The sequence below is a fragment of the Typopeltis vanoorti genome, chromosome 17, assembly GCF_054136105.1.
Source record: "Typopeltis vanoorti isolate ZY-2024b chromosome 17, IOZ_Tvanoo_1.0, whole genome shotgun sequence".
Taxonomy (NCBI): Eukaryota; Metazoa; Arthropoda; class Arachnida; order Uropygi; family Thelyphonidae; genus Typopeltis; species Typopeltis vanoorti.
This window is the reverse complement of record NC_143565.1, coordinates 94,477-166,565: the sequence shown is the minus strand read 5'-3', so window position 1 is coordinate 166,565 and position 72,089 is coordinate 94,477. Positions and strand designations below refer to the sequence as shown.

The 72,089-nt window shown below is 36.4% G+C and overlaps 1 protein-coding gene across 2 annotated transcripts; it reads left to right on the top strand.

Annotated features, from left to right (window-relative positions):
• The first annotated feature begins 28,792 nt into the window (after window positions 1-28,792).
• On the top strand, window positions 28,793-64,574 carry LOC150097086 (2-Hydroxyacid oxidase 1-like). 2 transcript variants are annotated; one of them, XM_090407410.1, is made up of 8 exons: window positions 28,793-28,953; window positions 36,490-36,641; window positions 37,282-37,537; window positions 45,979-46,154; window positions 49,754-49,845; window positions 51,793-51,951; window positions 62,787-62,856; window positions 64,399-64,574. In XM_090407410.1, exons 1-8 carry the CDS (start codon window positions 28,829-28,831, stop codon window positions 64,464-64,466), a joined length of 1,098 nt encoding a protein of 365 aa, XP_090263536.1. In that variant the 5' UTR covers window positions 28,793-28,828; the 3' UTR covers window positions 64,467-64,574. The 2 variants fall into 2 exon arrangements, with proteins under 2 accessions (XP_090263536.1, XP_090263537.1); XM_090407411.1 differs by lacking the exon at window positions 51,793-51,951.
• The last annotated feature ends 7,515 nt before the right edge of the window (window positions 64,575-72,089 follow it).

The window sequence follows — 72,089 nt, the reverse complement described above, 5'->3', positions numbered from 1 at the left end:
TCTATTTCTATATTTAATTTACCATCTTCAGTAAAAATCGTGCCTAAGTAGCTGAAATGTTTTACTTGTTCCACAGGTTGTCCATTCACAACACAGTTGACACATTTACAATGATTCTGCCTATTTTCATTGTCTTTGTCTTTTTATTGCTGACCTTCATACCATATCTTTTACAACAGCAATTGAATTTAGTCAGAGAATCTTGCAGACTTGTAGCGGATTTATTTAGAAGTATAACATCATCCGCATAAAGCAAAGAGCTGACATTAACATCTCCAATTTTGATATCAGGTTTAATACCACATTCCTTCATAATGTGATCCATATAGATAATGAATAACAGAGGGGATAATGTACATCCATGTCTCACACCAGATTTTACATTAAACCATCTTCCTGTACTTCCTTCAATTCTAACTGCTGACTTACACCTCAAATAAAGACTAAGTATTGCTTGATATAATGCCCCATTGACACCATATAGTGTATTGAATAGCTTCTCTCTTGGCACCTTGTCATATGCCTTTTCCAAATCGACAAAACTTAAATACAGATCTTTGTTATATTCCCATGCTTTCTCGACTATTTGTCGTAAAGTGAAGATCTGATCCTGACAGCCTCTATTTGGCCTGAATCCAGCTTGTTCTTCACCAAGCTTTTCTTCCACAATTCTTCTCAACCGTTTCTCAAGTATACTTGCATAGATCTTGCCAGGAACACTCAGTAGGGAAATACCTCTGTAATTCTCACATTCAGTTTTATTTCCCTTTTTATATATGGGTACTATGAGAGCTCTACTCCAATCATCGGGAATTCGTCCCTCTGTCCAGGCTTTCTGAACTATGCAGTGCAGCCACTGTAAGACTTTTATACCACCATACTTCAGCATTTCTGGTCGAATATCATCTACTCCTGCTGCTTTTCCACATTTCAAGCCTTTGATGGCTTTTTCTACTTCAAGTATGGATATGTATTCCTGACTGCATGCCTGGTCAGTGTTTTTTATCACTGTGCTGTCATCACTGCTTGTTTCATTTAGCAGTTTTTCAAAGTAATTACTCCATACTTCAAGGATATCTTTTTGTACCGTTTTCATGTCACCTTTATCATCTCTAACTCCTTTTACAGCACTCTTTCCTCCATTCCTAAGCTTCTTCAACAACCTCCAGAATATTTTGCCACCTTCTTGATATTTATTTTCTATATTCTTGCCAAAGTCCTCCCATGACTTTTGTTTAGCTAGTTTTACACACTGTTTAGCTTTCCTACATTTGTCTCTGTATTCTGTAAGAGTAAAAGCTGACTTATTTGACAGGAACTTTTGATATGCTTTCTTCTTTTCCTTCACTGCCTCTTTAACGTCCTGTGTCCACCAGGGAATTCTGATTTTTTTATCCTTGCACACAACCTCACCACATGCTTCTCTGGCAGAATCAATCAATATTTTCTTCAGAGTTTGCCACTGAATCTCCAAGGTTTGGTTCTTGTTCTCGAACTCTTTCATTTTCTTTTAAATAATCTTTCTGTATTTTAGTCTACAGTTCACATCTGAGAGCTGCTCAACTTTTATTCGCTTTAAAACTTTCTTACATGTTATTCCTTTCAATATGAAATTCAATTTTATCCTGCTCAAGACTAAATAGTGATCACTTCCAATTTCAAATCCTCTGTACACTCTGATGTCATGCACCAGGGAGAAAACATCACTATCAACAATAAAATAGTCAAGGAGACTTTTCTTATTCCTTGCCTCTTCTCTCCATGTGAATTTGTGCACATTTTTATGTTGGAACATGGTGTTAGTAATAACCAGTCCATGTCCTGAGTAGAAATCCAACAGATATTTGCCATTATTATTAGCTTTGCTCTTTTCTCCAAATTTTCCCAAAATATTTTTGTATGTCTCACATTCATTTCCTACTCTGCTATTTAGATCTCCAACAAGGACCAATTTTTCCTTTTTCATTGTGTCAGTTGCTTTTTCTAAAGCCTCAAACGATTCCTCCACTTCTACCTTAGTAGAACCTTCTGTGGAACCATAGGCACAAATAAGTCTCATTGTCCAGTTCCCCATTCTCATATTTGCCCACATTACTCTACTTGAGACTGACTTCCATTCAAGAAGATTAGCCTCGTATTTTGTGTTGAATACTATGGCTACTCCTTCTTTTCCTTGATTGTCATTGCCTGAATATAACATTTTGTATTTATTGCTCAGAAAAATCTCACCAGTTTTGGTCTTTTTTGTTTCAGTCACCCCTATTTTGTCGATCTGGTACTTATCTAATTCCTCAGCTAGCTCCATTTCTTTGCCATTCAGGCTTCTTACGTTGATAGTACCGATCTTTAACTCTGGTGATGTTGAGTTGGGGTTTGTTTTCAGATTTGTTCCAGTAGCTGACTTTTCGCTGTTCGCCCTGGTTCCCTGGCGAAAACAACGGGGGCCTTGTTTAACCGGGCGAAGCCCCAGCCTGCATGAAATTTTGTCATGTTGTACCATCATTTTTTATTTTGGTTTAACCAATAAGAATACAATTTGGTCGGCTAAATCCCAAATTGCCAGCCCATCCTCATTCGTTCAGTATCAAAGTAGATACCCAACAGGGTGCACCACGAGAAGGTGAGGATTAGACATTAGGTCAGAAGCCCTGGTCAGTTCTCTGCATTCCTTGAAAGGCTATGTGGAGGTCTCCTCTCAGTTATTCAGCGTTGACCCTTAAGCACCCCGATAGATACTGTGTGAATGTCAAATAATTGTGATGGACATAATGTTTAGGGCTTCCCTCAATGAGTCTAGGACTGCTTGGAGTCGCCTGTAATAATAATAATAATAATAATAATAATAATAATAATAATAATTTGTTTCATTTATTTATTTCTCTCCTACGTTTTCCACATCATTTTGATGTTCTCCATTTTCACTTTCATCTCCTCCTGATAATGATACCAATGTTTCATTTTCATTCTGAGAACTGTGAAGTACAACTTCAGTTCTATGAAATTCTTCATTTTCAGATCGCAAACAAGACAAAATTGCCCCCTTTTGACTATTTAGCTGTTTTTCATTTTCTCTAAGTCGTTTTCTTTTTCTTGCTCGGGATTCAAATTTTCTTGGCATCATTATGTATATTCATCTATCAAAAGTGAAATAAATATTTATTAAATCCAAAATAAACATATAAATAAAATAAACAATTACGTTAAAAGCATAAAAAATACAAAGATAGAAACAGTAGTATCTTAGTTTTGTTAAAATAAACGAGTAACAGTGAAATAAGAATAATAATTAACCGAATAATATATTTTTATCGACTGCGACAACTTCTTTAACCATATAATGAGGTATATACACTTGTATACCTATACTGCTTTACAAGTGCTAGCCAAATAACGGTAACTAAACTAACAGTTTAATTACCATTTTTTGGAATTTCATTTACTGTTTTACGATATTTGACCCTTTTTGGCACAATTTATTTATTGTGTCTCTTCCCAAAAATATAAACGAATTTCACATGTATACAATAAATATTAATAATCAAAAATCTTGGTAATATTAAACTAGCAACCTTGTAAGTCATTTTATATAAATAGAGGACTAACTTATATCGATGGATTATAAATAATTATGCAACTTCTATGATACTTTATATTTAATATTAAATTTTTTTAAAAAAATCAGCTGCCTTTTATGCTCTTATAGGGAGGAGGCGAGGCCTTTATACACTATCTAGCTTTTGCAGACTGAGTTGGCAGTTCAATCTCCACTGGTAGCCAATCAGAAATTGCTGGCCCATGTCTATCACTAATTATAGCAGCCACCGATGAAGAAGCTGGCAAGCAAGTGCTGCCATCTCTTAATACCTAACTTTAACAAGATATGTTTCTGTCTGAAATAATGTGGGTACTACTAAATTAAATGGTTTAAAATCTTTTAATGTAATTCTAAATATATATATTATTTACACTTTTTTTTTAAATACTCCATGTAATTGAATCATAATTAATTTATAGAAAGATGTAATTTTCTTGTAATTGAAATCTTTTCTGCAAAAGATTTCAATTGCATTGTTGATTATTGATTTTAAAAACGTTGATTTTGTTTGACAAGCACCATAGTTGCTACAAAAATTCTGAATACCGAAAATATATTAAAAGGTATGGTAATAATTTAGTATGGGGATAAAAAGTTTTTTTTAAAACAAAAAGAATTTAAATGCAATCAAATTAAGTTTGCTAATTAAGGTAAAAATTGAAACTTCATGAACTGTAAAGTTCAGATATTCTCACTAAAAATAAATATTTTCAATTTTGGGTAATAAAAATTATAGCAAAAATCGTCATATTTATGGAATTACAACATTTATTTATTACAAGATTTATTCACTCCAGTTTTGATTTTTTTAAGTTGAAATAATAAGCATAATAATTCCAGCTTTAGATCCACTTTTTAACTTGACATTTTACCCTAAAATGACTAGAATATTGATGCACAAAAAATGAACTGAAAAATCAATTTAATTTATAAATAATAATAAACTTCAAATTCAAATGCTCTATTTATGTGATATAGGAATGGCTTTTACCCAACTAATTAATACAAATAGCAGCAACACACAAAAAACCTCTGTTGTCTCTGGAACGTGTTTCAAAATGATCGCAAAAACTTTCTTTAACTCAAAAACTTATTTACTCTGTTTACAATTTCCACTTATTAAACTTCTAATATACTTGAAAAGAAGTTAGCTAACACTCTATTAAATTACTTTTATAAACTGTATATCAACTTCAAATATGCCAATAGTATATCTTAATGACACTTCTTGTTACTGTTAATCTAAATCTTAATTGTCCAACTAAAACACATATTAGAGGAATTATAAAAAGCTCTGTATCGCACATTCAATCAAAGGTCTTGCACAAAAAGTTCTAAGGAAATTCTCTCATCTCAGATCTTGAGGTTCCTTCAGGAAATCTGGCTTCAGAAATATCTCATCGGGAGAATAGCGGACTATGAACTGTGCCCTGCTGTACTCATATGCAGCTCCAGCAAAAAGTTATTCTCCCACGGCGAAAGGAAAAACTTCCGAGCGAAGGAGCTTCGGGTAATTTGTCTCGCCTTTTCTCCTCTGCTTGGGCTCACCAAATATGCCTGGACGACTGCCTCCTTTTTCTGCCGTTTCCACTAACTCGAATTGCCGCCAACTGTCAACCGGGATTCCTCTCTGGCCTGGAAGCTTTTCTCTGGTGATTGAAACAGCTCCTTTCGGCAACTCGAATCTGTGACAAAATGAAACTAGTTTATTTATTTAAAAACACAAAAATACAAATAAGTATATCTTTATAGAGTTCATAATTAAAAGGACTCTAATAATAATAATAATAATAATAATAATAATAATAATAATAATAATAATAATAATAATAATAGATTTCTACAGATGTGTCTCATCTTGTTTAGGTATTATCAAAATTATCAAGTTATTCTGAAGCATTATGAATTTTGCTATTTTAATATTATGCCGCTAATATTTCTTCAAATGCGGCACTTTTTACAACAAAACTGGCTAAGTTATGTTGAATATATCTGTTCGCAAATATACACAAAATCTCTTTGACCTAATAAAAAGGCAGAATGCTGATGAAACACTTCATCAGCATTCTATCTGTTAAAATGCAATTAACGCCCCCCCCGCCGTTAACGGATTATTATAGTTATGTGCACTGTATTTCTTGGATTGACCCTTTTTTTGCTGCACAATTTACTTATTGCGTCTCTTCCCAAATAAAAACGAATTTCACATGTGCGAAAATAAATAATCAAAATGTTTGTTTGCATTGGAAATATTATGTCAAATATTTATATTTTTTAAATAACATTTATTGAAATAAATATGATATTTTCTTCCTATCCTTGCAAAATAAGATTATATGGGTCGCACATTTCAATTTTAGGAACGATTTATTTATTTATTTATTTTTTATGAACAACGAATGGTGTTAAACTGCATTTCTCAGGGTTTCCGAATGTGAGTCTTTTTAATTTATATCCAATGGTATTTTATCAGAGATTCTACGCCTTTGTCTTTTGCTTAAAACTGCAACAATACCATTACTTTGGAAAAATAACGAATTCAAACAAAAAGAAAGTAGCAGTATTTGTGTGTGTAGGGGGGTGATAATTTTGGGAGGGGGAGTTAGCCATGAAAGGCGAATTAATTCTGTTATGAAAATTTTGGAAATAAAATGTCATTTTGACGCATGCACCTACACATGTTTCAAAAGATAAACTGTAGGGAAAATATCGCTACTTCAAAACTGCTGCATAATATCGAAATTAGCCGAAAATATGTACATAACAGTTGACTTCATAACTGTCATTTATTTTGGTTTGTAGTGAGTCATTAGGGGGGGGGGACAAGAAAGTTGAAATGCAAAAACCTACAGATTACGTTATAAAAATTATGCATTACATGATATGATTCAAGATTTACGTATGATAACTAACCTTCGAACTAAGATTATGAATAAAATAGGAAACTTAATTTGGAACAGATGGAGGCTGTATTCATTTTTAGATTCGGATTTTCATGAGTTTATAAAATAATTGTTTGACAAGATAATTATCTTCAATCAAGTTCTTGAAGAATTTTAAAAGGTATTGGCGATTAAAATAATTAGCAAAAAAAATTGAGAGTGACACTGATCTTCCATAGTGATGCAATATGAAGTGATGAACGGATTTCTTATTTTGCGCTGGCATTAAAAACTATAATTATAATAAAAACCAGCAGCAAAATGAATATAACTCATAGGTATTTTGTCTGATAAAACTTAGATTCCGGTTACCGAGCAAACGGCAAGCAACTGCGTTTCTTGCTGTAGGCAATTGAACGTAGGTACTAAGTACGCCAGGTAATATAGTTAAGTGTTCTTTTCAGCGTGAAGGATTATTGCCCCTTCTAAGGGACATGACTGTCAAACAACACTTCTTATCCATGTTCTTTCAGCAGGTGGACAGATTATTATCCAGGTTTGCTGATCGTGTATATACGTCCAGCAAAGAAATGGTACGCTTACATACATGAATTTTATGGAATATAGAGTTCTGTTAGTTTTATATTCTAAGGAAACAACAATGTATTTCAAATGGAAGCGGGATGCCTCACAAATTTTTCAGCGGCCTCTAGTTTTATATTATGAATTTAATATTTAAAAATAAGTATTTAATTTTGCAACTATAACTATGCTGTTTTTTAATTGTTCTTTGTAAGGAGTAAGGTTTTAAAATGAGCCCCCCCCCCTAGAGAGTGAGGCCCCATCTTGCGCCTAATGGTAAATGAGGCCCTGTACAGAACTGACCATTGTCTCAGCAAGACTGCACCATGTCATGGCACAAATACTTTTTTCTTTGTTTGTCCTCTGACCCCTGCTTGTTTTGCCACAAACATTGAACTCTGCAAGGTATCTGAACATTCTGGACAATGCAATGCTTCCTACATTGTAGCAGTTCTACAGAACTGATCATTGTCTCAACAAGGCTACTGCTGTAACTGCATGGTTTGTCGACATGAATGTCACCACACTTGATGCTTCTACAGAGCCATGTTAAACATGTTTGAGATGAACTGGAGCATCGGATAAAGTCAAGGAACATGTACCCCACAACAGTCCAGGACCACATTACATGCCTACAGGAAGAAGTTCAAAGTTTTCATTCATTATCGTTGCCCTATAGGCTTGCTGCAGTCATCACAGTACAAGGAGGCCCATCTTATTAAGGTGGACACCATGGCTGTTTGTTTCTCACACTATGGTGTTCATTGGCTTCTTTTCAAGCCGGATATGTGGAATGAAAGTGATTAGCCAAAATACCATGTGCAGTTGCATGCAAAATTTCGAACTATGTATGTAAGTGTAGTGAAGTTGGAAAAATGATGGGATGTGCCCCTTGATTGGAAAAGACTGCAGTTTGATTCTCCTGATGAGTCAATCCTAATATGGAATTTTCCTACTGAAAGTAAATTATCAATATATTTTCTCCCAGAAACTGAGGTTATTAGTTTGTGATAACTTTGCACTTTGAGGATATACATAAGGTAGGTGGGCTTTGTATTTTAGATGGATAAAGGAATTTCTTGGTCAGTTTTAAGTTTCAGAAAGCAAATATTTTTTACTATTTGGTACAGAAGAATGATATATCTTCTATCAGTAATTTATTGGCCCTTTATGGTTTCTTTTTCATTCATTTAATGAACTCAACAGTTGATTAAAAGTATGGATTCATGTCTCTAATTTACATACCAATTCTGCCAAACTTGCAGTAGCAAAGACGCTATAAATTCACAGCGAAGACACAAGTAACTAGGATAGTCACATATTTCGACAGCGATACTAATATTCTGGCAATAGTCCATGATTATTGCTGACAGAAAGATGGCAGACTTCTGTTAGCCTTTCAGATAACTCAGTTCTGTAGAAGTTGAAAGGCACTTCCACCTGATAAAATAGTCAGTATTCAAATTGTTTGTGCTAAACGATTCAGGTTGCTGATACCCTATGTACTTTTATGTCTTTTTTCTGAAAAAGGGCCATCCTGTCTGTCAGAAATACCGGGGTCCCATATTATTAAGAGACTTCCAGGGAGTCAGAGACTCATCGAGGGAGACCACATACTTGTTCTTGAATTCATTCACACTGTTTGCACACAAAACATGCAGTACATTCTAATCATGGACCCTCTATGACAGAAAAGTCTAGATCTTATCCACTTCTTAGTGGCATTCATTCTCAGCTTCTAAGGATGCCCCTGTTGTCCTTTCTCCACCCACCATAAAATGAAAAGTTTCAACTGAAATCCTGTACAGACCTTTCAGAAGTTCATAAATTTCAACCACATCACTCCTTTTTGCAAGTGTCTGCAGTCAACAAATTCTCAATCAGTCTTCGTAATCAATATTCCAAAATCCTGATATAATTTTTAACAATCTCCCCACTGTGTCAGAAAACAACGGAAACCAGGAGACTAGACCTGTGCACAGTAGTCCAAATGTATCAAGGAGTAAAGAGGCAAAATGACTTCCTTATTTGACATGTCAAAGTACATTTCAGCATCGCAATTATCTTTTGAGTTGTATTTACAATCTTTGCTACTTGGTTCCTGAACTTCAACTTGCTCTCTACTAATACCAAGATACTTAGCCTTCTGGCATAATCCGGCATTGGAAGTCTAATCACGCCAAAGTACATAACTTTATATATACTAACATTGAACTGATAGCCATTTTCACATGCTCACAATTCCAGCCTACTAAATCCCTTCTGCAAGTACTGCATATCAGCCACATTCCTGATTACTCTATCCAGAGCCGGCGCTAAGGTCATTGCCGCCCGCATGCAATGCCTATCTAAGAGCCCCTGTAGCGATCCAGGCATGTGTGGTTCTATTACGATATTAAAAATTTAAATTATTTAAAATTTCTTAAATAAATTTTGACAGAACAGCCACATGTTGGTTCGCTAAATGTAACGAACCGGGGTTGACTAGGCAGGATAATCATTAAAATCCCGAATATTCAAAAACTTCTCAAAAGTTAAAGCAAATTTTGATAAAGCGACTTCACTTTAATCGTTGAGTATAATGATACAGGGATTATAGCCTTCTCACCGACCCGAATCGCTAACAAAATTAAAATGAATTTTAAAAAAAATCATCCAAAATCAACTAACGCCTAAGTGGTTCCCGTATAGGGAGTAGGCGGGGCTGTTTACTCTATCCAACATTAAAGTTAAAATTTATTTGAACTAAATTTAAAAAATTTCGCATTTTACAAGTTACTAAATTCTTAGTAACTTGTAAAATGTTAAACTCGTCATATAGTTCTATTGCATTTACGTCTTTATTGTCGCCATCCATCAAGATAATCTCTAAATCGTCACAATTTTTTCGTAAATCTTCGTTATTAATTTGTAGTAATCTATACAATAAATTAAAATTATCATAATATGTTTTTAGTTGTTCAAAACGTTCTATAACGAACACATTGCAACGGCTAGAAGTGTATAAAACAACATTCACTTACATTTATCTTCTGGCGATTGTGGCGTTTCTTCATGAAGCTCGTAGTCAAATTGTCGTGTCTTCTTTCGTCATCGAACTTCCGTACAGTTTTAAATTTTTGTTCTCCAACCACCTCTTCGCTCAGTTCTTTTGCCATTTTTAGAACTTCTTTAAAATTTGTATCTGATCGATACTCTTGTAAGAATATTTTTAAATTTTCGATAGATTCTAAAGCAAGAGTAAGGTTCATATTTTTGTCTTGAAGCATTTTACTCAAAGGGTTTATTCTGTTAAGGAAATCATGCCAAATTATAAGAGAACAAATAAATTTGTAGTCCTTTATCTTAGCACATAATGTTTGTGCTTCATGCAGAGTTTCTTTATTAAAATTTTCATTATTTAAAATTTCAAAAAGTGCATCATAAATTTCTCCTAACTGATATCGTTTTATTTTACTTTCCCATCACGTTTCTGATGGCTGTTTCAATGTTAAATTTTTTACGAACTTTAAAAGCATTGCCTAACGTTTGTAAGAGAATGAAAAGAAATTATATATTTCTTGAATAATTGCAAAGGAACTAATTGTATCTGCATTCTTTGGCTGCATCGTTAATGATTAAATTTCGAGTATGATCAGCACATGGCACGTAAAATTCTCGAGTATTTTTGTTGAAAAGCAAATTTTTGATCCCATATTTTTTCCCTTTCATATTTGCCCAATTTTCATACCTTTGACCAATCATGTCTTCAATGGGAATATTCCATTTTTCCAGTTGTTCCACTATTATTGCACATAAACCACGTCCTGTGGAATCTGATATATCTGCAAAACCTAAAAGGTTTCCCTGATCTTGACAATTCCATTGTCACAGGAAACAAAGCGAATAATAATGGTCATTTGTTCTGTTTTACTTGCATCAGGTGTGCAGTCTAAAATTATGGAATAATATTTAGATTTTCGAATTGATAATAAAATTGTATCCCTGATTGCATTACTTAAAGTTTCCAATGTTTCATTTTGACTGTCTTTACTCAAATAGTGTACTCTATCGTTTCATTGTTGGGCCCTTTCAACATGATTTTCCATAACGGGATCAAACCTCGCAAACAATTCGACTAATTTTAAAAAAACTGCCGTTATTCCTTTCATATAATTTATCAGATGATCCGCGAAAAGCTAAATTTTGACTACCAAGGAATTTTATAATTTCAATCAAGCGTTCTAAAACACTCGTCCAATGTTTCTTTTCCATTTCATACATGCTTTGAGTCTGGAAATCAATAGTAGTTTTGTTTTTAAACTTTTTATCAAGTTCCTTCCATTTTAAGAAATTTTTCATGTGAGCTAAACTAGTCTCATGTCTATGCAAAGTTGTACTTATATTTCTGCAATCGTTATAACTTTCTACAAGACTACTTGATTTGGTAGGTGCGAAAGGTGTGCAACAAAAGCGAAAAACAGAATTTAAAGTTTCGGAATAAATGAGCCATGTTCTTAGCAAGAGCTCCCCGTTTTCAATTTTTCTATTATAATACATGTCGCCAACTTTACGACCATATGTATCCCTGGGATATATTATATTTTTCTTTTGAACAGGCCCCATTTCAATTAAAACAACTCGTAATTTTTCATCAATATTTCCCCATTCACCTGGATCTTCTGCATTTACAGAGACTAACAATGTGTTAGTTTCGTGGTCAACTACAAGTAAATCTTCTCCTAACTGTTTTTCACTTAAATCCTGCGTCTTGTTATCTTGTTCAACAGTTGCAATAGTACTTTCATTCAAACTGGATGATGTGCACGGTTCGTGAACTCTGATTTCTGATGTATCGAGTTAGTTACAATCTGAATCAGAAAATTTTAATATTTTAACAAATTTATTAAGATCCCCAGTTTGTTTCTTAATAGCTGCTTCTTTCACAGCATGAAGCTTACAATTTTGTGCACCGAATAACTTTTTTAATTTTTGATTCCATTTCTGTTTTATACCCACAAGAAATTATTACACAACACGACACAGAGACAAAACAATAGTCCGCACTGCGCTACTGTCAGTAGCCTATTGAGATGCGTATTGTTATAAATCTACTGTTGCTATCCTGTCATTACTGCGACATTGTAAAATTTTATTATTATTTTAACTTTGTATACTTGTAATTTCTATTCATTACGTGATGTCTTTATTCTTTACTTTATACTTTATTTTCCGTTATTCTAATGTAGCTGTGCGCCTTTCTCTCTCTCTCTCTTGTTTATATTATTACGTGCTATGCTTACAAGAAAGTCAAATAACATTTATTTACATTACTATGAAATGTACACGAATTTAAACATTAGGGAGATTGCTTTTTCTATCCTTCTATAAAAACTCTTTAGCAAAATTTAGAACCTTTTTTCTTCAACTTTAAAATACTTTCTTTAACACAAACCGTTATCTACTCTCAGTTTACAAATTTTACTTATTAAACTCCAAGCTTACTCGCAAAAAGGTTACCTAAATCTCTCTGTTAAGTTATCTTTACAAATTTGATATCAACTTCTAACATGCCAATTGATTCTCTTAAGGACACTTCTTAACCTTATTAAACATTAAACATATATCTTAAAAGTCTTTCTAATACAACTATAAGAGGAATTATATAAACGTTTTGACCTTACAAAGGCTCTGTATCTTACAATTAGTCAAAAGTCTTTCACTAAAAGTTCTGTGGCAATTCTTTCATCTCAGATCTTCATCTGGAATTTTGTCTTCGGCGATATCAATTGGGAATGTAGCGGGACTCGTGCAGTTCCGGAAAAATGTTATTCTCCCACGGCGAAAAGAAAAACTTACGAGCGAAGGTACTTTGGGAAATTTGCCTCGCCTTTTCTCCTCTGCTTGGGCTCGCCGAAAATGCCTGGGCGACTGCCGTCTCAAGTACGTGGAATTGCCACCTCTAAAAAACTGAAAATGCCACCTCCAAGAAAAATGAAACTCTTGTCAACTGTCAATCAGGATCTCTCTGGACTGGAAAGTTTTCTCTTTTACGGCGTTTAGGACTTCTCCTTTCGGAAATTTGAAAGCTCTGTCTGTGGCCTAGAAGTCTTTTCTCTCTATAGTGACGTGTCGAACCGAGAAGCTCCTTTCTGGAAGCGGAAACTCCTCTCTCAACCAACGTTTGGATCTGGGATGCTCTCTGATGACGTCTTGAACCGAGCAGCTCTGTCTCTATTCGGCAACGTCTGGGACCAGGCAGCTTTAGCAATGTCTGGACCGGGCTGCCTCCTCTTCCATAGCATCTGGAACTGGGCAGCCTCTCTTGTCTCTCTGTGGACGTCTCTGGAACCATGCCCCTCTACTTCTGCAGCAATCTCTGTATCCGTGCTGCCCCCTTCTGTTTGCTTTAGTCCCTTTTTTATTATACCTCCTCTGAGACTTGCATGAAATTTGGTAACCCCAAAGAATCAGTATGATTCTGTCATCTTAAGTTTCAAGTTCGGCACGCCTGTTGTTCTGCTCCGCTTTCTTTTAATTGTAAGTAGCCGGCCATCCGAAAGTTGTTTGACCCTTTCTGACTGACTTAGCAGATGTTTACACTTAGAGCCTGCAAGCCTTTCTCATACAAACAAATTTTAATAACTATCTTTCTAATGCCGCCATGTAGATCTATTACATGCAGTTTCGGCTATATAAACATTGCCTTTGTTTTTAACACTCTAACATATTCTTATTAAAGCAATATAAACAGTTAACGTCCAGAGTGTTATTTACAATAACATCTAAAACAAACTCTACAGAGACAAAGTTTATTTTTACAATATTCACATGGGACTTAACCTAAGTAAACAATCGAATGTAATGTGATTTGGAATATTTAAGCTACAATCGAGTTTTTACAGCCATATGTCTGGTTACATAGCAACAAATGTTTTATACGAAAATTCGTTTCTGTGCATAAAAACCGTTCACCGTTTCACTTTTGATTCTGGAGGGAAGCATTTCGCCTGCTCTAGCTGCAAAATTGTAAACAGCCGGCAATATTCAATTTATTAAAAATTTTTATTTGGTGCATCTGGCCTTATTTATTTTAATATTGATCATTCTAAGAAATTTTTGTTTTTATGATAAAAATTTTGTTTCTTAAAAATGATCTTATGACCCGTGCCCCAGCGCCCCCTTTGTAGCTTCGCCCGCATGCACCGCATGCTCTGCATGCCCTCCTCCACTGGCCCTGACTCTATCTATCTATCTTTGCTTCATCAGTAAACAGATGTAGTCACCTGTAAATCCATGCTGTTCATTGGGAAGTAGTGATCCTCTGTCAACTTATTAATGAATGCAAGTCCTGATAAACTTTTCTAAAATCTTTACCACCGCTTCTGGGATACTGATAATTCGATTCTTTGATACATTAGTGGCCAGGTAACTCCTGGACACTAAAGTAATTGAATGTTGTGATTTTTGAGGAACTCTCACTTTTTTTTTGAAGTGTGACATTGAGCGAGATTCTGTTGAAAGATGAGTTGATTGTCCTTCTGGAAACGTGAGACCATTCTTTTTTTCAATATTTTTATGTATTGGTTCCTGTTTAGCTCAGTGGACGTGGCGTTTGCACACCACGGCGCTTGTCCGCACGAAAGAAGACTTGGTTTCGAGTCTATTCGGCGACTAGAGGAAATTTTTCTAAGCCTTTTTTCCACTGGTTCCCGAGTTAGTCGATCTCTGGCACGGGCAATCGGGTATTTCCTCCCGGAAACTCGGGTTTTTCGTCCTGTAAACTCAAGAAAATCGACCGTAGAACCCACATTATTTCAGACATTAAATATATTGTGTTAGGATTAGGGACACGAGATGGTGGCACATTTGAGCCGTCTCTCTTCACTGTGTATCGCTTAATTAGTGATAGCCTTGGGCCATCTATCTCTGATTGGTACCAGTGGAGATTAAACTGCCCACTCAGTCTCCAAAATTTAGATAGGGCTAAATGGCCTCGCCTACTCCCCGTATACGGGAATAAAAAGGCGTTAGCTGATTTTTTTTTTTTTGGTCCTTTTCCTTATACTGTCACCATGCACAAGTGATCATAAACTGCCATGTGAAAACAACCCCAGAACATCTTTTTAGCTTGGTGTTTATGAGCTTGTTAAAGATGGGCAGGGGAAGTCTTCTCAGCCGTTGATTTGCAAACATAGGATACTCGCTCTCCTTGGACAAGGAAATGGCTTTCATCTGAGAGTATGATCTTTTCCCACCTTTACAGTCCAATCTTTGGACTTTTGCCAACTGTAACTTCTTTTTCTGCATAGAGTTTATCAACAAGTGTTTCTTTTTTGGTCTGTGGGCAGTCTTCCATACTTCCAACAATCTTCGATGGCTCTTATGTGAGAATCATTAATCCCACTAGCTTCCAAGTCTACAGCAGACCATCTTAGATTCATTTTGCTTTTCCTAACTAGGAAAAGATCTTCAGCGAGTGTATGTTTCCTTTTTTGCCCATATTTTCTTTTCTGTCAAAAGAAAACATACTTGTCTTCCTAAACCTCTTTAAAATCGCATTAAAAGTACTCAAGCCAACACCATGCTCATTGACAATTTGGAGATGTATCTATTTTATAGCTACACAAAATGAATAAAACACGAAGGTCAGCTTATTTACATTATTAAAAACACATAACACTACTCATAAACATCGTAGAGAGATAAAACACGCCACACTCAACCAAAATAGTGAGCTAAAACCGAAAAATAGTAAACCGAAATCAAATCCAAACAACTGAAACAAAATCCAAACCAAAATCAAAATCTTGAAGAAAATTCGGCTCGTCCAGATTAATTTGTTCGCTACTGCATTGTTTGTGCACTTTTTTTTTTCCAGAAGTAAACTTAATTCGGAGAAGGATATTGTTCACGAATTGCAAGAAAGACGTGCGAGTTATGGCCAAAATGGCAAAGAAAAGATGTGTATATACCAGTTATACTCGTAACTCAGTTATACTTTGGGACTGAATTTAGCGTCAAATTTTGAAACGATTACATGTAATGGCAACGATCGAAAGTGGAGAGTTGCTGCACACGTTCAATTCCTTAAAAACGGGTCGTGCTATAAATATCCCAATTTAAGATGGTGTCAAAAAGGTTCACAGATTTGCGGGGGAGGAAAGTGGATGACACATCAAAGCTCGGTAAGCTTAGTCTTAATCTAATTGAAGGTGCTATAGTGGTTTTAAAGCGTGGAGTGTTTTGATTAAAGATGATGTCTTGCCAGTGTGCATGTTGAGTTTAGATGCCAAATATATAGGTGGGAGAATACGAATATTGAAATATCACTTATGGAAAAAAAATGTTTCAAGTTAGCAAACAGCAATTTTGGTTTTTGCTTCTTCTCTGAAGTTAACGAAGAGTTATTTTAAATAGTGTAACAGCATGGCAAAGAAGGCGAAATATTATCCTAAACTACGATGATTATGAAACATCTATAAAGTTTCAAGAGACAAATATTGTTTTGTATCAAATTATATTCAATAAAGTCATTTTGTTGAATAATAGTTTCCGAGTTGTAATTTTTGCGTTGTAAGTTTAAAAATCAAAATTATATAAATATTTCATTCCATAACCACACTTAAAATGTACACAGAACTCATCCTGATTCTGTTGACACCATGGTTGTATTTACGCATAACTTAGACCAGCGCTTCCCAAACTGTGGGCCTTGGCCCCCTTGGGGGCCGTAGGTTTTGTTGAGGGGGGCCGTGAAATAATGAAAACAAAGTTAAAATGTTTCAAGAATAAATAGATTTTTTTTTATTTTAAAAGAAACGTATTTAATTTTTATTATTTATTATTTCTTTTTTGTTATTTTTTATATTTTAATGGAAAAATTTACACATTGGTGTTGGTTTGCAAACTTTGCTTCCTGCGTATTTCTGCGCTTAATGAATATTAGTAAATATTGCTTATTCATATGTTTCAGTGGTTAAATGTATTTACTTCGAATGCTCTCCAGGGAAGCTCCAAATCTTCCTGTCCCTTTCATCACGCGTTCGTAATCAGGGACTGTTGATATTGACTTTATATACATATCAAAACTCGTTTTGATATGTATATAAAATTTTGATATGTTTATATTATCACTGTCATCCGAGCTAGTTTTCTGTTACCAATAAAAGTTTTGTATATACTTCACACATGAAAAAAAGCTTAAACAAGTTCGCGTGGGGTGATAGTAACTCAATTGCAGTGGTAAACAACACACCCTCCCTAAATGTCACTATACTGCAGAGGCAATAAAACAAGTACTTTTATTATGCCAGTGAATAAGGTATGAGGAGTCTGTGTAATATATTTCTCAACAAATAGTGCAATTAGAGACAACTGGGATAAAAACACACTAATTAATGAATTACATGTCCCCTCATACAGAAATTATGCTGTATAGACTGAAACAAAACTATATGTTGCATAGGCAAACACAGTATCTAACTAAAAACTATTGTTATTAATTAGATGTGTGTGAGTTCGATTTTCCCAAGGCAGCAATAAAATTCAACCGATCGTGTTAAAATTCGTAAATTCGTATATATATATATATATATATATATTCAGTTGAAGAGAAGCATTTCAACTTAATTGTCAGCTATGCTTTTATCTTTCGGTTGCACGATCTTCTGTTAATACTGCACCAATCATATGCACATTTTAATAACCTGCCTTTGCTGTCTGTTTCGCGTTGGGCTTAATTAGCGTAAGGGGAAAAAAGTCACAAAAGAGAAAAATGTTCCTGGTCCTGGGATTCCCTTATTCAGGTAATATTCACTAATTTCATGTTATCAATCTGTGGTGTGCCAGTATCGGTAAGTGGTGATATTAATTGATCAATTCTACGTTAAAAAATTTAACCCTGAGATAGATAAGTGGCATAAAAAAAAAATATAAAAAATTCCCGCGATCAATCAGAAGAAGCAGAAACAGACTCAAAAAAAAAAAGGACAGTATTTCATATTTTACCAGAACAGCCCGCATCGTCTTCAGAACCAAACGGTAAGAGACAAAAAATGTAATATATGCATTTGGGTTTTGCAATATTCGCTGTGTATGTTTTGTATTGAATATAAATACAATAAATATTATATTAATATATCTCTCTATTACGATTTTGTTCTAGGGGGGGGCCGTGAAATATTTTAATTTTTGCAAAAGGGGCCCTGACATCCAGAAGTTTGGGAAGCACTGCCATACAGCATCTAAATGTATTATTATTATGTGATAGCTTTTGATGGCCATCATTGTTATGAGGGCCCTAAGTTCTAGCTTGTCTAAGTCAGTGCTTCCCAAACTTCAGGATATCAGGGCCCCCTTTGCAAAAGTTAAAATATTTCACGCCCCCCCCTCGAAAAAATATCGTAATAGAGAGATATATTATTATAATATTTATTGTATTTATATTCAATACAAAACATACACAGCGAATATTGCAAAAATCAAATGCATGTATTATTTTTTGCCTCTTACCGTTTGGTTCTGAAGATGAAGCGGGCTGTTCTGGTAAAATATGAAATACTGTCCTTTTTTTTTTTAGTCTGTTTCTGCTTCTTCTGATTGTTCGCGGGAATTTTTTTATTATTTTTTATCAACCACTTATCCGTCTCAGGGTTAAATTTTTTAACGTAGAATAGATCAAATAATATCACCACTTACCGATACTGGCACATTACAGACTGATAACATGAAATTAGTGAATATTACCTGAATAAGGGAATCCCAGGACCAGAAAGTTTTTCTCTTTTGTGACTTTTCTCTCTTTAAAACTAAGTAAAAAAAAAAAAAAAAAAAAAAAAAAAAATATATATATATATATATATATATATATATATATATATATATATATATATATATATATATATATATATATATATATATATTACTTAGTTTTAACACTTTTATGAATTTTAACACGTTCGGTTAAATTTTATTGCTGCCTTGGGAAATCGACTCACACACATCTAATTAATAACAGTAGTTTTTAGTTAGATACTGTGTTTGCCCATGCAACATATGGTTTTGTTTCAGTCTATATATAAAGCATAGTTTCTGTATGAGGGGACATGTGATTCATTAATTAGTGTGTTTTTATCCCAGTTGTCTCTAATTGCACTATTTGTTGAGAAATATATTACACAGACTCCTCATACCTTATTCAGTGGCATAATAAAAGTACTTGTTTTTATTGCCTCTGCAGTATATTGTTTAAGCTTTTTTTTCATGTGTGAAGTATATGCGAAGCTTTTATTGGTAACAGAAAACTAGTTCCGATGATAGTGATAATATAAAACGAGTTTTGATATGTATATAAAGTCAATATCAACAGTCCCTGATTACGAACGCATGATGAAAGGGACAGGAAGATTTGGAGCTTCCCTGGAGAGCATTCGAAGTAAATACAATTAACCCTGCTTTGAAATGAAACATATGAATAAGCAATATTTACTAATATTCATTAAGCGCCAAAATACGCAGGAAGCAAAGTTTATGAACCAACACCAATGTGTAAATTTTTCCATTAAAAAATAAAAAATAACAAAAAAGAAATAATAAATAATAAAAGTTAAATACGTTTCTTTTAAAATAAACAAATCTACTTAGTCTTAAAACATTTTAAATCTGTTTTCGTTATTTCACGGCCCCCTCAACAAAACCTATGGCCCCCAAGGGGGCCGCGGCCCACAGTTTGGGAAGCGCTTATCTAGAGGACATGCATGATAAAAATAAGCTGTTGGCTCTCTATTTCAGTAATACATGATGGTTTATTTATTTTCAGTTACATCTAGAAATTATTGAAACAATGACATATAAAGAATGAAAATTTTTGTTACAAAATAAGGCAAACGTCGATAATGAAAGAAAATAAAACTAAGGAAATACATTTAACATTAATTAATCAGCATCTTCAATAGTTGGATTCAGAACTGTCATAACAGTCATCGCAAACAATATTGCTATGCTAAAGACATAAATAGTTTTTACAATGCTTATATAAAAATATTTTGATAAGCGACTCGTTTTGGATGCATAGCATATAAGACTTCTTTTTCTGTTTGTCGAGGGAACCATATCTATGTCGTCATTAGAATTTCCTTCAAATTGTGTCTCTGAAATTGATGAAGTTTCAGGTGTAAAGGCCTCTCCAGAGATTTCTGAACGTCTTTTTATTTGTTCTGAGACTAACTGCGTTACGGGATTTCTAATAAATATTCTGCGCCGTATTTTCACATTGTTGTTCAGCATATGAATAATCTGAGTATTTGTATTTATATTTATGAGCTATACTGATTGATATTTTTATAATATTATATTAGAGCCTGTGTAGCTCAGTGGATGTGGCGTTTGCATACCACGGCGCTTGGCCGCAAGAAGGAAGACTTGGTTTCGAGTCTAGTCGGCGACTAGAGGAAATTTTTCTAAGCCTTTTTTGACCGGTTTCCGAGTTAGTCGATCTCTGGCACGGGCAAGCGGGTTTTTCGTCCTGTAAACTCAAGAAAATCGACCATAGAACTCACATTATTTCAGACATTAAATATATTGGGTTATGGACCACGAGATGGTGCCACATTTGAGCCGTCTCTCTTCATTGTGTACCGCTTAATTAGTGATAGCCTTGGGCCATCTATCTCTGATTGGTATCAGTGGAGATTGAACTGCCCACTCAGTCTCCAAAAGTTAGATAGGGCTAAATGGCCTCGCCTACTTCCCCGTATACGGAGAAGTAGGCGAGGATTTTTAATATTATATTATAATTTTTATAATATTATAAATATTATATGAAATATTTTTCAATTATTTTAGATTTTACTCCGGACGTATCACATACTGAACAAATAAGTGTGATAGTCAGATTCGTTCATTTCAATTCAGGATATAAAAGTGTTGAAATACTTTTTAGCATTCCATGCTAAACATTTTAAATGCTACAGGGGCTGGATTGACAATATTTCTTACTGATTTACTGAAAAAATTAAATTTAGACATAAATAACTTAAGAGGTCAGGGCTATGATAATGGCTCTAGTATGCGCGGCAAAAATATAGGTGTATACAGAAAAGAATTTTAGATTTATATCCCCGTGCATTTTATGTCCCATGTTCAAATCATAGTCCAAACCCGATAGTTAATGACGCTGCGAATATCAATCATGAAACTATTGGTTTCTTTAATATAGTACAAGAGTTATATAATTTTTTTTCCTTTTCCGATGGAATATTTTAACTACTCATGGAACTGATTTAACCTTAAAGCCATTATCTGAAACACGGTGGTCGAGCAGAATTAATGCCATAAAACCTCTTTATAAATATTTACCAGAAGCGTATGATGCTTTAGTTGAAATTTGCAATGACTCTTCAAAACTGGACGAACAATCCAAATATCAGGCAAAATGTCTAGGTGAAAAAATTGCCACGTTTACATTTATTTGTTGTAATAGAGTTTGGTATGAAAATCAAGTGCATTTTGTAAGCAAAATACAGCAGTCTTCATTTTTTAAATAATTATAGGTCGGATGAAACTTTCAAGCAAATTGTAAAAAGCTCCAAATTAATTGCAGCAAAATTTGACGCAGAACCTGTATTTTGTAGTAGTTGCCCACTCAGGCGACGTAAAAAACAACGCAGTTTGATTACGAACATGAAAGTGAAATTATAGTAGATCCTGAAATTTCATTTAAAGTAATTTTTTTTCTCTGGATAATAGATCAGTCATTAGAATCTTTGCAGGAAAGATTTACTTTATTAAAAGAACATATGAATTCATTTCAGTTTTTGTTAAGTACTTCACGAAATAAAGAATATTTATTATCTTGTAAAAAGTTACTATAAAAATTAACACATGAGTATCATTCAGACATTGACGCAGACGATTTATGCGAAGAAATTTTACACTGTCAACCATTTATTTCTAATTCTAAAAACGATATAAATCAGATAATTCAGTATATTTATTCAAACGACTTAATCACAGTTTATCCAAACTTTACAATTGCTCTTCGGATTCTTTTGTCATTACCGTTATCTGTAGCATCTGCAGAACGGTCCTTTTCTAAACTTAAAACTGTTAAAAACTACTTGCGCTCCACAATGGTACAAGACAGACTTTCAAATCTTGCCATTATATCAATAGCGTCAGATATTTTGGATCATCTTGATATACATGATATTATTCGAGAATTTTCATTATTGAAAATTAGAAAAGTTCAATGCACTAAGTGAATTTTCTTTCTGTTTAAATATTTATTTACCTATTTCTTTACCTAAGAATGTTTAATATGTTCCTATTTATATACTCGTAAGTTTATTTGTTTCTTATTTATACCTATACAAAGTACAAATGACAATGATTTTCTTGCCAAATAAAACATAGTTTAATTTTGCACAAAAAATATTTAATATTTTTGTTTTTATAAAACTGTAAGTTTATCTGTTAATTTACGTAAAACTATATAAGGTGCAATTCGCAAATGATTTCCTTGCCACATAACATAAATTACTTTATTTTTTTCCAAATTATTTTTGTTGTTTTTGTTTCTGTACTCTCTTCTTGCATGTATATTGTTTTTTTATACATTTTTTTTTGTTTCTGCTTTTTGTTCAATAAACTTATAATTAATATATTTCGTATTTCATTTTTACTCACCGATACGTTTTTATAAAGTGTTTTTTTATTAGGGGGGGTATAGGGGCACCAACTAAAGTTTTGCACACAGGCGCCGGACACTACTGGTGTACCCCTGACCAATGCCAGTTGCCTTCTCCAGCCTCATTTGCTAGTTGTTAGTGCCTGCGTGCACATATCATAGTTTTATGTTCCCAGAAGATGGCAATGTAATATATCTGAAATATTGGAAATATTGATTAAAGTTTTTTAACTAATATTTTAGTATACATTGTCAATCCTGATAAATCTAAAGTCAGATATGGAAACATAATTAATTAAATTGGAAGAAAACGATTAAAAGAGTGTCATCATTGAACAAAGTTTTAATTTTTATTAAACAAATAAATAATATGATATTATTATATTACTACTAACTTTTAATGAGATGGTTGAGCTTTTTGACTCTTGCAGAGTTGCTGGATATCTGGCTCAATATTGGTCAACTTTAGTCGAAGATCGGCACACACACACATTAAGACGATTTCTGAATTTTGTTTTTATTTGAAGGAGCGATGAAAATCCTTTCGCATAAAGATAGGTTGCAGAAAACTGCATGACGATTTTCGTTGCTTCTTCAGATAATTCGAAAAATTCATTTCTCACTGAAGGCGAGATCCGGAATCGAGCCAAACCAAGATCACGGATTTTCATTTTAAGCCCACTGCCACTTGAAAGCTCAATTAACTGTTCTTTTTTTTTGATAACGGAAGGTCGCTCTTCTAATGAATGTAAACCTGAAATGGATCGCGAACCCACAGAAATTTCTTACAAAAGCTATTCGGAAAATATGTTTTAAATTTCTGTTTCAGAGTTTTGAGGTGGTCACTTTTCCAATGTTGGAAAAGATGCAAATTGCCTGTCTTTTACATAACTAATCCATAACATCAGTTTTTTTCTCGAATGCCTTTATTTTGTCGTATGCATCAAGAATAGTTAAAGAATTTCCCTGAAGGGAGAGATTTAGTTCATTTAATTTCGAAAAAATGTTTGTAAGACAGGATTAGTGTTGATAACCACACTTCGTCAAGGAGTGATGCAAAATCAGAATTATGTTCATTTACAAACAATAAAACTTCGTGCCTTAATTGAAATAACCTCGTTAGCACTTTTCCCCTGGAAAGCCCACGAATTTCAGAATGAAGCAAAAGTTGTATATATTCACTGCCCATTTTTTCGCAGAGTACTGAAAATAACCTGTTATTTAACGGTCGAGCCTTAATAAAATTAACTAGCTTTACAGCGTTGTATAGCACAGTTTTAAATTCTGGTGGCATTCCTTTGGAGGCTAACGCTTCCCTATGCATGAAACAATGTGCCCAATTCATATCCGGAGCTACTTCCTTTGACCTTAGAAACAGCCCCCACTATACCTGCCTGTAAGGACTCGAGCGCCATCCGAACAGAAGCCCATACATTTTTTTACCACTGGATCCTTTTGTGTATTATGTAATTATTGAGAGTGTGAAATATTTCTACTCCAGTTGTTCTAGGGTCAGAATGACAAAGTTCTACAAAACAAAATATCGTGATGAACGCTGTTATCATGCATATTTTACGTAACATATCAACTGTGCATCATCTGTAACATCAGTAGTCTCGTCTATTTGTAACGCATAATAAGGGCTCTTCTTAACTCTTTCGATTAACTGAGATTCTCCGTCACCTGCAATATCATTAATTCTGCGACCGTCAATTGAAAGAGGAATGAAATCAACATATTTTAGTAACTTGTTGCCAAACATAGTTTTTACCACATATTTTATAGCTGGAAGTAGTAAATCTTCCCGATAGAATCAGGTTTCCATGTTTTCGCTATGCGCAAACTTACAGATAGAATGTTTCCAGTGCCTTGCTATTAATCGAATCCATGGCTGAAACTATATCTTTCCGATGATTTATTGTCCCAAAGCATCGCTGAAAAATTAAATTGTCTTATTTTTCACATCACAATGTTTACTTTCTAAATGTCGTCGGAGTTTCGCAGGTTTCATGCACTCGTTCGACGACACTTCATACACAAAACACATTGAGCTTTCTGTTCACTTTCATCTCCACACCAAGTAAACCCGTCCAAATATGAACTGTTATATTTCCTACTGTTCTTTTTCTTTGAACTAGTTGTTTCTTCTACTTTAATAGTATCAGATTTACTCGCCGTTAAAACACGTGTATCACAATTAGGGTTAGCATCACCTGTTTCAATTTCTTTACTTTCAAAGTCCTGGTTCCAAGTCACTTTTCCATTATTAAAAAACTTTCCGAAAAATATATAAATACTGGGGTTAACTCACGACACACTTTGTCCAAGTGTCATTTAGCACTTCTGAAGATATACTGAGCTTTGGTTGAAGGAGGAAAACCTTCAACAATAAAAATCAATAAACAACAAGCAATTGGTTGGTTGAAATGTGGACAACACATGTTTACTTCAAATCTGACAAAACATCAAGGAAAGACGAAAGCAATAAAACCATATTGTTGTTCATTTTACCCCTCTTTTATTGCTCATCATGCTGCCGTTATTATTATTATGTTTTAAAGTATCGATTTTATTTCAATAATTTTTACTTACATTTTCAATTTTAATTTGTTTTGTTTGGATAATTAAAAAAGATATATTTATTTATTTAATTTAAGTCTGCCTGCGGACCACAGGTTGAGAAACACTGATGTAAGTAATAGCCAGACAAATTCTGAAATATGGCAGTGAAACACGTACTTGGGGAAGAACGAGATAAAAGACAAGTGGAAACTGCAGAAATGAAACTCCTAAGACCGCTCACAGGTTATAAAAGAATAGACAAGATAAGAAGCAAAAAAATAAGAAAACAATTATCCATAATTAACATAACAGGCGACATCACAAACTATAGAAAGAACTGGAAAAGCCATGCAGAAAGAATGAACGAGGACAGATGCTCAATATTGCCTGGAAATATAAAGCAAAGGGACACCAATCAAGAAGAAGACCCAGGAGGAGATGGGCAGAGGACTTTTTAAACACTTGAAAACGTCAATTGCCTAATACGGGAAGCCAAGAAGAAGAAGGAGAGTATATTTTTTTACTGTTGCATCAGCAAATGCACTGCTTGCATATTTTGATACAAAATAACTAATTTAACATTGAAATAGATTTTGACATGCTGGGAATCACAGATCGAATCCTAATGAGCAATTAGATATCATTTGGGTGAAGAGCTGTATGATGCAATGCATTAGTTTACGTTAAAGATACCGAGGATTTAAAAGGGGAACAGAGTTTACATACCAGGACTAATGCACATTCACTAGCACAACATGTTTCCAATTATAAGTATATCAGCAGTGTTGGTGTGATAGATACGAGGGACATCTAAAAAGTAAGTTCCGTTTTTAAATATTTTCACTGCAGCGCTACGATCGCAATGGCGCAAGCATGCTGAGCTCGTTGATTCGTTAGCAAGGCGTGGTCCTTTTCAGACATTCTCGCAGTGCGAACGCTTCTTGGTGTGTGTTTATAATGTCTAAGAAAATCGAATCGCCCGCCGCACGTGACTTCTTGGGCCAAGGCTCCACAATCAACGCGAGTATGTACTGCCAAACCCTTAAGAAACTGCGTCGTGTGATCCAGAACAAACGACGTGGCATGCTTACCAGGGGCGTTAATTTGATTCATGAAAACGCCTGTCCACACATGGCCGGTGTAACACAACTTCTCGCCAACTTCGGCTGGCAACAATTCCCCCCCCCCCCCCCCCCCACACACACACAATATAGTCCTAACCTCGCGCAAAGCAACTTTCACCTGTTCAAACATCTGAAATCTTTCCTTGGTGGCCTGAGGTTTCAAGACGACGACGAGATAAAAAAAAAAAAAAAATGCAGTCAATACGTGGTTTTCGTCACATGTGGCAACCTTCTACGACGAAGGTATACAACTCTTGGTGTCCCAATATGACAAGTGCCTGAACAATGGCGGAAGTTATGAAGAAAAGTAGTGAAAGATGTCTACTTTAATTTTCAATGGAGTTTTTTTTTTTTTTTTTTTTTTTTCAGAGTATATTTTTGTTTCTCTGACAGCTCATCGGAACTTACTTTCTGGACGTAATAAATTAACTTACTATATTCAGAAAATACAGTAAAAATAATCGAAGAATACTGAAATGAATTTTGACAAAAAAAATTGCAACTAAATAACTTTCTGACATTCTTTCAATGGCTGTAAATTTCCTAATCGAAACAAGAAAACTGAAGGAAAAAAAAGAAGTAATTTCGAATTGCAAAAAGCTCTTGAGATGAACTTGTAAATGAACAAGAAAAAACAGTTAAGGTTGGAGTTGGTTAATATTTTAGTACACAACCCAATAAGAGCTTATTGGATAAGATTTCAAGGTTTAGTTCTGATTTCATTTCTTTGTATGATATGAATTAAAAGAGTTTCCTTTAGCAACCATATTGAATAATTGTAAAAATTAAAAACTGGGTATTAGTGAAGCAAATATTTTAGCGCATGATTTCAATGTTGGTAGAGTATTCCAGGAAATGTATCAAGAAAGATGCATAAAAATTCATTTTAAATCAAAATTTCACAAAACTGTACTCAAATTTAAGTACAGTTTGGCAGATATTAAGATTCACGTAGATTTTACTATCGCATAAATCTTTCAGCCTGTGTAGCTCAGCGGAAGTGACGCTTGCGTCCTCTAAGCTCGGCTGCTCGAAGTCTGACTTGAGTTCAAGTGTAGTCGCTACACGCTAAATACTACAAAAAGTCAAAACGACGTATAGGGAAATAAATTAAGACACTATGCTTATGTTTATTTTAGTATAGTTGTTAAAAACTAATTATGAATTAAGTAATAAAAATTACTAGGTTAACATAAATAAAAGAATCGTCGAAAAATAAAATTGTGTCTCACGTGAAAAATGCCGCCCTAGGACCTCCCCCTCTGCACCCCCTAGCTACGGCACTGGATGGAGCCTTGCTTTGTGTTTTGTTTTCAAACGTCAGTTATGGCGAAAGGAGCTCTGCCAAATTCCTTTACAGCGTGAAAGGCATCGACGTTTTCTTGAATTTAAGGGTAGCAAAATAGTGCTTGGAGAGGAGCAGCATGGATTATACATTAACGATGGTCCCCAGTGATAACTAATCTGGATTCTGCCTTTCTCCTTTTACAGCAGACCTCTTTTCTAACTGGTGTGTAGCTGAGTGGATCTGACGTCCACATCTATGGCACAAGGCCAGCCGAGGAAAGAGCGTCTCCGAGTTCGCTGACTAGAGGAACTTTTTCCAAGCATTTTTAAACCGGTTCCGATTTAGTCGATCTCTGGCACAGGCAAGCGGATTTTTTTATCCCGGAAACTGGTTTTCCGTCCCGTAAACTCAAGAAAATCGACCGTAGACCAATCGTTGCAATTGAAGAGCTGTTCTAGTGGATGTGATCGCTAATTTCGACAGCGGTTCAATTTACACTTACTAGTTAAAGGAGGAGAGATCTGGGAACCATTTTCAGTCCAGTTCTAAAAACAGAAACACTATCGATGGGGCTGGATTCCACTTCTTTATTCGTTTAAAGACTGTCTCTGCGAACTTCAGTGGAACGCTCCGCACCAGCCTTACGCTTAGCCTTTTTGTGGGAATATGGATTATGACAAGGAAGGCGTTGGAAACACAAGTTGCCTCCCTTGCAGTTAGGGGTACAAAAACCTACGAACAACTTGACTGAATTATTGTACTTGAGTATAATGGTGCACTGCCTGTTGTGGTTTTAAGTTTTATCAGCCCCTTCCCCCATACACACACAGTCTTGAATCTCGTTTGCAAAATTTCATCAAAAGATAAGTTTCAATTTTTTTTTTATTCCTCAAGAGAGAGAGAGAGAGAGTGAACTGTTTGCTGTCTCTAAAAAGGTGAATTTGAACTCTCTTCTCTCCCATGTTCTGTCGATGATGAAATCCGCGTGACACGTTTATCGGGAGGCGTTGATTAAATGTCACGCGCGGCTTATCTTCCAAGTTGACGTCATATATAATCGTGCTGTTCCCGTGCTCGAGGAGAGGTGCACGTTGCGCAAGCCTCTGTGGGGAGAAGAACTTCGAAGACATGCTGTGTGTGAAGCACTTTGAAGATTTTGCTGCGACTCACCTCGAGAAGAAAACCCGCGACTACTACAACAGCGGGGCCAACCACGAAGAAACGCTGAGGGAAAACAGGGAAGCCTTCTCAAGGTAGGCCAAAGTTCACCTTTCCTGTCCCACAACATGCACTTTTCTTTCCCCGTTGCGAATAGGATTTGGGTGCGAGGAGATAATTTTATTTTCTGCAGTGTATCGTGTAGAGCAGCGCTTCCCAAACTGTGGGCCGCGGCCCCCCTTGGGGGCCGTAAGTTTTGTTGAGGGGTCCGTGAAATAATGAAAACAAATTTAAAATGTTTTAAGACGCAGTAAATTTTTTTAATCTTAAAAGAAACGTATTTAATTTTTATTATTTATTATTTATTTTTTGTTTGTTTTATATTTTAATATGGAAAAAAAGCACACATTGGTGTTGGTTAACAAATTTTGCTTCTTGCATATTTCGGCGATTAATCAATATCAGTAATATATGCTTATTCATATAAGTTTTGTTTCAAAGGTATTGATAAGCAACACAAAAAACATTATAAACCAAAATCTCGAATATAAATTATATTGAATATAAATACAATAAATATTATAATAATATGTCTGTATTACGATTTTTTTTCGATGGGGGCCGTAAAATATTTTAATTTTTCCAAAGGGGGCCTTGGCATCCATAAGTTTGGGAAGCACTGGTGTAGAGTATCGAATTTTTAGCATATGTGCGCTCCACGCTTCTGCTTACGATTGCACAAGCGGGTTTGAATATTTACAAAGCATTAGTTCGTTTGTGTGTGTGTTTTCCACCCGATTGCAACTACAGTCATTTTATTTCCTGTACGTTCTGTTGCAGTTATACAGCATTCTGGCGCTCATATTTATATTTTGCACTGCACAATTTGGTCTGCTTTCATTTTATTACGGCTGATGTATTTTACATTTCTATTTAATTTAGTATTGGCCAACATTGGTTGAAAATCACACGAAAACACACACACACAACAGAAATATTAATGTTAATTTTGGATAAGTTATGGTCTGCATTTGAATGGATTTGGTGTGCGAAGACTGGAAAAAGAGTTGCTGAATGAAGTGAAAATGGATGCGCAGAACCAGGGAAACTGGAACTACCAAGGGGGGGGGGGGATATGCGGACATCAGTGAGACAGTTCAGTGTAAGAATGTATATGATGTACCCGAGCCAGTACTAAGGACAAAAAATGGCAATGGGATATTTAGAATAGCGCATCAAGATAGGAGTGGGACAAATGGACCTCTGCATTTCATGTATACTAATGCCAGGAGTATTAGGAACAACAAGGAAGAATTTTTGGCCTTGATTGGCTCTTCCTGGCCACAAGTTATTGGCATTAGTGAAACATGGCTGACTGTAGATGATATAGCTAGTGGGATTGAATATGTAGGTTATAGTGTGTTTAGGAGGGACAGAGAGAATAAAATGGGGGGGAGGGGTGTTATTGATGATAGCTGATGAACTGCAGCCAAGGAGAATTGAAGTTGTATTGCAGGACAGTGAAAAGAGCTCATTTGAAGCTATTTAGTGTGAGATTGAGACTAACGGAGCAAAATGTACAGTTTGGTGCTGCTATAGACCAGGTGATGGAATATATGGTGGAGATAGTATGCATAGGTAAATAGAAGAAATGAGCGGAAGGAGGGTAATTATTATGGGGGATTTCAACTATGGCAATAGTTGAAATTGGAAGGAAGAGAGGACACATGTGAGGAAGGAACTGGATCTTATTCAGTTACTAAGGGATAACTATCTGAAACAGCATGTAATTGAAAATACTAGGGGTGTGAGAGTGCTTGACCTGGTAATAGCATCTGAGAATTTGACTGTAATGAATATGATCATGTTGCCACCTATTGGTGAGAATGATCATAAGGTCTTGACTTGGGAGGTGGCTAAAGGTGTGGAATTTTCGATTAAGACAGGGTATATGTGGAATGACCGTGCTGGCAAGTATGACAAGCTTAGGAGATTGCTTGGATCAGTGCCATGGCATGTACAAATGCAAGATCTGGACGTCGAAAGAGCATGGGAAGTGGTCAAGGAGCATTTACAGGAGGTTATGGCTGATTGTATACCTAGGGTCCGAATAGTAAAACAAGTAGGGGTTAAATTGATGAATAACACCATTAAGCTTGAGCTGCAAAAAAAGAAACAAATGTGGAGGGAATTTAAAGAAAAGGGTGACCTGCAGGCACACGAACGGTATAAAGTGCAGGCCAGAAGGGTAACGAGTGTGGTAAAAAAAAAGCAAAAGCGGATTGTGAAAGGAAACTAGCTATGCAAGCTGAAGAGAATCCCAAACAGTTCTTTCAATATGCTGCAAGCAAGAAAAAAAAAACAAAACTGTACACGGAAAAATGATTTTAAGGAATAACGATGATAAGGAGGTCACTGAATCAGTCGATATAGTGGCGTTACTGAGCGAGCACTTTGCAAAAGTATATCATCCAGGTGGTGATATCGAAAAAATGAAGGAACCATTAGTTTATACGGAAATTGTGATGAATGAAGTGGAGGTGAATAGTCTATTACAGAACCTTAATGTGAATACATCTGTGGGATTGGATGGTATAACGGCACGGGTCTTGCGTGAAGTGGCTAAGGAATTATCAGTACCCTTGACCATGTTGTTTAATCTGAGTCTCGGGTCTGGTTTAGTCCCAAAGGTGTGGAAAGAGGGGAAAATAGTTCCACTGCATAAAGGAGGATCCAAGACTACGGTTGCAAATTACCGACCGATCAGCATATCAGGAGTCGTTGTCAAGATCTTGAAGAACGTAGTCAAGGGAAAAATACAGGAATGGATTGATGAAAATGAGATACTGTACGGGGGACAGCATGGCTTTGTGAAGGGTAAATCATGCCTCAGTATCTTGCTCAAGTTTTATAACAAGGTGACGGCTGAACTGGATAAGGGTAATGGGTTTACAGTGATACTGCTGGACCTGCAAAGGCGTTTGACAGGATACCACATAGAATTCTAATCCGTAAACTACAACATATGGGAATGGACATAGGGTTGGTGAGATGGATAGGTGGGTGGTTGATGGAGAGATATCAAAGAGTAGTTTATTCAGGAGTAGAGTCCAAAAGACGGCCTGTGACTAGTGGTGTGCCGCAGGGTTCTGTTCTTAGACCACTGCTGTTTAATCTGTTCATTAACGATATAGGGAAGGATCTAAGAGGAACAATTCATTTGTTCACTGATGATGCAAAGTTGGGTAGGGCGATAGTGAATGCAGAATATATCAAAATCTTACAGGATGACTTGGATAGATTGGAGTTCTGGGCTAAGGAGAACGGATGTGAATTTAATGTGACAAAATGTAAGGTTATGCATTTTGGGATGAAAAGATTAGCAGCAGTATATCACATTGGTGGAACTGTACTCCAGGCGATTGATGAGGCCAGGGACTTGAGAGTGTTGGTGGATATGGATATGAAGTTAAGGGGGCACATTGCAAAAGTAGCTAAATCAGCTCATCAACTCACTTGGTTGTTGAAAAATACCTTGACGAGCAGAGACAAGCAAGTTATTGTACCTCTGTAAGCCTTGATAAGACCTCATCTCTACTACTGTGCCCAGATTTGGTCACTTAGGTTCCTTCTTGATGGGAAGGAGGTGGAGAGGATCCAGAGGCGAGTGACTAAGATGATAGCAGGTCTATGGAATGAACCACATGAGAACAGGTTGAAGATTTGTGGGTTGCAGAAATTAGTTGATAGGCAGAAGAGGGGAGATATGATTGAGACATTCAAATTGCTAAAGGGTTTCTATAGGATAAATTCAGAGGATATTTTTAAAATCAGGACTGGTGGTGGGAGAACTAGGGGACACCTATGGAAGCTGGGCAAGAATGTGATTAGCAGTGGTGTTAGAGCTGGGTTCTTTACTTTAAGAGTGGTAAATGAGTAATTAGCTGACAGAATCTTTTGTGGGTGCCATGACGCTGAGTGAGTTCAAGGCAAGGTATGATAGATACTGTGAGAATGTCATATAGTTGTGTGGACATGATGTTTAGGGCCTCCCACGATGAGTCGACATGACGCTGAGTGAGTTCAAGGCAAGGTATGATAGATACTGTGAGAATGTCATATAGTTGTGTGGACATGATGCTTAGGGCCTCCCACGATGAGTCGAAGGACTCCCTGGAGTCGCCTGTAATAATAATAATAATAATAATAATAAAAATAATAAGTTCTGGTATAGGTCATTTGAGGCATTCCAGTGATTCATAATCCAACATGATAGTCTGAGTGACATGCGCACTAAATGCAGAATGACAATTCAAGGACGTGGAATTTGAGTGCATGTTTTTCCAGGTCCTGTTTGAACAGTCAGCAGAAATTCGTGTGTTGTTCATCCGATTTTATACCTTCATTCGAAAGTATTTCTTTCTATGGCTCATTTTTAATAACATATTTCTGTTTGATCTTTAATATAATAAAAACCTCGCTTTATGTTTTTTTTTCTTTTTTGATTGGCAGGGAGTCATGCAGTGAAGTTATCTGCAAGTGGAGAAAAATCAGAACGACGGCGGACTGAAAAAGTTAAAGATGGGAGTTGTAGAAAAGAAGAAAGATTATCGCAAGTAAATCACCAGATGCACCCTGAAAAAACGCACAGAGAAAAATATAAGACAGCTAAGCTATCTTACATTAAACTTAGCTTAAACAAAAGTCACCGGAATGACTTGGGTAAGAATCTCCAATGCCAGTTCTCGCCCGTCAGAGACGGGTTAAGTCCACTAAGAAATTAGGCAAATAATTTAATGTTTTCCTTTATTTGTTTTAATGCAGACGCATTAAAACCAATTTCCTCCAGTGCAATCTCCAAACGGCATGCCATTTTATGTCTATAGATATGTGTGTTGATAGGGCCGGTTTGTCTGTTTTCAGAGACGAAAAATCCGAGTTTCAGGGAAAGAAAAATTTCCACACCCGCATGAGACCAGCCAGCTCATCTTTAATTGAATAATAAAAGGTCTTCAGAGGCCCAGTCGGAGGATGGAATTCCAGATAACAGGGTCTCATAGTTTTTATCTACGAAAAGGGATATAAAGTTGAATACGAGAATTACAGAGAAATTTTTTACTAATTGTTCCAGATAAGATTTATGCAATAAGCTTAGAAAATTATAGAACACCAACTTGGAGAAGAACAGCCTGGTGAGCCCTGGTAAAACAACGGTGGTTACGATCACATTTTCAGAATTGAAATCGTGGGAATATATGAAAGATGTTGCAGATGTTTCACTTTCCCATATCTATGTGGGAAAGTGATACATTCGAGTCTTGTAGATGTGGGAATACAGTTGCCTTGGACAACTCTTGGAAAACTAAGTTCCATTCTTAAGAGCGGCATCCCATTGTGCCTAAAAAAAGGGAAGTACTTGATCAATGCTTATTACCAGTAATGGCTTGTGGTAGTGAGACTTGGAACGTAACAAAAAAGACTGGAAAACAAATTGAAGATTGCTGAAAGAAAATTCGAAAGAAACAGCGTAGGGATCTCTTTAAAAGATAAATTAAGAAACTCTTGGATTAGAGGGCAGACCAAGATAAATGGTATTCTAACTCATATTAAGACCAGAAAACGGAAGTGGGCATGGCGTGTAATGAGAAGAGAGGGTGGACATTGGGCAAAGGAGCTTACAAAGTGGATACCAACCAGAAGAAGAAAAAGAGGAAGGCCAAGGACTAGATGGGATGATGACCTTAGTTCAGTAGTGGACTAAGACCAAGGCTGAGAAAGAAGATGTGGGAAAGGCATAATGACAACGTTCTTAGAGAAAAGCTCTTAACAGTACTACAGTTATATGGTATAAATGATACATTATATGGAGCAACACATAGCCCATATTTCACTCGTAAGTCAACGGTTAGAAATGATACAGGAGGATAGTTTGATGTAAGACAAGCGTGCACACTATCCCCACTCTTATGCATCATCTCTATGGATGAAGGAAGGTGATATTAAATCTGAAATCAAAATTGCGATGTTTATTTCAGCTTTTTACTTTATGCAGATGACGTTATACGAGGAGTTTCTAAAAATTTAAGTAACACATTTCTTACTTAATTATGGTGAAGGAAAACGAGATCAAACACGGTGGACAGAGTGACCGGTTCCAGTTCAAGGTGGCAGCTGCCTTCCGAGTGTGTTCCAAAACAGGTGCCCGTGAAGAGATTCGTTGTGCAAGGTAAAGGGCCATCACCAAGTGACATTCACGGGGAACTGGTTGCTGTGTAAGGTGAAAACGTGATGTCGAAGAAGCAGGTATGTTTCGGATGCATTGAAAGCCGGTATCATTAAAGATCGACATCGAGCGAGCAGGCCTTCATCGAACAAGACAGAAGACAACTTTTCGCTCATTACGGGCATCGTTCTTCTTCAAGATCGGCGAGTGAAACTGTACGAAATTGCACAAGTGGTTAATTTGAGTAAGTCCGCTGGTTAACAAATTGTTCACGATGTCCTTGGCTTTCGAAAGGTGTGCTCCCATTGAGTGCCCCGATAAGTGTCAGAGGAGCACAAGACAACTCGCATGGGGATGTGACTGGAGAATCCGTTGTAATACAGTGACGAAGGCGAATATTTTATCGCTCGCCTAGTCACAGGAGACGAAACGTGGATTCATCTCTTTAACCAAGCTGCAAACAAGACTCCATGACCTGGAAACATCTTCAATGTCCCGTTTGCACAAAATTCAAAACTGTTCCCACTATCCGAAAGGTCATGGCCACAGTGTCCTGAGATCTCCAAGGCGTTCTCTTGGTAGACTTCTTGCGAAGGCAGGAGCAATCAATGCAGAACTTACTATCGCAACGTTCGACAAACTGAAAGTCAACATTCGATGGAAACGACCAAAACCCCTGACAAGCCGCCTGATTTTCGTGCACGACAACGCTACTCCACACATTACCACACCACTCGTGAGTAAATGTTCGCAGTGTGTGGAGTAGCGGTTGTTCGGTCCCTCAAGAAACGCTTTGAGGAAGGCATTTCACTGGATGAGGAAGTTTATCAGGTGATGCGATGTTGTTACTGGGTGTGGGCGCGGACTTCAGTACCGGTATTGATAAACTGATCTACCGTTGAGACAAGCGCATCTGTAAATCTTTCTGGAGAAGCAGTGCATGTTCACTTATTTCTTGGTGTGTAATTTCAACTTCCCATTATTAGACATCCTCGAGGAAAAAATTGCTCGCCATACTTTTCGGAAACCCATCGTACTTCTGAATAAATCCAGGACAAGTCTGCAAGATTCACCGAATAAACTGAATGTGTTTTAGTAAATTTGGTATGAAAATCAGCAACATTGCAACTGCATCCTGAATGGAGAACCTACAGAGCAAGTGAAACATTTGCTGGCGAGGGATGTTGCTAGTCGAATACTACGGAACTCACTTTTAAGTGTTTTGAGTGAATTCCTTGCTGTTTGCACACGAAAAGATATGTTGTCCGTACAAGATTCATTTCTTATGAAGAAATTCATAAAAACCCCACCAACCTCAAATCCTGTCTTTCATAAACATGTAAACTCTTCTCTCGCTCTCTGTTTGTGCCTCAAAAACAAATTACATGACTTTTTTTTCTTCTCCCAGGTTCAGAATTCGTCCGAGATTTCTCCGTGATGTTTCAACGAGAGATCTGCGCACGATCGTGTTGGGCAACGAGATTTCCTTCCCGGTGTGTGTGTCCCCCACAGCGATGCAGAGACTCGCCCATCCCGAAGGCGAAGTGGCCACTGCGAGAGGTAAGCCCCCTTCATGTTCTTTTCGTAGGGCTTTTCGTTCAGTTGGAACCTGTCGAGTGACAGCACTCGCTTTCATCGGACATGCTGGGAGTAGGTGAGGGGGACGAGACAAATCATCCGCTTCCTTCTGCTGGCTCACGTTGCTCAGAAAAAGGGTTCAATATTCCCTTAGTTGCATTGCGGGGCTAAAAATTCTTGTGGGATTCAGTGAAGAAGAAATAGAAATGTCAGAAAAGACATCGACAGGAAAGGTGTTCTCAACTCACTGAGTTTCACTATCGCTTCATCACCCCCCCCCCCCTCTCTCTCTCTCTCTCTTGGTCTTTTAATCCGAAGGTGATTTGCTTTCCCTTTCCCGTCTGTGTCTATTCATCTCTCCTTTCTAAATGTGACCCTCGCATTCGAGTGCTTGCTAGTCACATTTTCGCACTTGCGAGTTTCTTCTTTACTTTTTCGCTCTTCCCTACAACGCCTGCTGTTGCTAAATGCGTATATTTTCGTTGTATTCGAAGGATTTCCCGAGAAGGAGGTCTTCTCAGTTAATTACATACCAACGCGTGAGATACTTTGATATCGCATAATTTACTGTTAATCACTCATTACGTTGTTGTTCTTCCTTTCTCGTGTTTTCTATTTCCAGCTGCCACCGCATCGGACACCCTGATGGTCCTGAGCACCATTGCAACCTCCTCCATCGAAGAGGTGTCGAAGGCATCCCCAACCGGTCTGTTGTGGTTCCAACTGTACGTGTTCAAGGACAGGAGCGTCACCCGAGAGCTCGTGGCCAGAGCAGAGACGTCGGGATTCAAGGCGATCGTGTTGACGATAGATACGCCCTTCTTCGGAATGAGACTCCGCGATGCGCAAAATAAATTCTGTTTGCCTCCCCACTTGCGGTAAGTGAATATACCATAGACTATAACAGAATGTAAAGGAAGGCGCGTTATCGTGTTGTAAAGTACACAACACGCTATTCACCTGCAAACAACGAACAAACAAGTCGCGATATTAAACACCATTGGGGTCATGAACTAAAATCGATTGAATTGGGGAGAAAATAAATTTGCACAAAATGTAAATGAATATTTCCCATGGATGCGCAGAAAATGACGTTCAGGCAGTGTGTGTGTGTGTGTGTGTGTGTGTGTGTGTGTGTGTGTGTGTGTGTGTGTGTGTGTGTGTGTGTGTGTGTGTAAAGTTCAAACAAAAGGGCCTTTGAAACAATATTGCTGGAACCGTCATATCAATTTGAGACGATTGTGTGGACAGTAACAGTGGAGGTATCTCCGTTCTCATGCAACACGATTTACTTGAAAGACATCACGTAAATCAATATTAAGAGCGCGCTTGCAAGCACTACAGGGAATAAATTCATTAATAACCACGCTACCAGTCTATAGAAGTCAAGGTTATCATGGATGCGAAAGTGCGTATTAAAATTGTAATACCATTGATATTACATTGAAATATATGATGGATACGTATGAGGATGCGTATTTGATCCATAATGGCCAGTAAGGTGGTTAAATCATAAAAGAACAAATGAAATACTGTCTCTCTTTCTCACACAGTACCGATGTGCAAATAGGTCGTGTGAACTTTACAAACTGCCAAACAAAGGCTTTATAAGCGATTATCAAACAGAATGTGGAAATGATCTGAGCTGTCCAATCAGTTGCTTGTGCAGTCTGCTTTCTGTTGATTCAGTATGGCTGAGGATTCAGCGCAAGTGAACATCTTGGTTACACCTTAAGCTGATAAAATAATTTTAGAATTGGTTAGGGATTTCACAAACTGAGAGAGTCTGCGCACGAATCGCCTTTTTTTTCGTTTCCGTTCCCCCTGGACTGTCACTTATGAGCTATACCGTGTATACACGGTATAGCTCATAAGTGACAGTCCAGGGTTAGCCTGGACTCTATTATCCTGCAGACAGCCATCCAGCCCGTTCGCATTTGAGAGTGATCTCACAATTCTGGATGAAGAAGAGGAATGCCGGTGGCCAGTTCAGAAGAACATTGTGCTTGGAAATAAATGTAGAAGAGACAGAAGGCAGAAACAGAATGCGTATGAGAGTGACTGCAGTAAATCTGTGTGTGAGAGAGGGAGAGAGAGAGAGATGTCATTAATTAAGGAATTGGGTTTTCCTCCTCCAGGTAGCATTAGGCATTCGTAGGAAGGTTTCGGATCAACTACCCCGAGGCGATCCAATCGGAGAGCAATGACAAATAGAAGGCATCGGATTTAACCCAAAATGAAGCATTGATAGGACAGCGCAGTGCATTTGTAGAAACGGAAAAGAGGGAGTTGTGTTTAGACTGCGCTCATCTCACACGCTTCTACGTACCGAGGGCGGAAGATCCCAGCTAAGTGCAAGCATGGCACTCATCTCGCCACACGTCATCTGATGGTGGAATGCCAGCAGAGAGAAGAATGAAATGTTTGGTAGTCTAGCGGCGCCATCATGTACTCGAGCACACGTGCAGAAATATATGTAATTTTTTTTTTCTCCAAAGAATGAATGTCTAGAGTCGCGTCTGATCAAATGTTTTTGCTGTGTGTACACTCTAATGTTTGACTTTAATTCAATTTGTTTGCTTGTACATAGGATGGTGTTTATTTATTTTAGATTTTAGGCGTTTATGTGTTTCACAGATTCCTTAGCAGCTCTACAAGCTATTAAGCGCTACTACACTAACCATCAAGAAATACTTAGAGACATAGCAAAAAACATAAATAAACCACACAAGGATTGCGAAATAATTTTCCAATGGATCCCATCCCATGTGGGATTAAAGAGAAATGAAACTGCAGATGAAGTAGCAAAAATGGCCGCAACATCCGGTGATACCATAGATTTCAATCGTTTTAAAAACACTCAAGAAGAAAACAAAAATAACGATTCTCCAGGACATGAATCACCACTGGTATTCAGCAGAAGAACCAGGAGCTAGCATCGACTCCAAGTTTAATCGTTGTGCCACTACCATGATCTCTCGCCTCAAGACTGGCAACGCAAGACCAATCAAGTTTAGCAATGGGATAAAAGTCTCCTGCAGCTGCAAAATCTGTAACATCGTGGAAGCATCGGCAATGCATTTACTAAATTGTATGCAGAGCCGGCGCTAGGGTCTTTGCCGCCCGCATGCAATGTCTATCTATGCGCCCCTGTAACGATCCAGGCGTGTGTGGTTCTTTTACGATAATAAAAATTTTAATTATTTGAAATTTCTTAAATAAATTTTGACAGAACAGCCACACGTTGGTTCGCTAAATGTAACGAACCGAAGTTTTGGCTAGGCAGGATAATCGTTAAAAACCCGAATATTCAAAAAATTCTCAAAAGTTAAAGCAAATTTTGGTAAAGCCACTTCACTTTAATCGTTGAATATAATGATACAGGGATTATGGCCTTCTCACCGACCCGAATCGCTAACAAAATTAAAATGAATTTTAATTAAAGTTAAAATTTATTTGAACTAAAATTTAAAAAATTCTTGCATTTTATTAAATTCTTTGTAAGTTGTAAAAATATTTTAATAATTTTTATAAGTGGAACTATCTTTTATGAAAATAAAAGAAACTCAAGATAGATGAGAAAATAAGAAAAGAATTCAGAAATAGTAATTAGAACATTTTATTAAAATTAATATAAGTATTCGAAAAATAAAATCTTTACAGAATAACAGAAAATAAATTAAATTACATAAATATACTTGAACTTTTTTTATTAAAATTTTAGGGTTCTTGATTTCATATTCACCAAATTAGAAATAACGGTCTTAACGTCTAATTCCGCACATACATTATATTCAATAGCTATTAACGCCAAACTAACAAGCCTTTTTTGTGACATACTTGTTCTTAAGTAAGTTTTAATCAATTTCAACTTGGAAAAGGAACGTTCATCGCTCGTTACACTAACAGGTAAGGTTAATAGTATTCTTAAAGCAATTGAAAAGTTCGGGAAAGATAAATTATTGGACACAATAAAATTAAGAATATCGAAAGGGTTTTGAATATTTAAATTATCCTTTCAAAAAATATCCTGGAAAGTACATAACTCGTCATATAGTTCTATTGCATTTACGTCTTTATTGTCGCCGTCCATCAAGAGAATCTCTAAATCGTCACAATTTTTTCATAAATCTTCGTTATTAATTTCTAGTAATCTATACAAGAAATTGAAATTATCATAATAAGCTTTTAGTAGTTCAAAACGTTCTATTAACGAACACATTGCAACGTATAGAAGTGTATAAAACACATTCACTCTAAATTTATCTTCTGGCGATTGTGGCGTTTCGTCATGATGCTCGTAGTCAAATTGTCGTGTCTTCTTTCGTCGTGGAACTTCAGTTCCAGTTTTAAATTCTTGTTCTCCATCCAACTCTTTACTCAGTTATTTTGCCGTTTTTAGAACTTATTTAAAATTTGTATTTGATCGATACTCTTTTAAGAATATTTTTAAGTTTTGGATAGATTCTAAAGCAAGTGTAAGGTTTATATTTTTGTCATGAAGCATTTTACTCACAAGCTTTATTCTGTTAAGTAAATCATGCCAAATTATAAGAGAACAAATAAATTTGCAGTCATTCATTTTAGCACCTAATGTTTGTGCTTCATGCTGAGTTTGTTCATTAAAATTTTCATTATTTAAATTTTCAAAACGTGCATCGTAAATTTCTCCTAACTGATATCGTAGAGGGCGGATTGCATTAATTTTACTTTCCCATCGCGTTTCTGGTGGCTGTTTCAATGTTAAATTTTTTGCGAACTTTAAAAGGATTGCCCAACGTTTGTAAGAGAATGAAAAGAAATTATATATTTCTTAATAATTGCAAAGAAACTAATTGTATCTGTATTCACTTTGGCTGCATCGCTAATGATTAAATTATGAGTATGAGCAGCTAATGGTACGTAAAAAGCTCGAGGATTTTTGTTCAAAAGCAAATTTTGGAGCCCATATTTTCCCCATTTCATATTTGATCCATTGTCATACCCTTGATCTCACATGTCTTCAATGGGAATATTCCATTTTTCCAGTTGTTCCACTATTTTTGCACATAAACCACGTCCTGTGGAATCTGATATATCTGCAAAACCTAAAACGTTTTCTCTGATCATGACAATTCCATTGTCACAGGAAACAAAGCGAATAATAATGGTCATTTGTTCTGTTTTACTTGCATCAGGTGCGCAGTCTAAAATTATGGAATAATATTTAATTTTCGAATTGCTAATAAAATTGTATCCCTGATTGCATTACTTAAAGTTTCCAATATTTCATTTTGACTGTGTTTACTCAAATAGTGTACTCTATTGTTTCATTGTTGGGCCCTTTCATCATGATTTTCCATAATGGGATCAAACTTCGCAAAGAGTTCGACTAATTTTAAAAAAACTGCCGTTATTCCTTTCATATAATTTATCAGATGATCTGCGAAAAGCTAAATTTCGACTACCAAGGAATTTTATAATTTCAATCAAGCGTTCTAAAACACTCGTCCAATGTTTCTTTTCCATTTCATACATGCTTTGAGTCTGGCAATCAATAGTAGTTTTGTTTTTTTTAATTTTTATCAAGTTCCTTCCATTTTAAGAAATTTTTCATGGGAGCTAAACTAGCCTCATGTCTATGCAAAGTTGTACTTACATTTCTCCAATCGTTATAACTTTCTTCAAGACTACGTGATTTAGTAGGTGCGAAAGGTGTGCAACAAAAGCGAAAAACAGAATTTAAAGTTTCCGAATAATTGAGCCATGATCTTGGCACGAGCTGCCCGTTTTCCATTTTTCTATTATAATACGTGTTTAAACATTAGGGAGATTGCTTTCTCTATCCTTCTATAAAAACTCTTGAGCAAAATTTAGAACCTTTTTTTTCTTCAACTTTAAAATACTTTCTTTAACACAAACCGTTATCTACTCTCAGTTTACAAATTTTACTTATTAAACTCCAAGCTTACTCGCAAAGAGGTTACCTAAATCTCTCTGTTAAGTTATCTTTAGAAATTTGATATCAACTTCTAACATGCCAATTGATTCTCTTAAGGACACTTCTTAACCTTATTAAACATTAAACATATATCTTAAAAGTCTTTCTAATATAGCTATAAGAGGAATTATATAAACGTTTTGACCTTACAAAGGCTCTGTATCTTACAATTAGTCAAAAGTCTTTCACTAAAAGTTCTGTGGCAATTCTTTCATCTCAGATCTCCATCTGGAATTTTGGCTTCGGCGATATCAATTGGGAATGTAGCGGGACTCGTGCAGTTCCGGAAAAATGTTATTCTCCCACGGCGAAAAGAAAAACTTACGAGCGAAGGTACTTTGGGAAATTTGCCTCGCCTTTTCTCCTCTACTTGGGCTCGCCGAAAATGCCTGGACGACTGCCGTCTCAAGTAGCTTGAATTGCCGCCTCCAAGAAAAATGAAACTGTTGTCAACTATCAATCAGGATCCCTCTGGACTGGAAACTTTTCTCTTCTACGGCGTTTGGGACTTCTCCTTTCGGTAATTTGGAAGCCCTGACTGTGGCCTAGAAGTCGTTTTTCTCTCTAGCGACGTCTCGAACCGAGAAGCTCCTTTCTGGAAGCGGAAAACTCCTCTCTCAACCAACGTCTGGATCTGGGATGCTCTCTGATGGTGTCTGGAACCCAGCAGCTCTGTCTCTCTTTAGCAATGTCTGGAACCGGGCTCCCCTCTACTTCTGCAGTAATCTCTGGACCTGTGCAGCCCTTCTGCTTGCTTCAGGCCCTTTTTATTATACCTCCTCTGAGACCTTGCACGAAGTTTGCAACCCCCAAAGAATCAGTATGATTCTTTCATCTTAAGTTTCAAGTTCGGCACGCCATTTGTTCTCATCCGCTTTCTTTTAATTGTAAGTTGCCGGCCATCCGAAAGTTGTTTGAACCTTTCTGACTGACTTAGCAGATGTTTACACTTAGAGCCTGTAAGCCTTTCTCATCGAACAAATTTTAATAACAATCTTTCTAATGCCGCCATGTATATCTATTACATGCAGCTTCGGCGATATAAACATTGCCTTTGTTTTTAACACTCTAACATATTCTTATTAAAGCAATATAAACAGTTAACTTCCAGAGTGTTATTTACAATAACATCTAAAACAAACTATACAGAGACAAACAAAGTTTATTTTTACAATATTTACATGGACTTAACCTAAGTAAACAATAGAATGTAATGTGCTTTAGAATATTTAAGCTACAATCGAGTTTTTACAGTACCATATGACTGGTTACGTAGCAACAAATGTTTTGTACGAAAATTCGTTTCTGTGCATAAAAACCGTTCACCGTTTCACTTTAGATTCTGGAGGGAATCTAAAGTGAAATCTTTAGCCTGCTCTCGCTGCAAAATTGTAAACCGCCAGCAATATACAATTTTTCAAAAAAATTTATTCGGTGTATCCGGCCTTATTTATTTTAATATTGATCATTCTAAGAATTTTTTGTTTTTATGATAAAAATTTTGTTTCTTAAAAATGAACTTATGACCCGTGCCCCAGTGCTCCCTTCATAGCGGCACCGCATGCACCGCATGCTCTGCATGCCCGCTTCCGCTGGCCCTGATTGTATGAATATTTTCAAATGTGAATTTTATAACAACTCGGTAAAGGTGCTGTACAAAATACATGAACTTGACCTCTATGATCTGGTGTAATAATAATAATAATAATAATAATAATAATAATAATAATAATAAAGATTTTAATCTTGTGTACTGCTGTAACCTTTGCAGTATGACCTTAAGTTGTTCTTGCTCCAATAAACCCCAAATCTAAAGTATCCAGCGTACACTCAGTCCGTGAGTATACGGTGGACACTCATTTTGAGAAGAAGAAGAAGAAGAAGAAGAAGAAAACTCTGGACACAGATATTCTTAAGCTATGGTTTGATGGCAGATGCTGTATTTGGCTTCGTGACCTGGGCCGTACTTATGCACAGGTACACACGAGGCTCTAGCTTGGGGCCCGAAAAATTAGGATCAATTTAAGGGCCCTAATCAACGATAAGGGGTCCTCCAGCCTCGGGAAAAATATAAGTACGGCCCTGATCGTGACAAAAACATGCCAGACGCTTTCCTCTGAGGCCTGCAGCAAACATCCCTGATTTAATTCACTGTGGAAAGAGAGGATCACAATCGAGTTCTCTTCCTGGACACACGTGTTGGCACCTTTTCTTGCAAGGCAATCAAAAATCAAAGCCAGTTCACCCTCATTCTCAATAACCTCCGTATTGGCATCATTGTAATGCTCAGTCGCAGGAACAGTACTCTTGCTTGCAAGAGTACTGTTCCTGCGACTGAGCATTACAAAACCAGCATTACATAACCTTTCTTCATCGCCCAAGTCAAACATATTCGGATACGCCTTCATAACGAATGGTCGTAACGTCAACGTAACTTACGTCATGACAAACGCTGCTCAGAATTTTTTTCAAGAACATTAAAGAGACGGGATTTCCGTAAAAGTGTTCGAAACCCTCATCAAATTGATCACCGTTATCTGCTCCCAGGATCAACTCCGTGTCTTCTCAGTTGTAGGGTTCACTGGGTCAAACAGTTTCCCGGTACTGCGTATCATGGAAGAAGAGCAGAAAGCAACTGTCCACTTAAAAGAATACAAAACTTCATCGAGGCTTTCGCAGTTCTCGCGAATGCAACCCGAATATCGAAACTTCCAGTACGGAAACACGAAAGGCTTCCACTTTTCTAGCGAAGTGAAGCAGCTTTTGATGTTCAATCAGGCCTCAGTTCGTGAGGAAAGAATTTCTTATTTTTTTCTTTACTAATTGGGCCTTTTTTATTGGCGAACGATTCGAAGTGAAGTATCATCAGAATTCCTCGATGGCGTTTAATGAAGTTTCCTTTTTCGGATTTCTATTTTAAGTTTTTTGACCGGTCTACTGAAGACTTATCTTCAATTGTGTCCCACAAAGCAGAAACATCGTGGGATTAGCCACTACGCAAACCGGTTTCGACCTTTATTGAAGTGTCATTGGTGGGAACTGCACCAAGGAAGATACCGGGGCTGAACCGATGCATTAATTCAACAGTGGTCTCTCTTCTGGGTTTGAGCCTGCCTACAATGCATAGCAGTATACGCTTCTGAAAGTATGATTTGTATTATGGAACACCAACGCAGTTAATGTGAAGTCATCACCTGCCGTAAGGACCGATCGAAAAAATGCAGCACGCACTTGAATAAAGGACTAAACAAGAATGCAGTTTCTCGTCAAATGTAATTTATTTTGTGACTAAATGGGAAAACTTCTATTTCTTGTTCAGTTTTTTTTTTTTTTTTTCAGAATGGCGAACTTCGGTGCAAACGACGTGAAATCCGAAGGGGTGCAGCGTGCCAGAGAGGAGTCCGCTTTAAACGAATATTCGTCCGATTTGTTCGATCCGTCCGTCACGTGGGACGACATCCTCTGGCTGCGTAGCATCACGACACTGCCAATCGTGGTGAAAGGCGTGCTGACAGGTGAGTACAGCGACTGCCCGGATGGGATTCCTCTACGCTGTGACGGCTTCTCTACAACCTGCGTTTCGTTCCGAGTTGCGCGAGTGACGTGCTAGCAGTGTGCACGTGCAAGGGTCACCCAAAAGTAAAGCATCGCGGGAGGCATCACCGGCTACCCGTTCTGGCTACGTTCTGCAAGAATTATCTGGAGAAGATTAACCTTGATTTTATCGAACAAACACAAATACAGGTAACCCTCGTATAACGCGGTATTTATACAACGCAGTTTCGATATAACGCGGTCTACAAATCGCAGTAATCCTTCATCTTTTCATATATTTTTCACTGCGTGACTTAAAAATCAATTTTCTTCGTTAAATTTGATTTTTATATAACTACATATATAGCTACTTAAATAATACATATAGCTACTTATAACTACATGCCCGTATCGCGCATGTAGTTATAAGTAGCGAATTTTAGGAGAAATACCCTTTAGCACGCATGTCGTCAACTGTTTACCTGTAAAGTGTTAATTATTGTTGAAAGTTGTCTTCGTTTTCTGCCAGGAAAAATTATTAAAAATGATGTGTGTTAATCTCAAGCTGAGCACTTTATTTTCTGGTGAGTTACATACAATATGTAATGTTTTTGTTTTTTTATGTAAAAAAATATTTCTATAGTAAAAGCCCGCTTAAAGGGCTTTTGCGATATGGTTGAAAACGAAATTAGTGAATTAATTGATGAGGAAATGAATTTAAATTAGGAGGAAGTACAATTAATAGAGACGTCGAACCAAATGGCGGGGAAAGTTCTGCCCAAGATTCTGATTGCGATGATTCCGTTAAAGAATTCAGTTTAAAGAAATTAGCAGAAGGAATGGACTTGGCAAGAAAGTTAGGAAAAATATTTTACGCATAATAATCCCTCAATCGAGCGCTCCGGAAAATTCACGAGACAATTTGATATTTCGGTACACAATAAATAACGGAAAAAACTCACATAGAAAGATTATTTATTAGTATAATTTTCGCCTGTGTGTCACAGGCATCCTCAGTACATTAAGCTCAAAATTAAACACTCACTGACAATTCCAAAAAGCGCCACCTAAGGTGGCGCTTTTTGGAATTGTCAGTTAGTGTTTAATTGAGGGATTATTACTTAGGTGGCGCTTTTTGGAATTGTCAGTGAGTGTTTAATTTTGAGCTTAATGTACTGAGGATGCCTGTGACACACAGGCGAAAATTATACTAATAAATAATCTTTCTACGTGAGTTTTTTCCGTTATTTATTATTTATTGTGTACCGATATGTCTACTCACGGTTTACCTCTTTTAAAACTAATTGGATATTTGTTTAGCTCCGTATCAGCTAAAAAAAAAATCAGCTAACGCCTTTTTATTCCCGTATACGGGAGTAGGTGAGGCCATTTAGCCCTATCTAACTTTTGGAGACTGAGTGGGCAGTTCAATCTCCACTGGTACCCAATCAGAGACAGATGGCCCAAGGCTATCACTAATTAAGCGGTACGCAGTGAAGAGAGACGGCTCAAATGTGCCGCCATCTCGTGGTCCCTAACCCTAACACAATATATTTAATGTCTGAAATAATGTGGGTTCTACGGTCGATTTTCTTGAGTTTACAGGACGAAAAACCCGAGTTTCCGGGAGGATAAACCTGCTTGCCCGTGCCAGAGATCGACTAACTCGGGAACCGGTCGAAAAAAGGCTTAGAAAAATTTCCTCTAGTCGCCGACTAGACTCGAAACCAAGTCTTCCTTCGTGCGGCCAAGCGCGGCGGTGTGCAAACGCCACATCCGCTGAGCTACACAGGCTCCCCAGCTCCGCATTATGAACTTAATAAAAAAAAAAAAAAAAATCGCGGCATAGTTGTAAGCAAGGTCTTATTACTGACTTCTTGATAACTAAACCAGCCGAAATACGCAATGAGAATTATACAAATGATGTCCAAGTGACGACGACTTCCGGCCACTCTTAAATAAAGAAATAAAGAAATTCTGATTACTTGTAACATCTACGAAATATTCGTTTTGAAGACAGTGACGACGATTAAAATATGCACTTTATTAAGTGCAATGATGTTTACATACAATTTGTAATTTTATAAGTTTATACTATATATTTGTTCCATAGTTTGTATGTTTTCTTAACTTACATGAATTACAAGAATTAAATAAAAAAATATTTTTATTGGGTATGTCATTGTTGTTTATATAATTAAAAAAAAGCGATTTCCGAACCTAACCCTATTTTTTGTATGTGATCTGAGTCTCGCATAACGCGATTTATATAACGCGGCATTTCTATGGAACCTAACATACGCGTTATACGAGGGTTGCCTGTACTGTACGATCACAGATCCGACAGTGTAGTCTGGCAACGTGCCAAGAAGAGTCAATTCATGCTGAAGGGCAGTAGGAAATAAGAAGGATCTACGAATTGGTCATCAACACGCAAAATCACGTGCTTTATACGTAAAATTTTCTAACTGTTATATAAGCAAAATAGTAATTAATAATAGGTATTATTAATGAATAATAGTAATTAATAAGCAAAATAATAATGTAATAAGAACTCTTCCCACAAGATGGATTAATTACCCTATTATCGGAATGGATTCGCCTTCTTCCGACATGCGCAGAAGTGTCGAAGGGTCTCGCATCTGTGGGCGTACAGTAAAGGAGTAAGAAGGCAAATCAGTAGAGGAGAGGTGCAAGGATAATCGATGCTGTTTGGCACTTTTCTCTTAAGGTGTTCAGAGAAGTAAGCTCTTTCGCAAAGACGAGTCCTAAGAAATTCACTTCTGTTGCTACACGAATAACAAGTCTTAACTGTAGGTGAAGAGCGTGTTTCTGGCTGTAGAGTACACAGAGGCTTTTTTCTGCTGAAAACTTGAACCAAGTTAAGAGCTCAAGAAGAGATACGATGAAATAAATAAAATGCAAAGTCATCCACACATGAAGCATTACCTACGGTGGGAGGAAGCTTTCAGAGATTGCGTTAACTTAATCTCTGAAACATGTTATGCGCTTCCCACTCTGACTCGCCTGGAGAGAAAGTTTTTAATAAATACAGGGAAGGCGTCTTTTAATAATCCACATCCAAGGTTTTTCCATGTCAAAGAACACCGAAACGAGATGTCCTCTTTCAGGAATGCGTCTCTTAGACAAGTTTCTAAACGGACCAAATGGCCCACAGCAGAACGATGTCTACGAAAGCCACGTGGTGTGTTGGAGAAAGATGGACCCTGGAGAAGTCTGGATGCTACCGTTTTCTCCATCTCACAAAGACGGATGGTAAAAGATCCAGAGGGGTCAGTAACTGGTTACTTACATTCGATATTTTCTTGGTTTTGGGATGACAACAGGTAAGCACTTTTGCGTGCAGGGGGATCTTTTCTTGTTTCGAGAGATGAAATTGTAAAATTCGTACCCGAAATTTGATCAGCGCCATAACAACACTTGCTTCAGCGGCTTTCATTTTAATTTATTTTATTTTTTATCGAAATTTGTAATTTTTGAGAAAAATACCTTAAAAGCGCGCTGTCTTCATGTTGTTTCTTTATGTCACACGACTCGTTTATTTATTTTTTTCCTGCAGGTGAAGACGCTAATCTGGCTCTTGAATACGGTGCGTCCGCCATCCTCGTGTCCAACCACGGAGCGCGCCAGTTGGATGGGGTTCCTGCCTCGGTAAGTATGACATTCACACTTATTAAGGGACTACTTCTTAAGGAGGATCGTGTGGGTGCTTTTGACATCGAGTCACGATAAAGGAAACGCCGCATTTCCTTCGTGAGTGCGTCTTTTTTTTTTTTTTTTCTTCGTTCAGTTTTTCACGAGTGTGTTGTTTAAGCGGAAGCGTTTGGTGACGCCACCTTCCTATGCGCGCATTTCACTTTAAAGGGAGCCGATTGGGGGGGGGGGAGTAGAGGAGGAATAAATCCTTTTACTTTGTCTTTATTCCTTTTTTTTCGTATCTCTCTGAATATTCAATCCTACAAAATTCGCCTCGTTTCTTCCTCCTCCACTGATGCTTGCGAATCCTTCCGTTCTTCTAATTCAACCTCGTTTACTTTCAAGCGTTATCTCCATCAAAAACATTTCCGCAGCGATTAAAATTCTCTCACCCCTCGTTCTATATAAACATGCCATTCGGACGGATTACAGTAGCGCTGCATTGTATTATGTTATCATTTGGACCACTTCTTCAGTCTTAATAAAGTTCAATTATTAAGACTGAAGTCTTAATATAATTATCTACATAATTATCGACGCGAGGTTTCCGATAAATTATCCTTTCGCTAATTTCAGGCAGGGAAGGGGGTGGGTCTCACTCCTGCGAAACATGCGAACTACTTTAAAGACCAGATTATCAGGCATGATGCGTTCGTGTCATGAAGAAAGTTGTAAAGAAACTGCTTTTATATATATTCCCTCCCCCCTACACACACATTGGCATTAGCAGCAGAACTGGACAGTCCTTAGAAAGCAGAAGCTTTTGTTATTGCATAAAAATACGTGAGGCGAACGAAGCGGATGAAAGCAAAGTCATTAGACCGTGGCTGCAAAGGCCGTTCACACAACAGGCTGTTTATCTCTGCCAAAGCGAGTTGCGCATATATTTCACTTCTCTACAGAACACTGTATGGAAGAGCGTTCTGTAGAGAAGGAAACCTGCTTCAAATGACGTCACCGAGAGGAGAGGAGACGTGCTCTTACGGTTTACCTGAAAGGACAACTTGTTAAGACGGAATCGGGAGAGCGAAGGTTAGTTTTTCTCTGCACATATTAACACGTCTCCTGGGATTTTATTATGCGATCAATTTGGAAATGAAATTTCTCATTTGACGCATCAACCTTTACATGATAAACGGCAGCGGAAGTGTCGCCACTTCAAAATTGCCGCGTAAAATATCTAAAGCAGCAGCAAATACACACGGAACAATTTGCTTTGTTTCTTTCAATTTGTGACGAGCGATTTGGGGAAACCAAGACAGATGAAGCGCTAAGAAAAGATTACTCGATTCGTGATTATTTAAAAAAAAAACCGAAACGAGGGAATTTGCTAATCAGTAAAATACAGAAGAGAAATTTCACTTTATACGAAATAAAAATATAAAAAAGTGAAATAAAATCTAATTAAATAGGTAATAGAGAAAGAAAGTCTATTTTCTAAAATAGCTCGTCTCGTTTTCATTTGTTTCTCAAATAATGTTGTGTCGTTACAACATTATTTCAATTTTCTCGCGATGAATTTTGCCTGGGAAGAATTTTCCGTGAACCATTTTCCCTCCCTCCCTTTTATTATTAGTGTTCTTCTTCTTCCCATCCGACGAATAAAAGTGTTCACTTTTTGTTCCGTCAGAACTGTTTCAGTTGAATTTGTGACCGACTCTCCATATGGGAATTTTGAGAAAATGGTTCTTCCTATTCAGGTTTTTTTAGGCGCGGGTTTCTTTCTTTTTTTTTCCATTCTAATCCCCTCCCCCCCTCTCCCCAATGGCTTCACAACGTGCACCATCTCGATCGGTGTCACGAACAGCTTTCCTCCGTAGTTCGATGCCATGTAAGAAATCACACCAAAAGCTACTTTTGCACAGGTCGTGTACAACCGAGGATTTTTTTCTTTCTTTCCAGATCGAAGCCTTACCAGAAATAGTTCGCGCCGTTCGCGGCAGGTGCGAGGTGTATATGGACGGAGGAGTGAGGACAGGGACGGACGTCATAAAAGCTTTGGCGTTGGGCGCTAGGGCCGTGTTCATCGGAAGACCAGTCCTGTGGGGACTGTGCTACAACGTAAGCCATTTCTAGTAATTTTTTCTTATGCTAGTAGTATGGGATATGCTTTAAACCAAATGCTTCCGGTGGGCGTGGCATCATGAGTCAGGAATTTCCCTGAGGGCATGTGTGTCAACGGCTTCAGTTCTTGAGTTTTGGTGCGCGTATGGAATTATGGGTGATGGTAGAGATAAGGATTTTCGTTGTGATTGGTGGGACACTTTAAACCAAATGCTTCCGGTGGGCGTGGCTTCATGGGATTGGAATGTTAGGAATTTCCCTGTGGGCATATGTGTCAATGGCTTCAGTTCTTGTGTTTTGGTTCGCGTATGGAATTATGGGTGATGGTAGAGATAAGGATTTTCGTTGTGATTGGTGGGACACTTTAAACCAAATGCTTCCGGTGGGCGTGGCTTCATGGGATTGGAATGTTAGGAATTTCCCTGTGGGCATATGTGTCAATGGCTTCAGTTGTTGTGTTTTGGTTCGCATATGGAATTATGGGTGATGGTTGAGATAAGGAATCGTGTCGTGATTGGTGGTGCACTTCTGACAAGATCAAGATAAGATAAAGAATCGTGACGTAAATGTTTGTTATGAGATGTAGATAAGTGACGTCATTGTTAGTTGTAAATAAGTGACGTTATTGTTTTGAATGGGATGATTTTAGTGATTAAGGAATCGTGTCGTGATTGGTGGACACTTCCAACAAGATGGAGATCAAGATAAGATAAGGAATCGTGATGCGAATGTTTGTTGTTGTTATGAGTTTGGAATGTTTGGAATTTCGCTGTGGCTCTTCTCTGTCAGAAATATCATGTGATGATTTTGGTTCGTTTATTGCCTTGTGGGTGATATTTAGAGATAAGAATCGTGACGTTATGTGTTTGGAAATTCACAGTTTCCAGGTTTTCTGAATAATTTAATTATATGCACTCAAACATACAGTTTTTTTTCTTCTTCTATAGATGGTTGTACTAATTTTTCCAATACAATTGGGATATTTCTTTACTGTTAAAGGGGGGGAATTCTTAGAGTAAGTCGTGATGGCGACAGTTTTTCGAACTTTTCTGAATAATTAATTATATACTGGTGTCAATCAAACACAAACACACACACACACACACACACACACACACACTTTTATTTTCCATAGCTCATGTGTATTTTTTCTATATTCATATTCTAATCAACTTCATATTTTATTCATAATTCATCCGAATATTTTGATTTGTCTAAATTAAGATCACAAAGTTCAATAAATAAATAAACAAATTGTGTGTGAATTCACCGTGATTTCCAACGTATTCTTACTTAAACATACATAACACATCAAAGACACTGTTTGTTCTTTTAAGTTTACATATTTATTTAACAGATATTATTTACAATGCAATATGCAGAAATAGGAATTTATACATATCACCAATGCAAATGGTGCTTTTATTGGCATAACATTTCTTTCACATACACTTTAGACATGAAAAGTCACTAATGTGTCCATGTTGATACTCTAATATACCCTGTGATTATTCTTATGAACACAAAAAAAATCTATTCAGTATTAGAATTATGCTTACCAAAAAACATATGAACAGTGATTTGTATTACAATTATCAATTGTTATGTTCAAGTTGAAAAAAACTTACATTTCTTTCCAGAATGGGAACATCTTGGTACTCTCTAGGTTTTCTGAATATTCCGAATTGTTGATTAACATATATTCACAGAACACAAACACAAGTCTGAAAAGACATTTCACTTTTTCATTATAGGTTACTGTGGCTAACATATATTCACACCACAAAACACACAAAACATAGGAGTTGAAAGATATTTCTGTAAATAACCAGAAAAGATAGTGGACTACTTAATTTACTTTAGTATCCAATTGGTTCTCTGTATTAATTCTTTCCCACTGTTGCCCAATCTTGGTGGGAAAGTCTATGTGCCGTTTTGTTTAGGGTAGGTGTTATTTCCGGTTTCGAATTCCGACTGCTGTTAGAGTATGGAATTCTGACAAGTGAAATTATTATTATTTTTTTTTCAAATTGATTGGTTTTTCTGTATATTAGTTTTAATGGTCATATTCTAACAGAATAACTGAGCAGAATTAATAAATATATAAAGAATTTATTTTCCAACACTGTATATTTCTCATTAAGTCTTATCTTTAAGGTATCTATCTTATCCGGTTGCCTTTTGTTGTACGTAGGTGAGAAATCGTGTGTTTTGGTTCGAACTCTTGGTTTCCGTTGGGAAATTACCAATATAACTATTAATTTTACCTTCGATTCCTTGTGCTTTTAACCTATTTCTGTAAGTGGAATTTATTTATTTTATTTATTTTTTCTTTAGCGTTAGTAAATTTGAAGTAACTGATATGACACAAACAAGGTTTTGAACTCTCCGCAGTTTTTCTACAGCAATCGTTTTAAAAGTTTTTGTAACGTGTCATTGCTTTTAAAATATCTAATGGCTCTGAAAAATAACCAAACTCTAACAGTATTGGGACTTTTCAGGTGAAATCTTCACCACTAAAATTCTAGCTATTAATTTAATACCCGATTATTTCTTTTGCTTCCAAGATTTGACAGGAGTTTCTTGAAATATTTGAGGGCTTACATGAACAAATAAGACTTTTAATTCAATGAATCAAAAAAAAATTCTCTGGTTACTTTGTGGCATGAAATTTCACAAGAAAAAAAAATGTTATCTTCCTTCTTAAATTTGTATTACACATCTACGACACCCAATTTGTTCATTTAAATTTACACATTTTATTTGAATGAAATATTACTTACAAATTGTATTTACTGAATCTAACAATACAGAAAATAAATACATTGAAAAATACATCAAAGGTTCTTCCATGCTTGTGGAATGCCATCGTATGGTTTTGACAATGTGACTCTCATCTGAAATTTAATTTTTCATTTGGTATTCGTTGGGAATTTATTATTGTAGTAAAATTAAGGGTTGCATATTTATATTTTCGAATCCAATACATATACCTCTGAGAATTATTAAAAGCACAGAATCTTTCGTTATGTTTCCAAAAGCATTTAAAAGTACACGTTATGTTTTCACATTTTGGGCATCCAATTTCATTTAAATCAAGAACAGGCCTCCCTATTAACATCGCTAATGTTTTTGATTTTTCCCTTCCTTTGGCAAGTAATATATGATATTTCCATGTTGATTCTATCATCCAATTTCTTAGTTTGTCCAAAGATAGTGAACCAATTTCCCACTTCAGCTGATGGTTATATTTTATTAACCAAGAATTCTGTTTTTTAACTCTTTCAGGTAATTCTTTCCAACTACAAGGTGATTTTGTTAATGCATATCTTACACTAATTCCATCAGAAATACAAATTTCTTTAGGAAATATATTTGAGCTCTTATTCAAAAGAAATTGGCAGTCAATTATAGCAATGATAACTGAAAATTCTTATTTTTCACCCAATGTCGATTTTTCATTATCGTTTTCCTTCATTCTTCTTCTTCTTAGATTACTTCATATGGCACCACAAATAAATAGTTATTTATTATTATTATTTCACTGATTATTAGCTCTGATCGTATACTTTATGGTAACTTTCATTTACAAAATTCTAAACAATTAGAACTTTTCACAAAGAAACTTTCAAAGAATTTGTGGCTCACCCATTATTTTTCATTACCAAACACAAAACAGCAGCTGCAGTGGATGAATGATTACCTTAAGTCCAAAGTCACTCGCCTCTATGGTATTTTCTTATAGTTCTGTTTACACTTACCATGCCTACCCTGACCGTTCTTTCAAAAATGAACCTTTTGCACAGATGACTCAATGACATGTTTTTGCATACTGGTGGTTATACTGTTGGTGTGTTTTTATCTTACTTTGTGTGGGGAAAGGTAAAATTTGCATATGTGTTATCTGGAGAGTACAAACATTTTTCTATACCAAACTTTGAGTTAAAGTCACGTTTTGTGTTAATTCGTTTCTCACTCTCTCTCTCTCTCTCGCTCTCTCTCTGTAAAATAACCAAATTCTAACAGTTCGGATTTTCGATTATGTGAACGATTTGTTTTCAGATAACTCAAATAATGTCAATAGGTAGCAATAGACAATTTCTAAAATAATCAATACATGGATATTCTTTTTCAACACTTTTTTTCCATGTCCTGGCATAATTTCACAGTTATGATATTTTTTTAAATAATTAAACAGAATTGCATTAAGATATAAAGTTGTGGATTTAAATATCAAGATCTAATCAGAATAACTGAGTAAAAATTCACTGTGGAAAAACACAACAACAAAAACACACATCTTTGTTCATTTAAGTTTACAAATGAACATTTTATTTTGCTGAATACTATTTACAAGTATATTCACTGAGAAAAATTCGAAACATGTAATTACCTAAAAATATTTCACAATATTTAGTTTAGACTCTTAACATTTTCCAGAGTTCAATGAATAAAATTTTTGTTACTCACTGTTTCTTGGTTACATTACATCAAAATAGCTGGTCATGCAAAAGAATTTTTAAATCAGATACCATGATAACCACACTTCCATACATTTGATATTGTGTCAGTCTGGAAATGACACCATGCCTCCTTAAACATTCTGTGTATTCTTTTGTCAGCAAATATACACAAACAGTTTTTGTAAAATGTTCGTAAATGTCCCAAAATAAAGAATCTTTATCGAATTGGATAAAATCTTGAAATTCTAATTTTACCATTGATGAATTTAAATGATTAGCGATAATTTTTCCCATTATACAAACAGATGGTAATTCAGTTTCCAAAAATAGTAAATGATTATCAATGTCGTATATTTTTGGTGAAAATCTCTCAGCTTCTTCACAACTAATAGAAAAAACCTTACTTCCATCAGCTCCTGTAACATCAAGTATTAGTTCCCCATCTTGGCATTTCAGAATATAACACTCACTGAGGTCCATTTCGTAGTCAACTCTTCTTTGCAAGTAGCCGAGGATATCAGACCACTTCCTGCATAATTTTTCCCAAGTGGTCCTGGATAAATACATCACAATGTATGTGTCTTCTAAAATAATAATCGGTTTCCATCCTTTTAGAGCTAGGTGAAGAGTTTTGTCTTGTGCTATCTTCCTGAAGAAAGAAAATTTCAATGACTTTTGTGGCTCACCCATTATTTTACTTTACTTTACCTTCCTGGATACCAATCACCACAACACAATACGATAACTTCACAGGATGAACGAATTGTCGTAACTGCAAAGACATTTGACTCGTTTATTTTTCCTTATAGTACTGTTTACCTGATCCTTAACCCTGACTGTTCCTTCCAAAATGAAACTTTTGCACAGATAATTCACGGACATGTTTCTACTTGCTGTTGGAAAAACCATGACGACAATGACGTATGTGTGTCACCCTGAGAAAATTCCAAGGTATCTTATCTCAAAAACATCACCCACAATTCCATAGCCAAACAAAACATGACAACAATGTCATTATGTCTTTGGATATTTCTGGGGAACATATGACTCTCATTCTGTGATATCACAGAGAGTGACAGATGTCTTCCCTGCAATGCTCCCCCACCTAATCCCATCACCCTACTATCTCCCCTCCCCTCTCCTCCAGAAGATGTCTGCTCAGCCTAGTGGAGATGAGTGAGCTAATCGTTTGTGAATATCTTTTAGTGATGTCACCTCCAATTGATACTGATAACTTTTTTTGGAAAAAAAAAATAAAAAACGCGTTTTTTATGATAACTTTTTAGGAAAAAAAACGCGTTTTTTATGATAACTTTTTTGGAAAAAAATAAAAAAAACGCGTTTTTTTATTTTTTACATTATTTGAGTTATCTGAAAACAAATCGTTCACATAATCGAAAATCCGAACTGTTAGTATTTGGTTATTTTACAGAGAGAGAGAGAGAGAGAGAGAGAGAGAGAGAGAGCACCTAATTAACCCAAAATGTGACTTTAACTCTTAAAGTTTGGTATAGAAAAATGTTTGTACTCTCCAGATAACACATATACAAATTTTACGTTTCCCCACACAAAGTAAGATAAAAACACACCAACAGTATAACCACCAGCATGCGAAAACATGTCATTGAGTCATCTGTGCAAAAGGTTCATTTTTGAATGAATGGTCAGGGTAGGGCATGGTAAGTGTAAACAGTACTATAAGAAATTACCATAGAGGTGAGTGACTTTGGACTTAAGGTAATCGTTCATCCACTGCAGCTGCTGTTTTGTGTTGTGGTGTTTTGTGTTTGGTAATGTAAAAATAATGGGTGAGCCACAAATTCTTTGAAAGTTTCTTTGTGAAAAGTTCTAATTGTTTAGAATTTTGTAAACGAAAGTTAACATAAAGTATATGATCAGAGCTAATAATCAGTGAAATAATAATAATAAATAACTATTTATTTGTGGTGCCATATGAAGTAATCTAAGAAGAAGAAGAATGAAGGATAACGATAATGAAAAATCGACAGTGGGTGAAAAATACGAATTTTCACTTATCATTGCTATAATTGACTGCCAATTTCTTTTGAATAAGAGTTCAAATATATTTCCTAAAGAAATTTATATTTCTGATGGAATTAGTGTAAGATATGCATTAACAAAATCACCTTGTAGTTGGAAAGAATTACATGAAAGAGTTAAAAAACAGAATTCTTGGTTAATAAAATATAACCATCAGCTGAAGTGGGAAATTGGTTCACTATCTTTGGACAAACTAAGAAATTGGATGATAGAATCAGCATGGAAATATCATATATTACTTGCCAAAGGAAGGGAAAAATCAAAAACATTAGCGATGTTAATAGGGAGGCCTGTTCTTGATTTAAATGAAATTGGATGCCCAAAACGTGAAAACATAATGTGCACTTTTAAATGCTTTTGGAAACATAACGAAAGATTCTGTGTTTTTAATAATTCTCAGAGGTATATTTATTGGATTCGAAAATATAAATATGCAACCCTTAATTTTACTACAATAATAAATTCCTAACGAATACCAAATGAAAAATTAAATTTCAGATGAGAGTCACATTGTCAAAACCATACGATGGCATTCCACAAGCATGGAAGAACCTTTAATGTATTTTTCAATTTATTTATTTTCTGTATTGTTAGATTCAGTAAATACAATTTGTAAATAATATTTCATTCAAATAAAATGTGTAAATTTAAATGAACAAATTGGGTGTCGTAGATGTGTAATACAAATTTAAGAAGGAAGATAACATTTTTTTTTTCTTGTGAAATTTCATGCCACAAAGTAACCAGAGAATTTTTTTTTGATTCATTGAATTAAAAGTCTTATTTGTTCATGTAAGCCCTCAAATATTTCAAGAAACTCCTGTCAAATCTTGGAAGCAAAAGAAATAATCGGGTATTAAATTAATAGCTAGAATTTTAGTGGTGAAGATTTCACCTGAAAAGTCTCAATACTGTTAGAGTTTGGTTATTTTTCAGAGCCATTAGATATTTAAAAGCAATGACATGTTACAAAAACTTTTAAAAAGATTGCTGTAGAAAAACTGCAGAGAGTTCAAAACCTTGTTTGTGTCATATCAGTTACTTCAAATTTACTAATGCTAAAGAAAAAATAAATAAAATAAATAAATTCCACTTACAGAAATAGGTTAAAAGCACAAGGATTCGAAGGTAAAATTAATAGTTATATTGGTAATTTCCCAACAGAAACCAAGAGTTCAAACCAAACCACACGATTTCTCACCTACGTACAACAAAAGGCAACCGGATAAGATAGATACCTTAAAGATAAGACTTAATGAGAAATATACAGTGTTGGAAAATAAATTCACATATACTTTATATATTTATTAATTCTGCTCAGTTATTCTGTTAGAATATGACCTTTAAAAGTAAAATACAGAAAAACCAATCAATTTGAAGGAAAAAAAAATAATTTCACGTATCAGAATTCCATACTCTAACAGCCATCGGAATTTGAAACCGGAAATAACACTTACCCTAAACAAAACAGCGCATAGACTTTCCCACCAAGGTTGGGCAACAGTGGGAAAGAATTAGTACAGAGAACCAATCGGATACTAAAGTAAATTAAGTAGTCCACTAGCTTTTCTGGTTATTTACAGAAATATCTTTCAACTCCTATGTTTTGTGTTTTGTGGTGTGAATATATGTTAGCCACAGTAACCTATAATGAAAAAGTGAAATGTCTTTTCAGACTTGTGTTTGTGTTCTGTGAATATATGTTAATCCACAATTTGGAATATTCAGAAAACCTAGAGAGTACCAAGATGTTCCCATTCTGGAACGAAATGTAAGATTTTTTTTTTTAACTTGAACATAACAATTGATAATTGTAATACAATAATCACTGTTCGTATGTTTTTTGGTAAGCATAATTCTAATACTGAATAGTTTTTTTTGTTTTCATAAGAATAATCACAGGGTATATTAGAGTATCAACATGGACACATTAGTGACTTTTCATGTCTAAAGTGTATGTGAAAGAAATGTTATGCCAATAAAAGCACCATTTGCATTGGTGATATATGTAAATTCCTATTTCTGCATATTGCATTGTAAATAATATCTGTTAAATAAATATGTAAACTTAAAAGAACAAACAGTGTCTTTGATGTGTTATGTATGTGTAAGTAAGAATACGTTGGAAATCATGGTGAATTCACACACGATTTGTTTATTTATGTATTGAACTTTATGATCTTAATTTAGACAAATCAAAATATTCGGATGAATTATGAATAAAATATGAAGTTGATTAGAATATGAATATAGAAAAAATACAGATGAGCTGTGGAAAAAAAAGTATGTGTGTGTTTGAGTGACACCAGTATATAATTAATTATTCAGAAAAGTTCGAAAGACTGTCGCCATCACGACTTACTCTAAGAATTCCCACCCTTTAACAGTAAAGAAATACCCCAATTGTATTGGAAAAATTAGTACAACCATCTATAGAAGAAGAAAAAAAAACTGTATGTTTGAGTGACATAGCATATAATTAAATTATTCAGAAAACCTGGAAACTGTGAATTTCCAAACACATAACGTCACGATTCTTATCTCTAAATATCACCCATAAGGCAATAAACGCACCAAAAACATCACGTGATATTTCTGACAGACAAGCGTCCCAGCGAAATTCCAAACATTCCAAACTCAATAACAACAAGAAACATTTGCGTCATGATTCCTTATCTTATCTTGATCTTGATCTTGTCAGAAGTGCACCACCAATCACGACACGATTCCTTATCTGAACCATCACCCATAATTCCATACGCGAACCAAAACACAACAACTGAAGCCATTGACACATATGCCCACAGGGAAATTCCTAACATTCCAATCCCATGAAGCCACGCCCACCGGAAGCATTTGGTTTAAAGTGTCCCACCAATCACAACACGAATCGTTATCTCTATCATCACCCATAATTCCATAGGCGAACCAAAAAAAAACACCCACAATTCCATACGCGAAGAAAAAAAATAACCCACAATTCCATACGCGAACCAAAAATATCACCCACAATTCCATACACGAACCGAAACTCAAGAAATGAAGCCATTGACACACATGCCCTCAGGTAAATTCCTGACTCATGATGCCACGCCCACCGGAAGCATTTGGTTTAAAGCGCATCCCATTTTACTTATGCTTGAAATTCTTCATCACTTCCTCAAATCAAATTAGCAAACATCACACGTATTTGGTGGCCCTTCGTTTCGTGACATGTTTCAATTTGAGGGTCTCGTGCGAAGGAAAGAAGGAGGTTTCCTCCTTCCAGAAACTCAGTTTTTCTTCCATGTAAACGGACAGTCTGGCCAGAAGAACTCGCGCAGGTCACATAATACACACGCCAGACAACACCGCACAACCTTCGTCGCTTCTGCTGCAATTCCAGACAAGCTGAACCCGACTCTTTCACCAACGCAGTCCTGTACGAATTCTCTCCGTCTCTAGACGATTGTCCTATTTCACAACACTCGTTCTTTTTCTCATCTGCGGACGAAACTGCTTCCGTATGAAATAAAATCGGGTTTAATTACAAGAAAATTTTGTAAACAGGACAGCGGAGGTTCTGCGCGGTACCCAGATGTTGCAGTGGGTATCAAGGCTTGTTGCGAAATAATAAGAATAATCTTTTAGGTGCACCCCCTTAGAAACGCGAGGGTTTGGACAGCGAATATTAATGTGCGCAAGTGCACAACCTTCTTTTCCACTAACTTTTAACAACACACACACAATAGTGTTGCAAAGTTGTTCTAAACGCACTTCTTCGTTAATACTCTGATGAAACCGGTCCTGTGCTATAAGAACGATGACTTAACTGTTTTAATGTCAGTCGATAGAAACAAACACACCTAACGGAAGAAACGGCTTCGCAATCGCTTTCAAATCACAACTAGGATTGCGGCTTCCCCGCCACGCGTTTCAAAGTGTTTACAGAAATATGTGACAAAAACGCACACAATCGTGACGGACACATCCGAAGTGTGACACAGTCCCGATGACAGGACAGGAAAGCACTTTACCGTAATTGCAATAAAATCGAAATGCCTTCAAAAATACTTCCGATGTGTTCTGAAAAACCACGTGCTTCAACTACCGATGATTACAAAGTACTGTTCATTGGCGACGAATTCAATCTTTTAGTACTCGCACATTTCTATACTCGTGTATTAGATTTATGTGCATCTGATGCACGAGATATTTATAGATTATTCATTTGAGATCGACCATGAATTCATTTGGACTGTCGAAACACGCCCTTCTTACACATTTGGCAGACCTGCATAATCACTTTTTCTTTCTTGCTCTTTTTAGGGAGAAGAAGGAGTGAAGAGCGTTTTGGACATATTAAGGAAGGAAGTGGACACGGCCATGGCCCTCTCAGGTATTTATCTCACTGCGTTCACATTACATTAATGGGGGATCAAACCGTTTCCTAAAGAGGGTCAATATTCAATAGTTTTCGTTTTCTGTCTCATTTATTTCAGTTTTTTTTTTTTTTTTGGAGGGGGGCGGTGGTGCAAGCAGGCTTTCGTTGTAACCGAAGATATTAGGATAATAGCGGTTTCTCAAACAGGTCTTAATATTCTCGGATGGCGAATTACACGAGCGGTATTTGCTCGGAAGAGAATGACTGGGAATGGAAGGAGCAGGGGGAGGGAGGGGTCGAGGAGTACTATGACTAAGGGAAGGGCTACTCGAATGATTCTTTGCTGAAAACTGCACAGAAGTTTCTTTCTGCGCGATTCGAGTGCAAGCTTCGCACAGCGGATTCATGGAACAGCGAAATCAGGGTTAGCGGTGAGGGTGAAAAATAATTTTTGAGCGACCTAGCGAGGGGTGTAAAGTAAGCTTGTTGCAAAGGAAGATGATAAGCAAAGCTCTTTCTCATCGAAGGACGGAACACTGATTTTTTAAAGTTGCCTTCTACCCTATCAACCAGATCTCCGATCTCCTGAAACCTTCTAAATCTCACTACCCACCTCTTAAAAACGCGGTGTCTACAAGATCAGCTGTAACTGTGGTTTTCACGATACAGGACAGACAGGAACACCAAGAGGTACAGGGATACTTGAAGGACGTCGATACCGGAGGAAAATGAAAATCAGAACTGGCAGCAACTGAAACCAAACATCAAGTAGTATGGCAACAAACAAAAATGCTTCATATAAATTATACGTTTTCCTGAAAAAATCAGCTGAAGTGATCAAACATCCTGAACAGCAACGAAAACGAGGTATGATTTCACATCAAGTCTGGTTTTCTCAAATTCAACACGACTCGCACGTAGTTGGCAGTAGACCACGACACAGCATAGAATGTGCGCCTTCTATTCTTATTCTTGTTCAAAGATTCTCGTCATGCACATTACCTGTCATTACCGTTTTTTTTTTTTTTTTTTCAGTTTATTCAAGATTTCTCTTGATGTGAAACAAAAGTTTTCACGAAACTACTAGACTGGTCAATAAAAAATTATTACTATATCCCATTTGGTTCGTTCTTGTGGATTTGTGTTATGCTCCTCCACAGAAGCCTACGCAACTAAATCCGATTATTCGGTTCTGGATTTTTATCGAGACCAGAAGCGACGCTGTGCTGAAGTGACGCATTTTACCAACGAATAGCATAAACATTTTAAAAATGCTGCGTTAACAGCTGTTTTTAACACGATGAAGTATTAAATTGAGGGGATAATAAATCCATCATTTACGATGAAGTATGTTTAGAAAGAACTTCTCTCATTAGTTGATTCCACGTGCATATGTGGAATCAACCATTTTGTTAGCGATTTCTTTCCACTTCCATCAATCTGTAGCTTTGAATAGCATTGTAATCAACACGAAGGAGCCTCCTTAAAGGAGCCTTTGATTGATCCCAGGAAGCTGCCTCGGCGAGTATGCTGACTAATGTGTTCTTTCTGTTTCAGGGTGTGCCAAACTGAGCGACATCTGTCGACAGCTCGTTGTCAGGGAGGATTACTACTCGAGACTATGAGGAGTGACCGGAGAGGGCTGCCGAAGAATAGCGAACAGATTCGCTTAATGTATGATTAGCTTCGTCTGCAACAAAAAGCTGTCCAATAAAATTATTTCTGCTTCTTCACTGGCTCTTATTATTTCATCTGTTTGCGTGCGCGCGAGAGAGAGAGAGAGAGAGAGAGAGCTTTGAATTCGCAGCGGAAGAAATACTACTGGTCTTAATAGATACTGATCATCTTCTGTTGATGATCGTCACCTCGTTGTAAAGCTTTCCTGTTATCCCTAGAGCAGGAACCAGCAAACTACGATCCTCGGCTCGAATCCAGTCCATCACCTATTATTATTCGGCTTGCGAGCTAAAGATGATTTTTAAATAAATTTCCTGCAAGAACCATGAAATGACTGATTCAGTAATGAGGGCTCTACAAATACGCTCTCCCACGGCTTCTGCCAGCTGGGCAAAATGGAATCTTTTTTTATTTAAGAAAAACATTATCTTTTATTAACAAAAGACAAGTAAGAAACAAAGAGCGCTTGCCAGAAAAAGATATAACAAAAATTTTTAAATTAGATATATCAAAAATAAAATAATAACAGAGACTCCAATAAATATGCCAAAGAGATTGTCGGGATTAAAAGAAGGACGAAAGAATATTATCTGAAGACACTCTAAATCTTGTCAGGAATAGAAAAGAGAATTGAAAAGATTTGCACAAGAGAAGTAGAAGAGATGTTAGAGATGATGAAAAACAACAAGGAAAACACAAAAAATTAGAACCTTCTGTCCAGGAAAATCAGCATTACAATAAAAATCAATATGAGAGCTGTCCAGAGGACAAAATAAATGAATTGCCATCGAATTAGATGCAAATGCACTAATCAAAGACAAAGACTAGTTAAAGGCACAGAACAGACCATAAGAAGATTATGTGAGGAAATAAAGAAGAAAAAATATGCCCTGATGTTTTAAAAGAAGTTCGGAATGCAGTGGGTAGCAGGAGTAATGGAAAGAGAAGATGGAGCATCAGTGGCAGTTCTGAAAGCAGGTGGTTAAGGGAAATTCATACATCATGCCTAAGACAGAAGAGAATACGAAAGGGTTGCAACAATGTTATCTTTATTAGAGTTTCAAAAATTTAGCACATCGTCAAGAATAGCACAGAGGTGCTATTCTTGAGACGAACTCGACGGTGACTTTATAGTTGAGTTTGTTACCACAGGACCAAATCTTATTCCTACAGAACGCGGGGGGCGGGGGAGGGTAAGATTGCGATCAAATGCAAAGGCATTAGTTTAAATTCTCGCGTGGCCACTGAGATTAATCTGGAATCTATGATAGCAGCAGTAAGGGGTGAGTCACAAAACATCCAAATTCCTGTACCATTTTCTGCCCATAGAGACAAATGGAGCTGTCAAGTCAAAACGACCTCCGTAACAAAAAGATTTGGATACACTTTTGCGAAGCGCATAGTGTCAATAGACACATGCACTTTTCCCTATGGGTATTTTAAAGGATAATTCCTTACACTCACATACCCCATAAGCAAAAAATGCCATCTATGGGACAGAAAACTCAACAACATTCTACCTGGTAGGTAAAAGTCCATGATTGTTTCCCAACACGATAATTTGCAGTGTCGCCCTTCTCTTGTACAGTTTTCACGTCAATGTTATTGTTACTATTATTCCACAACAGCTTTTTTTCTTTCTTTCTTAGAATTTAAAAAGAAAAAATTCATCTCGGCATGATTACATGGTGACTGTCATAAAAAAAATATAAATAAAAATAAATAAAAAATAAAAATTCTTGATTGGGAGATTTTTTGATATTAAAAACAAGTGTTGGTAACCAGGTCGGATCTGTGTTCACGACGAACATCGACTGTTGTTTTCTGATCGAATGTTGTGGCAATTCATCACGAGCACAAACTTCTAAACCCACTTTTCTTGTGGTGGGTTCTAACTCTAGTATGCTTACTAATTGTTCAGTGTTCATAGTCCAGTAACACAGAATGATCCTTTGTTACGGATAACGTACACTGAAATTCTTGATAAAGAGCCACTGTGATGTTTTCAGGAAGAGGTTCAGCAAATTTGACTTCGAGGCGCACACTTCCTCTTCTTAATAGGCTGACATGGGGGGGGGGGAGACGGCATTTTGATTTGACTGTTTTTAGCATCTCTGTCATATTTTAGTAGGTTTTCAATATAAGCCCTATAAGGATACGTGTCTGATGCCACATTCACTAGTTTATCTTGGAGAAAAAAGTCAATTTGACTGAACAGGGAATGGAAAAAATTATTCACAACACCAACTGAAGAATTTTCGATAGGTTTATTATCATTGTCAGTGATGCGCACACGAACGCGTAGGTATGATTTTCCCAAATCCAAGTATTCTTCAGATGTATGTGGTATGCAAAATTCCACAGGACCTCTACTGTCAGTACTGGATATTGGTTGGTAAGTGACATAAGAACTTCTTTCCACACACATGTTGACACGGAGGTGGGAAAGAAAGACTAACTCTGACATCATATCCTCAGCTAAAGATGTCGTCTTGCATGCGCTTTTTAGTATTCGTTTTTTTCTTCTTGCTTCCTTGACCTCTCTGAAGTAATCAACTCTGAGCCTTTTCAGCAATGGTTTTCCCAGCTTCTGAAGCTCTGTTTATAAAGGCTCGACGTAGAGGTACCCCTTCCACTACATCTCCTATCATATGCTGGACGGCTTTTAAGGCTTGACGACCGATAAATTGCGCTACAGGTTTTAAAAGTGGACTTAGAAAGGAGAAGGCACTTCTGAAAATGCTACCTAATCAGTACCCACGCAGTATTGGGGGGGCCCCTATAAACATTTGAGCCCCACCTGCTTGCATTGTGTAATATCTGAGATAATCAGTCATACTTCACTTGTCGGAAGTGTAATTTAACTATTGTCTTGCCGCCACGAAAGTGGAACAACTCGCCGCTGTCAGAACGAATTTCAATGCTAATTGGCTGAAATGTTTGGTTTCGTAACGGATAATAATCAGGATGAGCAAAAAGGCTGTAACACTTGGTGCTGCACTGAACAACTCGTAACAATGATGCGCATGTATCACCAACTATCTGTTCTTGGATTAAATCAGAATAAACAAAATATGCAGCTACACCCCTCTTTATATCAACTCGATATTTCCCTGTGATTGTACCTTTCAGTTTAACACCAATCTGATTAAAACTCAGTAGAAGGCCCAAATAGACTCCTTGGGAAACAACAGGTTGTAATCTTTTGGGACTGTCAGAGAAATGGTGTTGTTTGGGTTCTTTTTTCCAGTAATCACAGAACTCACATCAAACACAGCTTGAAGAAGTTCAGAGGGTAAATTTTAGCTGCCACGGGGAATCTTGGACACTTTGTAAAATCCTTCTTTAGACTTTTCGAAAACTTTATTTCCTGTGATGTTGTCGATATTGTTGACTCCTCCTCCAACTGCACGTATCATATGAAACTCATCGTAAACGGAATCGATGTTATTAAATTCTCCCGGAAAATGAATTTCGGCAAGAGAAACTTCCGATTTACCTTTAAGTCTGATCTCGTGTAGTAATTCCACTTGAAATTTCGTTTGCGTGTTTGTAGGAAACATTTTCATACTGGCGTTACTGGGAAGGGTTAAGTAAAACATCTTCGCTACGAACCCTAGAATTATACGATGAGGGACAACTGAGCCATAACTTAACAAAATACTGAAACTTTCCTTTCTGTTTGGGGTGTTTAAGTATTTGTTCGATTAGATACACGTCTTCCGGAAGTTCATTGGGTATATCAGTCTTTTGCAGTTGAGGTTCATAGAAAGTGACCTTCACTATCTATCCGTCCCGACTGTGAACTCTATATAGTACAGGGTTTCTATTAATAACCTGAGCAATAGCGAACAATTCTCGTGTCTAGTTACCCCAATACCATTTTCTAAATTTGTGGGTATCATCACTTAAAACCACACTATCACCTACTTGAAATTTTGGTTTGGTAGTCTCCTCTTGGGTTCCGTACAAATATTTCCAAACACGATCCTCGTTGTAAAGGTTAACTTCCAAAGGATCCATACCGATAGTGTGGTGTGGTGTGAGATTATAAGTATGTGCAAGGGTCGGCAAAACCTTCGTATAACTTTTACTTTTAGTATACGTCATCCATTTGTAGATCTTTGTTTTCAATGCTCTACTGCAATGGGTGCTTTCATTTTGCCCTTGGTCGTGTAGAAATGAATATTATGGTTCTTAAACAATGCACGAACTTTCTTGTTGCAAAACTCTTTTCCTTGATGAGTGTTTATGTAACATGGCACTTCCTCATTAAAAATAGACTCGAAAGCATTAACAACAGCGTCTGCTGATTTCTTCTTCAGTGTTCGAACCCACGCAAATTGGGAAAAACAATCAATGCATGCAAGAAGGAAACACACCCACCCATTCTCTTTTGCATGGGATGACATATCTGCCAAATCACATTGAAAAGTGTGTAAAAGTGTCGGGACTTTGATTTGATTGCGTTTAAACTTTCTTATGTCTCAAATATAAAGAAAGTTTTGTTGCTAACCAACTTTTCATAGTTTCATATGGCAAACTTGTATGTTTCTGTAAAGCTTTGTTAGTTCCAAAACTAACTACTGTATTAGGATTATAGTAATCTGTAACTTTTCCATCACTACCGATGATTTTTTTTCTTTGCAGGGGAAAATCAAGAACCATCGCAAAAGTGGCAGATACTTACTTTTATAGCAGTGCTGCTAATATTAGTGTATGTGGAAATTGCCATACTCATCTGGGAAGCAGTATCAAAATCAGGCAATCACACGTCTCATCAAAGAAATGTTACGACAAGAAAAACACCATATGCATTGATGATATCTGTAAATTCCTATTTCTGCAAATTGCATTGTAAATAATATCTTTGAAATAAATATGTAAACTTAAAAGAACAAACAGTGTCGTTGATGTGCTATGTATGTTTGAGTATGATCACTTTTGAAATAACCATGAATTCACACACGATTTGTTTATTTATTGAACTTTAAGATCTTAATTTTAGACAAATCAAAATATTAGGATGAACTATGAATAAAATATGAATTAGAATTAGAATATGAATATACAAGAAAATATGGATGAGCTATGGAAAAAAAAGTATGTGTGATGGACACCAGTATATAATTAAATTATTCAGAAAAACCTAATCACAGTGCCATCACGACTGTACTCTAAGAATTCCCACCCTTTAACAGGAAAGAAATACCCCAAAATGTATTTGAAAATTAGTACTATAAACAACCGAACACAAAACATGACGACAATGACGGACGTGTGTCACCCTGGGAAAATTCCAAGATATCTCAAAAACATCGCCACAAATCCATAAGCAAACCAAAACACCATGTGATTTCACAGAGAGAGAGACATGTGTTCCCCAGAAATTTCCAAACGCATAACGTCATGATTCTTAATCTCTAAATATTACCCACAATTCATTAAGCGAACCCAACACACCACGTGATGTCCTTAACAGACGAGGGACCAGATTCCAAACTCTATAATAACACACAGACACGTCACGATTCCTTATCTTATCTTGATCTGGTTAAAAGTGTCCCACCAATCACGACACGATTCCTTATCTTATCTTGATCTTGTCAGAAGTGTCCCACCAATCACGACACGATTCCTTATCCACTAATATATATCCCTTTTCCATTCAAAACAATAACGTCACTTATTTACAACTAAAAAATTATATCTACATCTCATAACAACACACACCCACGTCACGATTCCTTATCTTATTTTGATCTTGTCACTAGTGCACCACCAATCACGACACGAATCCTTATCTCTAATCATCACCCATAATTCCATAGGTGAACAAAACAAACAACGTGACGTCGCACACACATATTCTCCCAGGGAAATTCCTAATATTACAAACTCATGACATCATACACAATGACGTCACGATTACTTATCTTATCTTGATCTTGTCACTAGTGCCACCCATACTACTACTGATATAGCCTTGCAATGCGCAAGCAATTTTTCAAATAATATAGTATGTGGTAACTCATTTTTCGCTAACCAATACATAGATCTTAAAGCTCCTAGAAAAGCATCTCTCTGCAAGTTATACAAAATTGAAATTGATTTTTCAATTTGCTCTATTCCAGTTTCTTCTAGAATACATTTTCCAATTATTTCTGAACAAAAATCAGTGTGTAACTTGCTTTGTTCATAGTCAACCAAGCTTTCTTTCCGAAGTCGTGTGCATAGCATAGTTACTCAAGTCACTTCCTTGTTTGTGGGTCGCCTCTTTCCGTACTTCATACATGTGGAACATATCATTCCATTATCTTTCACCACTAACGAATGGAATTTTTTAAACCACTCACTGTTAATGCCAGATAAGTGGTGTTTAGACGCACGTTTTACATTTGAAAGAGACTGCAGAAATCGACGATTCTGTTGTGTCTTCGCTTATCGGTTTCATCTTTCTGAAAATAACTTAAGTGTGGTTTTCTGACTTGACATTTTACTTATTATGGGTAATTTAATAAATACAAAATATCACTGTTATTAAATTAATCAGAACAAATCACTGAATTGTGAATTGACAGTAATACCCGAGACACATAACGTGCATTATGTGGCAATTTTACTATTTATAACTATTAATTACTAGGAATGCTGTTGGATTCTGAATAAGGAGAAATTTAGATTATTAATATTCCTTACAGAATCCAACTTAATCCACCATACCAAAGGCTATACTTGTAAAAATTATTTGATATTAATCCCATTATTGTAAATTATTATTCATGTAATTGCCTTGAGTTTATTTATTAAATCTTATTAATTTATCTGAAATATGTGTTAGCAACGATGGAACCTTGTATTGAAATATTCTGTTTATTTTGATTATTCCTAATTTAATATTATGAGGAATTGTATATATAAGTTTAATATGCCTTATGTGAATTATAATATTTTAATTTTTTATTTATCACTACCAGTGTGTAAAGGTATAATTTTATGCAATATTTCTGTTTTTATTTTATTTTGTTTGTTATTATGGAGACGAGCTAGCGCGTGCTTGGATCTCCAGATATGGTATTCAATGGGAGAGAAAGAATTGACATAAGCTAGAGCATGAGAAACGGTTTTGGCGGGAAAAGGGAGAGAGGTATATAAGCTGAGAGAGGGAGAAAACTGGGGCTCTTCTCCCACTTAAGTCAGACATGAGACCAGTACACACGGATGCAGAAAAAGCTGAAGAAATAGCAAAGAACCTAGAAAAACAGTGTAGCCCTACATACGACAACTTGGACTTCAAGCATGTCTATAAAATCCACCTCCATGTCAGACATGCACTGAAAGTCACCGATACCTGCAACAACATACCCCCAAACACCTCACCAGCAGAAATCTATGAAGTTCTAAAGAAGCTAAAGAATAAAAAAGCCCCTGGCCCAGATGGCATATCAAATAGAATAATTAAATTGCTGCCCCGAAGAGCTGTGGTATATCTCACCACCATAATCAACGCCATGTTACGACTTAACTATTTCCCCAGCTATTGGAAAGTCGCAGATGTGGTCCCAGTGCAT

Coding starts and splice junctions, on each gene's coding strand:
- LOC150097086 (XM_090407410.1), top strand. CDS start 28,829: ATGCTGTGTGTGAAGCACTTTGAAGATTTTGCTGCGACTCACCTCGAG. Junction 36,642..37,281: donor CGAAGTGGCCACTGCGAGAG/GTAAGCCCCCTT, acceptor TTCTATTTCCAG/CTGCCACCGCATCGGACACC. Junction 62,857..64,398: donor CACGGCCATGGCCCTCTCAG/GTATTTATCTCA, acceptor TTTCTGTTTCAG/GGTGTGCCAAACTGAGCGAC.